At 33.2% G+C, this 72,089-nt stretch overlaps 1 protein-coding gene across 1 annotated transcript; it reads left to right on the top strand.

Annotated features, from left to right (window-relative positions):
- The first annotated feature begins 22,844 nt into the window (after nt 1-22,844).
- Nucleotides 22,845-55,710, top strand: LOC129227418 (uncharacterized). The gene is made up of 5 exons (XM_054861972.1): nt 22,845-23,131; nt 28,044-28,326; nt 32,775-32,871; nt 50,959-51,183; nt 55,427-55,710. Exons 2-4 carry the CDS (start codon nt 28,048-28,050, stop codon nt 51,174-51,176), a joined length of 594 nt encoding a protein of 197 aa, XP_054717947.1. The 5' UTR covers nt 22,845-23,131; nt 28,044-28,047; the 3' UTR covers nt 51,177-51,183; nt 55,427-55,710.
- The last annotated feature ends 16,379 nt before the right edge of the window (nt 55,711-72,089 follow it).

The raw sequence follows: 72,089 nt of genomic DNA, 5'->3' as shown, positions 1-72,089 counted from the left end.
TGCTGATAGCTCGTTGGCGCTTTCGTGATAAAGACACATGGCTGCGTTCTTAGGAACAGAAAGGGTGCCCTGTATCGTCTCTTTATTATCCAGCTTCTGTTATTAAGGAGAGAACGTATTCCCGCCCGCGCGCTCTTGTACCATATGGCCCGCTACTGGTATAGGGTTTCAGGTCCTGCTTCTTGTAGCAGCGTCAACTACGAATTTTCGCGATGATGAGTACTGCAAAGAAAATTTGCTTTTACGGGGGAAAAAGTTGGCTAGCACAAATGGTATTTTCCAAGAAACTAATCAGTCTAAAAAAAAAAAAAATAAGAACAGGTGGTGCGTTGGCGAAGTCTTAGCGGCTGCTTCTCAGAATGAGTTTTCTACACCTTAACTAATACGGAGATATCAGTACATCTTTCAATGCCTTACATCAGCTAGGCACACATTTCAAATAAAGATAGACATGAAAATGTCATTAATTACCAATATCAAGGACACAAAAGAAACACTGAAGCTCTTTTTAGAGAGCATTTTACAATTCCTTTCATCATAACTTAGCACGTAATATTACACAATGCCTAAAATTTCAAGATTTGCAACTTTATATTGAAAAAAAAAAAAAACAGCAATATATGACACTCAGATTAATTTAATAAAAACAGTAAGTGAAAAACCACCCAACATTTTACTTAAAGATAGATAAAAACTATTCTGGGATGACTGTTTGACCACTGCTGTTCCTATCTATCGGTTTTCAGCTGGTTTGAGTCCTCAACAAAGGGAAGAATAATTCACTGTACCTATGTGTACAAAAATTTAGTCTTTCAACTTTTATATACGAAATAAAATATATTTAAATTAAATTCAGGCAAAAATTGGTTTTGTAATTGTGACATTGATTATGGCTCTTTTTTGAAATATTATCTTCGTTACCTCTTTTTCAAACAAAAAAAAAAAAAAAAAAAAACCTACAGAACCATTTCATGTTTTTTTTTTTTTTAATTTTATTTTTCGTAGAACTAACATGAATACGTTCTAAGTGTAAACGTGAAAATAGATAAATGTATAAACAGCATCTGCTGCACTTACTTTCATTAACAATTACGTACATTTTAGCATGACCCCTTAGGATTAAAAAAACTGCATCTAATGATTAAGCCTACTGAAAGAAGGGTTCTTTTCGCTATTATTTTAGCCACTGCAACTTACAAACTTACACAACTTACTACTCATTTTGAAGCACTTAAGTTTGAAAAATGAGAACTGGAATTCCAAGGATTAATATATCACTGACAAAAACTTTTTCAATGTTTATTATTTTGGGTTTAGTAGACCAAACTAAAATACTTGATGACTAAATTCTAAAGTTCTCTTTGAAATAACAAGTCGGAAAAAACGAAACTGCTGTGTCTCGGTGTGATAAACCGGGCTGTCTGGTATATTGTATGCATTTCTGCCTTAGCACTGGTTTTGGGGTGGTAGCTTACTGCTATATGCTCAGCTGTCTATCGTTTTAACCCATTTTTCTCTGTTGATCAAATCTGAAATTGAAGCATATTTTGAGGCACCTAACCATAAAATTCGCAATGACGACAGCGTGGTTGATTGTATTATCATTGCATTGCAAGCGAGCGCATTGAAATTATTATCACTGAATATTGGAGGTTTCATTTTGTCTAATTCTTTTGGCAAAAAAAGCTGATCCGGTGTTATGGATCAAAGCTGAACTACTTGATAAGTGGATTTTAAACCAATTTACCACTGAAGAGAGGTTGCTTTAATATGTGTTAATTAACGCAAGAGTTAAGTTTAACACAAGAAAATTTTAATTGAAGCAAAAAAGTTTTAAGAGACAGAAAACATAAATAAATAAATAGAAGAATGGCTGGGGGCATAGTGTGTATTTTTGACGGTTGAAAAGAAATCAGTGTGGCAATTAGAATTATTTTCCGTAACTAACTTTTTTCTACTTTTAATTCGTTTATTCATCATTGTATTAAGTATTTATTCTTCAAATGTTACAATTAATAGGTAACTTAGCATTTACAAAATCTATAAAATTATTACTGTACACATATTTTACATATATCTATAAGGAATCAGTGGTGAATTCGTAAATTGTCCATGATCTTAAGTCATCACCCATTTAATGTGAAGAAGAAATTTGTGTTTTTGGAAAAGAAATGCCAGAAGAGTGCTCCTGTACGTTTCAGTATCAATTCACACACACACACATAGCAACATTTCTTAATTTTTGCTCTCAAAACCGAAGGAAACAACCTTTCTCAAAGTTCTGACTACGAGCCTGTCAAGAGTTTTCCCTACTTGAAACAGCATTTCTTGAGGGGGAAAAAAAAAGAAAGAAAAAAAGACCAACCACAACTTTCTTTTCCAATGTTCCTACAAATCCTAAACGGCAAACATTAGCCTTCCCCAATTTCCGTGTAACCCAAGACCTCTGCAGGTCTGGTTCAAATCACCCTCACCTCATTTGCGACGCCCGATTCCTCTCCCCTTCGTTCCCGCAGATTCACGGATCGGCTGATGCTGCTGACCGTCACACAACACATGTCCCCTTCACTCATTATTCACTGAATTTTACTGGGAATGAATGTCGCCTGGTGTGTTTGAGATTTCCAAGGCGACAATCCAGTAGGAATGAATCTGATAGAGAAATGTGAGTCAACTTACTTTCTCAAAATGAACAAATTGGTAATTTGTTTACATAACTACAGTACATTAAGAAAGCATAATGTAACTTGCATACCGCTGATAAATAATACTTGAACTGAAGGTTTGGTTTTCATTTTAGAATTTCTATCTAAAACATTTTTTAAGCAGGGGAATGTGGGGCAAAATGAAATAGTTAAGATAACTTACATTTTTCGAAATGAAGAAGTTGGAAATTTGTTCTGAAAATTACACTACATAAATAAAGAACAATATATTTTATAACTTCCATTGAAGCATTATTTTTTATATTTGGCAGTAAATGTGTACTTCCAAAGAAAGGTGGAAATTTTTCACTTCTTTTTTTCATGGGGCAAAGTGAAAAATACAATATTTTTCTAACAAAATATATTCTATTCGATTATTAAAGATATATTTGATCAAATAAATGAGTAAATAAAGGAATGAATTAATAAATAAAAAGAAAATGAAATAATAAGCAAAAAATAAATAAATAAATAAATAAGTGAATAAAAGAGAAAAATAAATAATTTAATAAAATAGTGATCAAATAAAAAAATAAGGGTATTAGGAAATGAAAGAATGTAAATAACATGCTTAATAAATGAATGCGTAAGTGATTTGATAAAGATTGAATAAGTAAATGAAATGAACTAATTCACTTTGCCCCTCATGCACTTGACTAACTGTACAAAGCATTTAAAATACAAATAAGCCTAATATTAAACAAATAAATACTGCACTGAATATTAGTAAGTCTCAATCAATACTTAAAATGTTAATAATAAGACCTTTATCATTTAATATTAACAAGAAAGTCTTTGACTTGCAACAAAATATTACAATAGGGGAATCAATTTTTGAAAATTGCTTGTATTATTATATTCTTTGATTTTCAGAGATTTTTTTTTTCTTGACTGGAATGGACTACATATGTTACTATATAGTTGAAATATTACTATATTGCTGGAGATAAAAGCAGAGCAAATATTTCACCATTTCACTCTGCTCTTCGTTTTTCTAATTGATTATTTAAAACGTTTTTCGTCAAATGAATGAAATAATAAATGAATGAATAATGAAATAATAAGTAAATAAAAACATTAATTCATATATAAGAAAAAAAAATGCGTGAATAAAATAAAGAATGAATATGTAAATAAGTGATTGAATGAGTAAATAATAGAATTAATTAACTAAAAAATACAAGTAAATTAATAAATGAATGCGTAAGAGATTTAATAAATGAATGAATAAGTAAAATAAATGAACCATTTTATTTTGCCCCGTGTGTCCATGACAAAATGTATTAAACATTTAAAATTCAAAATATGTGTAGAATGTGTGTTTCATTCCATACTTGAACGAGACACCTCCAAACAACCCAGAAGGAAACGAAGGGACCTAACTGTAACAGGTTACTTTTCAAGAGGAAATGTTAATGGGCGTGTTAACGTGTTTTAAAACATTATGTCAATATTTTATTTTTTTGAAACTAAAACGCTATTTATCTCAAGAGTTGTTTTGTTTTCTTATTAGAACTAAATACTACTTGAATTATCATTTAAAATCCTTTATTTTTTTCTTCACATTATTGTATGCATTTGGAGCAAAAATGGGACAGTTAAAATGCACAACAAATAATAATACAAAAGTAACATTACATTTCTTTCAAATATTATTGACATTGGACTCGTGGATGCAAATTCCAACATAATATTATATTTAAAGACAAAAATCTTCATTTTTTAAATTAATTAATTAATTAATTATATTTTTTGTGTGTGAGTTTTGAAATTTTTTAAAAAGTGCAGCAACACCATTAGCTGTTACCCTTGTTAACCTTCAATAAAGAACTAAGGGGCCCGCCACGAGATCAAAAATTGAATATATTATTCTCTATAGCAGCATTTTCCAAACTATGGACTGTGACAAATTATTTCGATTACATTGTCATCGCCACCACTGTCATAGGATCATTTAGTCATAAATCTGACAAAACCTGGTACACGTAAAAGTTTGTCAAGCGCGGGGGGGGGGGGATCTATACAGACAAGTTCTATATTAAAAACTCGTATTTCGGTGGTAATTGTAACACGTATTACACAAATGCTCAACAAAAAATAGATTAAGACAAAGGAAAAACCTTAAATCCGGACCTTATGTCCATCGTGCTCAGAAAGCTGAACTTAATATCCTAGCTGTCCAAAAATGTGAACTTTCTGTCCGTGAACCTTTTGTCCGTCGGACCTTACGTCCACTGGATCTTATGTCCGGTAGACGTTCTGTTTGCCGCACGTTCTGTTAATCGGATTATCTGTTCTATTGGACCTTTTGCACGTGAACGTTTTGGATCTGGACTTTCTGTCCGGCTCCCCGGTTAAAATATCTTTCACTTTACGCTGCGTTAAAAGTTAATTACACTAAAGTCGGGTCCGTTATTTCGAATTTTTCTAGGGGCAGCTTGAGCAAAGGAGGTATTCAATACAAATGTTATCGGAAAACAAGAAACATGCCCACTTATTTGAAAAGCATTTTTCTTTTTTGAAGACAGGGGGTAATTGCCCCCCTAAATGACGGACCTGATTAAAGTACCACTTACACACTAGCACAGGGTAATTCAAGACTGATTCTTTACAAAATGAACAAAAGAATTGATGATTTCTTTCTGGTTAACCAACAGCCATGAAAAGTCAATTTATAATATCTTCTGGATTGGATCACAACGTAACAACACAGTAGCTTAGTGTTTCAAAGCGAACAACTTATTCGTGTTCTGATAAAAATCTGACAATGAGTTGAATCATTTCTTTGTTTCAAACAATGTTAACCGATTCAAACTAATCCGACAACCTTGCAAATTCACCTCCTGCCTGGACCAAAGCAAATACTTTGTTCTCTGCCCAGAAAAAAGAAAGAAGTATCAACAAAGGCGGGATTGACTTTCCACGGAAAATATATTTCCACAGTTAACAAATACAAACGTACAAGCGGCTGACAAACGACCAAATGTCGGGCCAGACAATTGTGAATTTAATGCTTACAAGTTGGTGTCAAACGTGGCTTGTACAACCTCAGAAGATTTACACAAAGTGTTAAGGAACAAAATCGCCCTTGGATTGGTTTTGCTTTGAAGAAGAAGAAGGTGTGGGCGATGGAAGTTCATTTGGAGAGATTGTTAGGAATTCCACGTAGCCATTTTTCGACTTTTCGTGATTCGCAAGGAATGTTTCTCATTACAAGAAAAATGACATATTTTCTTGATCTCCATCAAATGTATTTTTTTGAAGAAAAAATGCCACCTTGGAGATGCTTTCAAACTTGATTTTGGAATGCTAGTCAAGAAAAGTATATGAATCTTTTTGTTTTACGTGATTATGAAATATCATTATCCATGTAGCAATATGCCAGTATCTATGCTTAAATTGCTTTTTTCCTTGAAGTATTTCTATTTGTTAAAGTTTCATATCCTTTGCACAGAATTGAAGTTAAAATAACATGAAAACATGAAGATTATTTTTCTTTCTTTTACCTGATACAGCTCAGTAAAAGAAAAATAGAGCCCTCTCTGAAAGGGAACGACTTTTCTCTAGCTTAACTAGTTCTTTTAGTTTGTTACTAGTAAAAGGACTTCCCTTTCTGGTCTGCGGTGTAACGAAGTTAGGTAGATAATACAAATGGTTAGAAAAAGTCTTAATTTATCTTCCTTTACAGTTCTTCACAGAAAAGGGTTTTCAATTCTGGACTTTATTGTATCGAAGTTTGGTAAAAGATATTAAAAGATTGCGTAAGCTCTAGTCTTGCATATTTCAAATCCACCAAACCAAGCAAATGATTTATCTCCTCCTCAGTACGTAAAAAAATGTTCTCTTGAAAGGAATTACTTGTGTGAAATTTGTTTATTCATTTTGACAACAAAGGTTAGTCATTTGTAATGAAATATCAAATAAATTTCATTCGAAATCAAAGTGGATTATATTCAATGGTATATAATAAAACGATGAATGAATTTCATTCTAATTAAACATTACGTATTTTCTATTGAAAGGATGAAAGAAGTTCATTCTAATTAAACGTTACGTAGATTCCATTGAACGGAACGGATGAAAGAATTTTATTTAAACAGAAGGAAGATTGCATTAAAGATTTGTAACGAAACAGTGAATAAAATTTAGCCCAATAGAAAGCAGATTACATTCTACAAGGTTTATTAAGAGGATGAAAGAATTTCATTCTGATTGGAATCAGATTACGTTCAATGATATAACGAAAGGATGAACGAATTTAATTCTAATTAAAACAGATTGAATTATATGATTTGTATTGAAAGGGTAAAAGAATATCATTCTACTTGAAATCAGCTTACATTCAATGATTTGTTACGAAAGTATGAATCAAGTTCAGCCTAATAGAAAGCAAATTACATTCCGTGATTTGTATTAAAAGAATGAAACAGTTTCATTCTAATTGGAATCAGAATACATTCAATAATTTGTAACGAAAGGATGAATGAAAATCAGCCTAATCAAAAGCATGTTATATTTCACAAGGTTTATTGAAAAACTGAAAGAATTTAATTCTGATTGAAGTCTGATTACGCTCAATAATACAACGAAAGGATGAACGAATTTTATTCTAATCAAAGCAGATTGCATTACATAATTTGTATTGAAAGGATAAAGGAATTTCATTCTACTTTAAATAAGATTACATTTAATGATTTGTAATGAAAGGTTGAATCAAGTTCAGCCTAATTGAAAGCAAATTACATTCCGTGGTTTTTATTAAAAGGATGAAAGAATTTTATTCTACTTGAAATCAGAAAACATTCAACGTAAATCTAAATCAATTCATTTTAGACGCTAAACTTCAAAAAATGAAATTTTAGAAGACAATAATTTCAGAGTTAGTCATGATGTTCGTTTTTTTTAAGACATAGATAATTTTTGGCGACACGTTTACCCAATAGCTTTTGACATCGTGAAAATTTTAAATTTTGAATTTTGTTCTTTTTTTTTGTTTCAATGCTGTGTTTCAAAATACGTTTTGACATAAAAACTGAAATATTAGTTTTGTTGCATTGATATCTGATGGCTTTTCTGAAACAATATTGCTACCTTATACTCTTTTCATATTAACTGAGGTCGTGTTTTCCTCCACATATTCTCTCCACTAAACTTTATCAAAAAATAAATACAAAAATAAGTAAAAAATAAAAATCGCGACGGATGTGTTTATAACTACCAACTCAATATCCTTGTGTCCTGACAGTTGGCGCCATCATATTTGTGACTGTGTCCAATACTCAAACTAATACGCATACATCATACTCTTTATTTTGATATACTTTATTGAAGCATTTACGTTTTTTGGTTGCAGTAAAAATTTGACAATAGCAATAAATTTCCTGAAACACGACCAGTAGAAGTTGACCCAAAAAATATAAAAGCAAGAAAATATGTCTCGATAAACTGCTTGGCATCATAAAGTCATTCATTTCCAGAAGACAAACAGTAGCCAAATAGATACTATTCCATTTTTCTTCTTGAAGGCCATATTTCAACTGTTTTCTTTATATCACTATTGTCAGATATGGCTACTTACGGAATGTGGGACGATGAATATCAGAGGTAGAAGGCTATGACCTAACAGGACAGTTAAAGTATGCGGAATTATTGTTATTATAGGAGAACCTGTCTATCTTGAATCCCATGAGAATGAAAACAATATTCTAAAACATAGGTATAGCTTACTAAACTGAGAGCATTCTTTTTAGTTTTATATACCGGCAGCTTTCCTTTTAGTTTTATAAGATGGTGGCATTCTGTTTAAACTTATGAACTGTTCGTATTCTTGTTAATGCACTACACGTATAGGGTAGTTGGAAAATATGTTTTTTAACTTAAGTCAATAAAAACGCAAAATAATTTTTTTAGGAACTTTATTGGTTTTATTAAATAAGTTGTTTCATGTCAATGCAAATTACTATTTCTAGCAAGATAGCGTATTTGTTGGTCCATTTTCATAGACTGCAAAATTTTTCATTTAAGTACTAGGGCCTTGTTTGCATTGAAGTTAAATTATTTTTTCTAGTTTTATATACTAATAGCTTTCTTCTTAGTTTTATAAACTGGTAGAATTATTTTTAAACTTATAAACTGTTTGTCTTCCAGTTAGTGCACTACACGTATAGGGAAGCTTAAAAACATGTTTTAAAATGAAAATGCAACATAAATTGTTTTAGGAACTTCATTGGTTTTATTAAATAACCTGTTATATGTCAATGAAAATTACTGATTCTTGCAGGATAGCTTATTTGTCGGTCCATAATAATCAATTGCAAAATTTTTCATTTAACTACTGGGGACTTGTTCACATTCAAGTTAAATTACTTTCATTTTAGCTGATTTTTTAAAAATAATATTGAGAAACAATTCTCATACCACACAGAATGTTTTTAAACTAATCTTAAAGCATCAAACACTTTAAAAACTACAAAAATTTCCTTTACTTACGTTACATGCTATCCGCAATAATTTTAAAAACCTGCTTCTACAAAAATTGATGCATCATTAATTGCCTGACAAAATGAACATAAAATTAGTGCGGTCATCTATACTAAGTTTCGCGAAGCATATATTAGGTTCTAAAATTCACTTTAAACTATCCTTCCCTACGATCAAATGTTTTCTTCGAAAGCGCAACTAAAGTGCAAAGAAAGATATTAAAATAATTAATTTCCTTTTGGAAACGCGCTCAATTTTACAGTCCTTATAATACCATTGAAATTACTGATGTGTTGTTTCACTGCAGCAAATATGTGTGTGTACGGTAACCAAACTCGCAGGGAAAAAAATTCGCTGTCATACCACGTAGATACAGCTTAAAACTTGTTCAAAAGAACTTGGTATTACATTTTTAATTGCAAAGAATATAAACTGGACATCCCTTTTCCATTCATTATATAATTTTTGATCTGGCATCAATACTTTTTTTGCGTAAAATGAAGCAAATCAAGCTTAATTTACGTATTATGTAGTTTGTTACGTGTTTGATTAAACTTTAAAAATGATAGATTAATCATTTGATTGTAGAACGTAACTAAATATGCTAAGACAGTTCTTTCTTTTGAGTTGGAAACGTGCTCAATTACGGCTAGCATTTATACGGGGAAAATACTGACACGTTGTTTCACTGCAGCAGTTATATCTGTTCAAGGTAACCAAACTCGTAGGGACAGCTTATAATTTGTTCAAAAGAACTCGGTATTACACTTTTAACCACAAAGAGAATGGATATTGAACCACTTGATGGATATTAAACCTTTTTTCTATTCATTATATACTTTTTGACATTACATCAAATATTTGTTTGCATAAAATGATGCAAATCAAGATTAAAAAATAAACACGATTAAACGATTGATTGTTGAAAGTCGCTAAATATACGAAAACAATTTTATGTTTCGAACTGAAAACGCACTCAACTGCAGCCCGTGAAAATACTGAAATGTTGCTTCACTGCAGCAACTATATCTGTGCAAGGTAACTGAACTCACAAGGAAAAGTACAGTTTATAACTTGTTCAAAAGAACTCGGTGTTACACTTTTAACCACAAAGAGAAAACTTGACGGATATGACACCCTTTTTCTATTCACAATATATTTTTTGACTTAACATCAAATGTTCTTCTACATAAAATGACGTAAATCAAGCTTATTCTACGTATGCTGTTGTTTGTTACATTTTTGATTACGTTAAAAAATAAACACGATTAAACGTTTGATTGTTGAAAGTAGCTAAATGTGCGAAAACAATTTTAAATTTCGGACTGAAAACGCGCTCAACTGCAGCCCGCATAACGAGGGTGAAAATACTGAAATGTTGCTTCACTGCAGCAACTATATCTGTGCAAGGTAACAGAACTCGTAGGGAAACGTTTAGGCTTTGATACCAACAAATTGAAGAACTTAGGAATTTAAATTACAAAGCAGTGAAAGAAGAAAAATCAACTAAATTTAAACAAAACGACGTTTGTGTTATATTATTAACATTATAGGCATATTTCTCTTGTTTTCAGAATATTGATTTATTTTCCTCGGCTATTAGTGGAAACATTAATTTTAATTATTTTAGGGGCAAAGAAACATTTAGAATATTTTATTCATTACACATTAAAGTAGTTTATTAATTTTTAAGATCCTTTCTAGAAGGCAATTTCATTTTGCGTGCCTTATTAAGCAAGGACTGACTGTACCAATGCCCAGATACACTCGGATGGGGGGTTTCAAATTTAGTTTTCTTTCTTCTTCCCCTCCTTTTTTCCCCCCTTCACTTTATATTTTCAAATCCTGCTTTCAATTTTCGATTTTCTTTTAAACTATATTTCGGGAGCATTTTACATGTTACTAGCATACTACCAGGGGCGGCAAATAGGGGGAGCAAGAGGGGGCGGTTGCACCCCCAAATATTTTGCGCAAAATATTAAGAAATCGGGAAATTCAATTCACATAACGCGCGAATCAGTGATCATATGTAATAACTAAAAAAAAAAAATCTGCTGACGATCTTTAGTAAAAGTTGATGAAATTCGAGACCTGTCCAGACACGAGCAACTGTTTTTCGCTATTTAGGGTAATAACTTAGAAATTCATGAATCATTTTCAGAACTTCCAGAATAAAAAACAGATGGAGAATAAGTTTGTTTCAACTGAAGAAGAAATTTCCTCATATGGGTTAAATGCCTCATACTTTTAAGTTCAGAGTTAAGATGATGCTTCTGCTTCTAATGTGAAAGGGCAGTGCACAGGTGTGACTGGCCCGATTTTTACGAGAAGTTCCTTGGTATTTTGAGTTCATTGTTGCGATTATATTTAAAATGTACGTTCAGTTAGTGAGGTGAACATTGATTCCTTCGGTTAAAAGGCATATTTGAGCAATTCAATACATTGTATACTTTCATGGAAACTTCTTACAAAAGACACGCTATTTTTGAAAAAAAAAATCGTGCATCAACAAGTACTTTTGTTGGGTTTACTTTTGTATTTCTTTAACTGAGAGGTACAAAATGGTATTCAAAAGTTAAAGCTAGAACTCTTGATTGAGCTCCTATTATATATAAGAGTTTCTTGTTAATTTGGAATTATTAGACCCATTTAAAAAAAATATTTAAAAAAGCGACAAAAATTCACATGATGATGCAAAGTCCTATGTTTGGCTCAATATTTTGTATCAAATAATAGATTCATTCAGTTTCTAATGAAATTAACACAAGATTTAGTGATAAATCTAAGTTCAATATTATATGTGCAGGTTATTGAACAAGATAAATAAAATATTTCAGTTACATGTAAAAGTTGTTGAACGAAGCAAAAAGAATTGTTTTGTGAAGAGCCATTCAATGATGAAAAATGAAGACTAGAGCACAAATTTTAAACTTACGTGGTTTTTTTTAAGAGAAAATTTTTAAAGATGCAATTTCTAACATAACTTTGTAGCTTCAATTATTTTTCACCAATTCCAATCAACTCAGCTAACTGTGAAAAGATCATTTTCGTGTCTCAGAAGGTTAGATTTTTTTTTTTTTTTTGGTGCATGATGGGACAAGCAAGACTTTTATCTTCAGCTATACTGCCAAGAGCATGCCACTGGACATTGACGGAATATAGTACCAAGATTTCCTTTTTTTTCTGGATTCCAAAAATCGAACATTAAAAATTTACTTTAGAAACGGCTAGTATCAAGATCTTTTCCGTTACAGTTTACTATAAAATAAATTAAAAGCGTGGAAATTTAAAATTTGAATTTCTTTAATGACCTTACTTAAAAAAATGTACTGGTATTTTATTCTATATTGAGAAAATTCATGTTTAAAAAACTCGACCCCCCAAATGAAATGTTGAAATGCCGCCCCTGCATACTACATAGGCAAAGTCTATAACGTCACTCATGCATTTGTGTTTACGTAATTACCACAATATAGTTGGAAGCAGTGTGTTATAAACAAGCCCTCTAGGTCTCTTGCACGAATTATAGCCTTTGAATCCAGCTGACTAGAAGTACATTTGCTATATGATATATTTTTTAAATGTACATTTTTCGCTTTTTTTCTCTAGATTTTTTTCTTTTTGTGCATGTGTAAATTAAAACGTTATTCAGTATCACTAAATTATGAATTAACACATGGAGCAATATTAGGAGCACATTACGGTTTTGCACAAGTGTAGTAAATATAAGCTGCATTTATTGTAAGAAAACAATCATCATTACATTATTATCGCTGCCAACTATCCCATATTTTTTCGGACAGTTTTATTTTTATTTAAAACGCAAATATTTTTAATATTAATTAACTTTTTAAAGAAAAAAACTGAAGAGTTTTCCGTCCAAATGGAATTATCCAGCATAGAACGCCTTCCACCACCACTCCCTAGTGTACAAATTGGGTGTAAATGTCTTTTGCTAACTCAATGAATCAGAATGGAATTTCACGCCACTGGTAAAATTCCCTTTTTTATTTGAGAATTAAGGATTGTTTCATTTTCTCCTCTTGCTCTTTTTTCCTGCATTTTTTTAAATTTTATTTTTATTTATAAAAGTATTTTCCTATTTATATGATCAGTTTTTTTAAAAATTTTTAACCGCCCATTTTTTTTCTAAAAGTCTAAATGGCGCCCTCCCTGACAGCTGCGCCCCTGTCGAGAGAGATCCACTCTTTCCACCCCCTTGGTACGCTACAGTTAACAATTAGAAATAAGGTATATTGATTCAAAGATGGATATTAGAGTAAATTTCAATTTATAGGTTTGTATGTACATGCAAAATCCTAAAAAATCCTGAAAGCCGAGTAGAATATCATGATAGTGTGTAATAGTATGGCTTGTCGAAAGAGGAGGGAGTTGAGGGGTCTGTACTAACTTCAGGCCCAGGGCCAGATCATGGCTTAGTCAAGCTCTGCTTTTTGGAAAACATATTCCACAATATTCTTATTAAGACTATTGGGACAATAGTCTTAAAATATTCTTATTTATTTCCAATGAACCGTTCAAAAGCGTTGATTAAAGTTTACATCCATGAGAATTAAACTTATTGATAAGAAGCAAGTAAACTGAAGACGCAAGAAAAGAGTGAAATCAACTTTAAAAAAAAATTGTTTTTCGGGAAAGTGTCGTAGGGAAGGGGGTGGTGCCCTAGGCCGGACCCCTCGCTTGAACCTTAAAATTAAACTTCTCTTTCGAAAATTTAATTACTTTTATGTTTAAAAGATGTGTTTCGTTATTTAATCAATTTTATGCAGCAATGACTGTCCAGTTTCTGTGCAAGACCAAAAAAATTCTGGTTGCTTCTATTTACAATTTCAAGCTTTAGATTTTGCTTTTCTTAGCCAGGTGGACCCCTCGCCCCCTTGAGGAGTTTCTTTCTACGCCACTGTACCGGATTGCACTGCATTCCGCTTAATATTTCACTTTTAATCTCAAAAATCTTCCAGCTCTTATCTTCTGCAATGAAAAAAAGGGCGTTCTTTGTAAACTCTAAGCTCATGTATGCAGTATTTTGCAATTTTTGTGCTTCATTCGCTGTTTTAATCAATTCATGAGGATCGAGAACAGGTGTTCTTTTCTTTATTCAAAGTGGAGAGAGAAATAAGGAATCCTTTGATTGTAATATCAGTAAAACATCTTCAAAAAGCATCAAATCCAGCATTTAGGACGGTTTGGTATTATTAATAAATCATTTGTGTGCTTTTGGAAAAACATAAATAAAGAAAAGAGAAACTTACACTAAATGCAAACACTTCCTCAAACAAAAGATAACTTTATTACCCCAGCAAACCTTATCTCGAAATAAAAATAACGGTCTAAAAATTCCACCAGGTCAAGATTGCTCTCTAACTTACAATGAGCTGGATAACGCAAGAACTCACATGGCTCAACCCGACAACCGTCGTTTCCTGCATTTGCAACTCGGCGAAACAAACTTCGTGGGGAAAAGCAAATATCTAGGATCGGTATTTCTTTGATTTCGAGAACCAGACAAATAGAAATCGAGATAAACCTCCTGAAGCAAAGGTCGGTCGACGAGGAAAAGCAATGGCAAGATAAAAAACCATCGCAAATCATTTCACCTTCGCGATGAATTTTTATCGGATCAACGGTCCTTTAAATGTAGGGTCACTACCGGATTTGTGTCCTCTGAAGATGGTGAGAGTACTTCACAAACGCGGATTGCTGATTGTTGAACTTGTAAGACGGAGTTTAAACGCTTCTTGAAGGGAAAAGAACGATGTACTTGGTTGCTCTCCTTCCTGCGCTGAGTCTGTGATCTTTAAATACAACTGCAGCAGATTCACTTTGTTAAGAAACTAGTTTTCTCAATTCATTCTCCAGGGTGTGACTTTTGTACTATATATTTAGCCTTTATTCCAGGACAGCAGCGCAGCGAGGGGGGGGGGGTGAGAGGTTGAAAACACCCCCCAGAGCATTGTTTTAACATAAAATGCAAATTCTAATACAGTAGTTTATGCATATAAAAGGTCTGTTTTGATCTTTAAAAAAACCCTTCAGAAGGTACTTTTGATCAAAAAATTCCTTTCAGATGGTATTTTTCATCAAAAAACTCACTCCAGAAAGTATTTTTGACCAGAAAAAAAACAAAAAAAAAAAAAAAAACAGAAAGTATTTTTCATCAAAAAACCTCTCCAGAAGGTATTTCTGGCTTCGCTAGTTTGGGTTTTGATCGAAGTGCGAGAGCTTTGAAATTCTGATTTGCAAACTTCTATGGGACGGAAGTGACACATTTTAAGGGATTTCTCAAGAAATAACAGACCATTTGCTTTGAAACTTTTGTCACATAAAAAGTATGCTCCAGCGGTCATTTTGCAATAAAAATTATATCACCTTAGCGTTTCGGGGGTCAGTAATAAATTGATAGAAGCAAAAATGTTTTTGGTCATCATTCATTGTAAATATCTGAGAATAAGATGTAAATGTAAGAAATTATTTAGCTTACTTCATAGCCGTACAATCATTTTTTCATATTTTTGAGAAGGTATCACTAGTATTCTAGAAAATATAAGCATTTCTTTAAAAACTACAAATTTTATTTGAAGGTTTTTGGCTCGTAACACACAAAGTTTTCATCAAAGCTTACGAAACTTTCAGAAAACTTGACAGCATTCAAGAGAAGCAGAACACTAAAATTTGACATTAAAATGTTTACAATTTGATAAAATATGGGCATCTAAAACAATTAATTTTTCACTGCGCATGCGCGAAAGATAGCAATTTAAAACTTACATAATCTAAAACTCAACTAACTTCTTCAACTCATAAAAAAATTCCAGTTCAATATCTTAAAAATTCAAAGTTATCAGCGATCTAATGAGTCGATTTTCAATAATTCTTGGGTAGGCGACTAACCGTGAGGGGTCGTTCGCAAGTTTGTAACATTTGCTGGCAATCGTTTAGTGTAATTCATGATAAAAACAGCTTATTTGCGAACGATCCCTTGCGATTCGTAGCGTATCCAGTTGTTCAAGTTCGGCTCATTATTTTGCTGATAACTTTCTAAATTTTTGAGATATTGAACTGGATTTTTTTTTATGAAGTGGAGAATCTAGTTGGGTATTAGATGATGAAAGTTATAAATTGCTATCTTTCGCGCATGCGCAGTGATAAATTAATTGCTCTCAATGTCCGTATTTTATCCAATTTTCAACATTTTAATTTCAAATTTTAGTATTATGCTTCTCTTGTATGCTGTCAAATTTTCTGAAAGTTTCGTACGCTTTGATGAAAAACTTTACGTGTTATGAGCCAAAAGCCTTCAAATAAAATTTGTAGTTTTTAAAGAAATGCCTATATTGTCGTGAATATCAATGATACCTTCTCAAAAGTATGAAAAATTATTGTACATAGTAAGCTAACCAATTTCTGAAATTTACAGCTTATTTTGAGCAATTTACGATGAATGATGACCAAAAAACATTTCTGTTTCCCCCAATTTGTTACTGACCCCCGAAACGCAAGGATGATATAATTTTTATTGGAAACTGACAACTGGAGCATAACTGTTATGTGACAAAAGTTACAAAACAATTGGATTTTTATTTCTTGAAAAATCCTTAAAAATGTGAATTTTTGAAACTGAAATTTTGAAAGAAAAGTGAAAGTTTTGGTCACATAGTGTATCAGTGGATTCAAAAACTAGATTCTTTCAAGTATAGCCCCCCATATTTTTATGAAGCATAAGTTTCGTTTTTCTGCAGAGTGATTTATTCAGTTAATGTTTCTCAGCTACCAACAGGAAATTTTTCCGTGTTTCTTTTTTAAAGATCTGGCGTCACTTTTGGGGGCAAAAATCAGCTTGCAGTTTTATTGGTACACTCATTACTTAAATTTTTTCCCATCATACAGGGACATTTTTGCTATTAATTTAAATATTTAAGATTATTTTTAATTAATAAGGCAATGGCTAGTCAATTAAAAGTAATTTTTTTAGTTTTTGGCTCATATGATCATAATAAGTTTTTTTTTTTTTTTTTTTGGCCATAAATAAAGTATTTTTTTTGCTCAAATCTGAAACTGTAACATTGAAATTTGACTATTAATGCTATTTTTGGCCATTTATTTTGGTTATTTATTGGGTCTATATTTGGTTACTGTTCCCACTTTTTAACAAATGATGATCATAACTAGTTTCCCGTCGGTCATTTACATTGGTGCAGCCAATTAATAATAAAAAATGCATTTTTAAAGGACTTTATCGAAAGAAAAATAAACGTTATTAATATTGCCGAGAACTTTTTGGTATTTCCTGAAACTAATTCAACTAGCTCAACTATCGCTAATTTTTTATGTGACCATAAGTAAACGTGTGGTGATCCTTTAAGAGTTAACTGCAACATTTTTATCCGAATTTAAAACAGCCTTTCTCGAATGACTTTACATCCAAAAGCTCACTCTTTTTTGCATGGAAAAAGGGGTTCATTGAAATCCCTAAACAAGTGTCTGCAATCAGTTGTTAATTTACGCTTTAGCAACGTTGTTTATTACTATCGTTTCGTTGCACGGAGATACTTATAAATTTTGAAACCTTAACAATGCACAAACCAGTCATTAACCTTACATGTACATGAACATTTTTTTATAAATATATGCATGCGCATAATATGAATTCATTCACATCCGTGCTTATATGTGTACATATAGTAAACTCCCCGATTATCCAAGGGATAAGGTGGCACGGTAAGCGCGGCTAAGCGAATTTCCCTGATAACCCACAAAATTCGTAAAAAACCATACTAGTGAATGCAATAGCTCAAAAAAACCAATAACACTCTCGTACATTTAAACTATTTCTATAGACGATAAGAGTATGAAAAAAAATTATATGAGCCAAAAATAGGTCGCTCATTTTTGCAAGCAGATTTAGCACATACGTTAACAAATCGGGCAAAGAAACTAAATGAAACAGATGAAGCAAGGTTATACAAAAAAACATGTAGGGGAGGGATTTTTTCTTTTTTTTTCGTTCAAAACTGATCTTGTCACTCTTTTATGCGCTTAAGTAACGTAGATCAAACAATCAGATATCAACTTGTCGGGTTTCGGTCAACTTGGGAAGGTTTGACGACATTGGAAGGGAGGGGAAAGAAGGAATAGGAATTTCGAAAAATTATATTTTGCACTTGTTAAATTAAAATGGGTGCATTTATCTGCATTCAGTTAATCTTATTAACTGAATATCGTAAAAAAGAAAAAAAAAATGAAAAGTGTGAAGGACCGTGGATAATCGAGAGATTACTTCATATACATAATTTTTACTTGTGTATAAAAAGAGTGAAAGAAAAACCTATTCCCCTCCCCCTTCCTAACTAATACATTCCACCTGCACCCCCTGCTTCAACATCTTCATCACTGCTAAACATCTCTCCACATCTGCAACGCTATTATTACTTGTATGCAAGTCGCATAAATTTTTCTTATAATATGCCATTTTTAAACCCAGTTCCTTCTGAAATGCTACTATCCAACCATTTTCCCGATTAATTTAGTTGAGACGTTACATATAATAAATGAAGCAAAAAATTCCACCACCATGCTTTTGACAGTAATTTAGGTAATTCAGAGGATTCCTCTGATCAAGAGGGGGGGGGGGGAGAGCAAAAAATTCTTTCATAACTCGCTTTTTCCATTTTTACTTTCCTCTTCGCCGAATCAGCAGACAAGGAAGACAAATTAAAGGCACCAAAGAATGACGGCATAAAAAATGACTTGATAGAATGATACACTGTAAACATCTGGTCAACATCTACGATTAAGACCAGTAATGTGGTATAATAAATGAAGTAATCTCATGTGAAGAAGAAATGTCACGAGGAATAAATGTTTCAACATCCTCTAATTAACACTAATTTTTCCTCGCTGACACCCTGACACCTGCGTAGTGACGGAAACCTTGGGGCGTCATTATCCAGATGCTTAGTAGCTTATAAGATAGCAGTTGAGGTATCTTAGTGAAATCAGTTTTATTGAATAGCCACTTGTTAGGCAAATCCATTTAAGTTTTCCTCTTGACGAAGAAAAATGAACATGCTTAAACACCGCCAACTCAGTCATTCCAACCGAGGACTGCAGTTTCGTGCTTATTAGCACTCGTATATTTCATGTATTTCGGCCTTAGCCCTGGCTATAGGGCGGTAACTCACTGAAAATGCTTAATTGGTTTCGTAATAGTAACTGATTTTCAAACTATCACATACCGATTGTATGTGTTTTGCTTTTTGACACAGATGATTTTTAGTATTCATAGAATGGGAAAATGAGAACATAAAAAAATGTTATACTTTTTTTAGCAATTTTAAGTTTTTATTGAACAGTCGCATGAAGGAAAATTCATTTAAGTTTTCCTGGTAATGGAGAAAATGAACATGCAAATAAGTTTCGCAATAGTAGCTGATCTCTGAACTATCACATGTCAATTGTGTATGTTTTTCTTTTGCTTTTTAACGGATTTGATTTTTAATATCCATGGAATGGGAAAATAACGATATGAAACAATGTTCTATTCTTTAAGCAATTTTAATAGTTTTATTGAACAGCCCTTTGAGGAAAATTTTTTGAAGTACTACATTTAAGTCTTTTTGATGATGAAGAAAATGAGCATGCTTAATTTGCAACATATGTTGATTATCTGAGTGTATTTTGCTTTTTGGTTGAGATAATTTTAAGTATCCATAAACAGTAAAACATCATTTATACGTCTTTTATATTTATAGGTCGTTCGTTTTCTTAAAAATCTCACAAATCATTCTTATTCATTTTAATATAAAACTACCGTACTAGTATAATACTCTTAAATCAAGTATGACGGTTCTGACTTGATGGAAGGCTTACCAAAATTGTCATGTAAAAAAATTTAATACTTCTATAAGAAAAAATAGTAAATAAATGGAAAAAAAAATGATGACTGTTCCTTCGAAGAGTGGAAAATATATAACTACAGTTTATAATACTTTTAAGTAATGAAAACAGCTTTAAAAAAAAAAAAGATTCAGCAATATAAATAGTGCTATGCAAGGACTAATTAACCACCTGATGTTAAAAATAATGCAACAAGTGCAACATTGCATAACAAACCTTAGCTTTCTTACAATTCAAAAGATTAGCTTATTTCCATTAAAATTATCCTTAAACAATCATATTCCTTTAAAATGTATAAATATTGTAGTTTATGTATTTATTGAAATGTTCAAAGCAAATAAAAGAAATGGATGGATTCTGTGTATAAAAACATAAGGTATCGACATCTAAAAAGGAATTCAATTTCATTAAGTTTTAACTTTTCCTCTTCCTTGGATAAAAGTCTTTGCCATGCTTACTCAAAAACCTAAAGCAATCGTTATTGTCCAAACGAAATATAAAGTAGTCGAATTTGAATTTGTTAATATTGAATTCGCATCAAAGTCAAAAACATAAACGCGTCAAAATATTTACAAAGTTTGAAAGCCATCGCCTCAAGGAAACCAATGATAGTATCCTATGTCGATAAGAAAAACTTAGATGCGAATTTTGACATCGACCCTCTCCTTCTGAACTCATTTCCAAGAATGTGAGCGTGAGCAAGAAGCAAGAATAAGCAAGCTTTTCGCTGAAAACAGATATGTATTCTTCCGCGCTTTCGATAAAATTAATGCAAATAGTGCGAGATTTCTGCGGCAGTTGTGATCTAAAAACATTCTTTGAAGTCTGAAATTTGAACACATACTCTTCGGATCTACGTAACAAGCATGTTTGTTTATAAACTAAAATCCCAACTCCAATCATAATTCCTCCAAACAAAGATGAGATTTCAGGCCCGGGTTGCCATTTATTTTCTTCTATCGCTGTAGTAGAGGAAGAAAAAAAAATCAGAAATGTTTTCACTGCAGATACAAATTGCAGTCCTACAATTAGGTTAATTTTGTTTAAAATGAAATGTCTGAAAATGGTATTACATAAAATTTTAGTAAGTTAAAATAGTTTTTATAAAGAAAAATGTTGCTTTAAAACTCTACTGTATGTGACGAAACTGTTTTTTTTTTTTGATAAATTCTTAATTTAACAAAATTGCAAACGGTTGAAGGAATCAGGGTTCCTGCCCTCATGTGTGAGACAGGGGAAGGGGGCCATGTAGGAGACAGTGCCACTGAAAATTTTAGGGGGCTTTGATAGCTTTTACTCCTTTTCTTTACAGTCCGTTCTTGGGGGGGGGATTTCGCATAACATTTAAGAGGTTTGGGTTGCGGGGGTTTCAAAATATTGAATCAATAGAAAAATCTGCAAAAAGTTGTCGGGAGGAAATTTTTATTTTTATCCCCCGTCGTAATGATTGTGAGCATGCAACCTACATGTACATAAATGGCTATTGGTTCCTTATACAAATCCGTGGTTTACGTCGGATCTAATAAAAGAGATCCTTTGACACTCTGAAATTCACGTAGTTTTTCTTTTTGAGCAATCGCGATTGCTTATTGTTCTCACTTGACTGTTTTGATGTGTTTTATTTTCCCACCAGCACCCTCTACCAGCACCACCGTCGACCGGCTCCTCACGATGCTGCTCCTATAGCGAAAACCGTCTCCAGGTTGCGTCAATATCCTACAATTACACGCATACATACACGCACGTACACACACACACAAACACATACACATACATGCATCAACACACACAAACACATACACACACGCGCATACATACAGACACCTACACATACACACACGCGCATACATACAGACACCTACACATATACACACCTACACACAACTACCCACACACTCATGCCTGCACACAAACGCACATGCACATACCCCGCCCCCCCCCCCACACACACACTCGTGATTGCGAAAAAATAATTTGAATTCGAGATGTCAAAATTCAAATTACCTTTTTTTTTTTTTTTTTTTTGCCTCTTATGGAGAGTGAAAACGCCCCTTTAAGGAGAGATTTTGTCAGAAAAGCATGAAACGGAATGCTTGCTCCTGTTAATAACAATGACTGGATTTTTTTTTTTTTTTTTTTGAATTTTAAAGAAATCCATAGAGGCCTAACTTTAAGTTTTGAGTCATAAAATTGCTCTTTTCTGCTCGTTGAAGGGAAATTCTACACTTTTTTTTTTCGTTAATTTGAGCTTGATTGTTGAACATGCGTCAGAAGACACAACTTTTATTTTCGAGGTAGGCCGTTCAAAGCAGCTGGGAGGAATAAAAATAACAAAAATTTAATTTTAAAAATTCTGAAACTCATTTATTATTTATTTATTATTTATGAATTATTAAGAGCCAGGGAAAAATTTACAAGCCATCTAGTTCTTCTTAGTCTTGCTACCTTGTTGTGCAAAATTAGTCAAACTTTAGAGATGGGAAAAAAAGTTCAATTCTTTAAATCAACAATTTGGATCAATTTCAACAACTTTTAGTTTTTAGACTTTTTTAATAAATAGCAAAGAAAAAAAAATTAAGGAGAGAAATAAAACTGTCTTTGTACTTTTATTTTTCACCTGAGTGGAAAAAAAAATCAAATCCTTTTCTCCTGCTCTCAATCGGCTTGGCGATAAACTGCTCATGCGATCATCGCCAACAGAGGCACGAAAATAGCAACCAGCCTCTCCGATCCGAAGTGGTTTTGTCAAAGATCCCGCACATTTATTGATCAGTTCTCCGAACGCTAGCGATCGTGTAACACAGTTGGAGAAAGCTCTCGATATAGTTTACATTTTATTACAAAACTTGTTTATTATTCGTCATGGTTTCTGCACCGAAGACTAAAAATCGCATTTGCTGTTTGTGAGTGCTCTTGGATTTCATTTAGAAACGAATATATTTTGTCATTCAACTTTAAAAGACTGCTTTTTATAAAATTGAACTTTGCTTTTGCTACATATTGCAATATCTTGCTCCTAAGATATCCAGGTATGTTTAATTACTTTATTTTTTCTTTATTTAAATGAAACTGTTTTTTATTAATAAGCATAATAATAATATTTACGTAATAGTGTGTTATTGAGCTTCTTCAGATTTATTTGTATTTCGACGTGTACAAATGTTATTTATTTTATGTATATCATTTCATTCCCAAACAATTTTGCTAAAATATTCTTATTGTTGGAAACTAAACTTTCATAGAAATAGTTTACAAAAATGTAGCTTTCATAAATATTTCATGTTTAAAATAATACATATGGTATTTTTTCTAGAGTACCTGGATTATCTTCTTTTTTAAAAACACTGAAAATGATTATTTTGTTCAAAATTATAGGCATACAGAAGGTCCTTTTAGAATAACATCTTGAATATTTTACTTATGAAATACAAAATCAAAAACAAATTAAAAAAAATAAAAAAAAACGCGTTCGTGTAGCTGGCAGCAAAAACCACCTGTTTCGCATGCAAACTTCAAAACGAAACAGGCAGGTTGTCGTTTCGTCACGTTGGGTCATGAAAACACCTGTTAAACAATTATCACGTTATACTATAATCTGGATTGCATTTGCTGCACAATTTATTTTCCAGTAATTTTTGCAGCTGTTATGTATTTTGCAACGTTAAAAAGTGCTTTATCATTATGGGAATAAAATTCTTGTAATTTCTGAATTAGATAACCTATCCTATTTTAACAGGTGACTGCAAAAAGTGTGCAAATGTATGATTAAATAACACTATTTAAAGTACATTTCTGTTGTGAATAGATCTTTTATTTAAAAAAAAATATTTTTTTTTTTTAATATTTCAAAATTTACACTGTTTATTTCCTTGTCTAGAAATTTTATTTAACATAAAAGTGTTACAATGCATGCATCTTGATCTGCTAATGTAAGAAAAATGTTTTGAGACTTAAAGCAATTTTATCGTTTCTTGAGTAGATGCAATATTTCTTTCTTTCTTTTTTCTTTTTTTTTTGATGAAATTGGTAAACGCTTTTGATACGTTAGTTACAATTGTGGGATCTGTTAGCTTTTGTTTTAAACATTGTGACCACATAGAAACAACTAATAACACCTAAAATTTGATAAACAATTCATGTTTTGGAGATTTTTATTTACTTTTTGTTTACCTTTATTCTTGGCTTTTATCTAAAGTAAAATGGAATTGTTGAAAATAATTTTGCTGCTCTTTGTACTCAAGTACATATGTTTTAGCAATTAAATACGGTTTTAATTTTAATGTGTTCAATATTAATGCATTTAAGTGCGCAGAATTTTTTTCTTTTTCCTTTCCTTCCCCTCTTTTAGCAGATGGAGGGAAAGTCTCAAAAATTTTAGCATCTATAATTCATTTATAAAAATAAATAAATAAATAACGCAACCAAATCACTTTGGTGTACAGGCATTTTTTTTTTGCATCAACAAAATTGATTTAAAAATTTTGCATATTTTTGCGCTTCGGAAACCATTTAAAACACTCTCCAGAAGAAGCAGCCCCTCTAACTGATTGCTCATGAACATCTCTTGCATCATGCATGCTCAAATAATCTTCAAAAATGTATTATTGCGATATATTTACTGAAAATATATCTAAAAGAATTTCAACATTGCCAAAACTTCATTATAATAAGAAAAAAGAAATGTAAACAAATAGTTACGAAATTTGAAAATGAGTTATTTTTTATTGTATTTATCTAGATTTTATGCATTAGTGTTAAGAACTTTTTCCTATAGAACAATCAAATGTATTAGTAGCCGCAGCACTCAGTGCTATGTAAAATTGCAAAATATTATCTTTGTTTCTATTTATAAATTAGGAAAATAAACACAGACAATTTCGTAATAAAAACTCTGAACCAATATTTCAAACACACGTGTAGCCTTCGCCTTCTCTGCAATATAGTAAACGTCAAAGTTCAGAAATCACCAAAATGGATTAAAATGTAAAACTGAAACACAATGTAAATGTGTAATTAACTTTTGAGATTTTAAAATGTGATATGCACAAATCATGTTCTTTATTATCTTTTAAGCAAAAACCTTCCATTTTTAACAATCGTTTATTTGAAATATTTTCTTTAGTAATGTTTGAAACACTTACCTTTTTGCATATTTATGTATGATTGTTCTTAGAAGTATTAATGACGTAGGTTGGTTGAAACCTTTGTTTAACGTACTTCGATAAATATTTATAACTATAAACTTCTATCAAAACAAACTCTTTTTTTTTGGCAGTGACTCAATGTATAAAAATTTTTTGTAACATCTGATATCGAAACTAATTGCCACAGAATTTTGCGTGAGTGGAGGGGGAGGAGAGATCCTGACAATCATCACATGGTATTTTCTGCTTGAGATCCACTAAGAAACGTTTTAAGTTTTACTTTTGAAGTGCACGCTTCTATATGAAACATTTAACAACAATTAAATGTCAAACTATCGCAAAACATTTATTCTTATATGAATAACTTTTTAAAGGTTTTTTTACGTAATTTTATGAATACTCTGCAGGACTTCGCTGTTGGTGAATACTTTATGGATTCAAAGTTATATGCTAGATGTTTCAAACTGAGCAATTTTATTTCACAAACTACATAAACGTGCCAAAAAATTTCATTTCAAGAAATTTTTTAGAAACATTTACAACTGAATGAAAACTATTGAGGAAGATTTATTATTACCTGAACAGTTAAAGTTATTTAGAATTAAGCTATACTTGGCAGAAATTTTAGAATTTATAAGGTATTTAAACTTATCTGCTAGAATTTTTCAAGCTGAAAGTTTTTATTCACTTATGACATAGACAAGCAGAAATGTTTCATTTTAATGTCTTATTTGTGAAGCTCCAAAATTTTTCATTGTGGTTGGCAAGTGGGAAATACCGTTGCAAATGTGACAGCTGTTCCTCAAAGTAGCGACATGAAACCGTTAAGAACTAAACTGTCTTTCTTCATACCTTGCAATAATTCTTGGAAAAGAATGGTTTTGAGAGATGCGCCAAAAATGCGGAAATGTCAAAGAAACCGCAAACTAAACATTTGTATAATTGAGGAAGGCAAATGTACCATCTGTTCCACCTTGAACGCAATAATTTTGTAGTGTTTGTCACTTTAACCGAACCAAATTAACAGCAAAAGTGAAAAAGCGAGAAGATTTGCTAGTGAGAAAAAACTGGCAAATTATATTATAATAATAGACTAACAAAAAGTGCAGACTTCTGCTTATTTCTAAGAGGAATGAAAACAACAGACCCGTCAATTAATTGATTCCTGCTCCTGGCTTTCAAAAACTATGTTTTATGTAATACAGGGGTGCCCGTCTAGGAGGGGGGGCATGGCGCAAACTGAGCCATTAAAATTTTTAGGGGGGTTGTTTTGAGGGGCATTTTTCTTATTTAAGGGGGGCTCTCGGTTTAGGGGGAGGATCTTTGTGATATTTAGGGATGGTGCGTTCTTGCTCTGAGAGAGGGTGGGTTCTCCTGCGTAATAGTTGGGCGGTTTTTATTGCTTCCTGATAAAATTTTCATTGAGTAATCACCTACCCACCTCTAACACCTGGAACAATTTGAAATGACCGGTCTAGGAACGATAATACCAATTACTGTTCATGTTAGCAATTACAGTAAACTATGAAGAAAATAGTTGAAGAAAAACGTCTATCAAAGTAAAAATACAAAGAGAGTTAAATGTAACAAATGCTGGTAAAAATGTCGTACGCACATAAAAATTTCGAAAGCATAACTAAAGCTAATTACTTAAGATGACAACTATAAAGTTTCGATAAAAGGAGAACATAAAATAGATTTATCAAGTCCAGACCCACTATTTCACGAAATCACCAGTCTATTGGAAAAAATAAAAGTAATTATTAGAAACAGGTAGTATAAGAAACATAAAACAAGTATCTTGCTCAAACTTCTTAGCATTGAAGCAAACTATCGAAAGTAATAAGGAATAATTAATACATTTGAAAAGCAATTTGTACCCTATTTAAAGTAAATGAAGTTTTCACATATCCTAGGGTTCTTAACCGCAAGGGTGATTCAATGAAGAGTAAGCATTAACAGCAAAAGGACAGAAAAAGGAGAAGAAACTTTGAAATACGTTCTGCACTTTCTCAATTTCACGTATACTGAACTATTTTTAGAATGGCCAAAAAAGAAAAAACAAAAATGTTAGAAAGAAAAAAAGCCTCACATTTTTGAACCTCAAAGCCAGGCTAAAGTAAGTCACGTTATCACTACTTTTCAGGAGGGCGTAAAAACGTTTGGTGCAAACAAAGGTTGGGACTCACGCTCTTATAACATTGCCTAATTAATGGTAAAAAAAATGTTTTCGTTGAATTCCGTTGTTATGACATAGTGCGGTATAGGATTCTACACACAATGCAGTAATGACTGAAAATCACTATTTTTGGACTTACATTAGTCTAACTTTAGGTACAAATTCAAGAATTGGAAGACAGAGAAGTTAAATCAATTCTTTCTTAAGAAGAAAAACAAATTTTAAATTGATCTTTAAAAAAAGGTAACGCTCTAAATATTTGTTTAACTTAAAGATGTCGGCTTTTATGGAGTCTTTTTGGGCAGACCCGTCATTTTGAATTTAATATTTCCAGGGAGGGGGCAGAGGTATTGTACTCAATGAGGGTACATACTCAATGCAAATTTCATTGTAAAACAACAAAAACCACGCCCATTTATATGTAAAAAAAATATTTTTCAAAAGTCGGGGGATGCAAACGACCCCCTCCCCCCCCCCCCCCCGACAGCCCGAATGACAGGCCTGTTGTTGAGGTGGCTGCTGTTGGCCACTTAACCTCGTAGAATGAAAAACCGCTGTTGTCAGATAATAATCTATTCACCCATTGCATGAATTACATATTGTTTTTTGTTTATCTAGGACCATGCACAGGCCAGAAACAGAATTTTCCATCGATTTGAAGAGCCCTCTCCACGCGGCCGACTCTTCGGACACGAGCGGAATCCTTGTCGAGCGCAATCATCCGTCCCCATCCCGGGAGTGGATCTCCCACATCTCCGCATCCTCTCGTCGGAGACACGAAGCCATGCTCCTCAAACAACGCAAAGAGAAACTGCGCAGAAGGCGACAGGTGCGCCGCTTGGAATACCAAAGGCTGAGGAATATGGTGCCGAGCATTGCCGCCAAGCCCCTCGTGTCCAAAGTAAGTTCAGACGCATTTTTTTTCTGTATTTTTGCAAAAAAAAGTTAGTTCTAGAGGGTATTCGGAGAAAAATTGGGATAAATTTGTGGAGGGGAATAGGAACAGCTTCACTTCGGGAATATTGGGAATCTTTAAGCTAAGGACCAATCAAGCCATTCAAATTTGCCACACAGAATTTCGTTTCAGTAGAAATGATGTAATCCGAAACTGTCACTTAACTAACTGTCAAAAGAAATGCTGTTGAGATTTAAATTAACAATCAAAGGAATTGATTAATGTATGTGATTTTATCAAAAATTCAATGTGAGGTTTTTCTGCAAAAATCTGAAGAAAAAAAACGGAAATTATAAACCTTTGTTAAAGTCCGTGATTTATTCATTAACATTTTAACAAAGCAGAAACGTGTCGCATTTTCCTCATAACAAAAAATTTAATCTACTGTTAATGCAGGTATTAAGGCAGGTTTGGTGAGTGAATTTGTATTTTAAGTCAATTCCTATTTAAAATGAGCCTACGAATATACAAAACAAAGAAATCATTTAAAATTGATAAATATAACATAAATGGTATAGAAATAACGACAATAGCCAATTCGGTTGGAAAAATAACAAATGATGGCCCTCTGCACTTGCACAAAGTACCTCTAAAGTATATAAAAAAGCAAAACATATTACAACCTGTTGTAATAGTTACTGGCGATGAAGGTTATCGATTTAGCCTATTACATCAAACCCCGCTGTAAAAGGGAAAATAAATACCCGAATTACAAAACCCTACAGAAAATTATCACATGCAAACATCAACCTGATACCCGAAGAGCATTTTTCACATAACATAGGAATCAAATTGATCTCTATTTATCTTGAGGCTTCATTGTTTCTCTCGTATGACGATTTTTTAAACATAGAAAGCGGCCTTGTTATCTTTGACGGAACAAAGAACCAATCTCTTAAAACATTCTTATCTGCCAAAAAGAAAAAAGAAGCTAAAGGAAAAAAAAAGCATAGCATTTCTAAGAGAATAGAAAAGGCAGACACATCAAAACGCAGTCGCAATATATAAGATGACTTGAAAGCATGAAAAAAAGAGCAAAATCCATTCGCAGTTTCACGCAATATGACAATCGCAGACCTCAAATGTGCCCCAATCTGGGGATATAATCAATTTCGAAGGCCCAGACAATATCTTGAGACGCCAGGTTTTTGCGTAGGCAAACCTGCAGGTGGTTAGCCTCAGGCCACCCCTCGAGACTCCAGGGGACGAATAATCATTCGGAAACCTACCCCCCTCGAAAGAATGAGTTGTCAGAACATTGTTATTATTCAGGTGACGTGTTATCTGATAATGAGGATCTGCTATGGTGGAATTCTTTAATGAGGCTTAAGTTAGTAACTCCAATTGGGTCAGATCTTGTTGGGGGTTTCATTTTTTTTATTTGATTCTCTTGAGTTATGAAGTATTGTTCTGTGGTTGGGGTGTTTACTGAACGGTGACCGTAGGTTTCCGGTTATGCAAGTTGGAAATTTCGTGTGATTACAATGGTGATAAAAAATTTGTTACGAATTTGTAATTTCTTAGGCATCAGCTCATTGTTATTAATAGCTTATGAATTGATTAATTTCAAGCCCAAAAGTGTAATGATATTTATCTACTTCTATTAATTTTTTTATTTGCCAACAGAAATATTTTAATATATTAAACTAAAAGCCACAAATGATTAAGATTTAACTAATATGTTAACGATTCACCATGTGTTTTTAAAAACTCAACACACTACGCAACATTTTCGGTTAAAAATTCGAAAAATAAATTTTAGTGCTAAATCATCGTTTAAAAGTCAAAATATTTATTTAATCTTAAAATTCAGTTTATCTTTGAATATATCTGGCGTCCCTCAAATAATACTACAATTTTAAGGCTGAACAGAAGTGCTCCTTTTCTCTGTGATTCATTTTTAATCAAAATTTGAACACCAAACCATATAATGCTTTAAATAAATAGAGAAATTGTATAGATATCATCAGTTGGTTTCATTTCATGAATTTTATCAATATTATTAGCTAAAATAACCATTATTTGCTTTATTCTTCACCCGTTAACAGTATGAGCACCTCAAATCAAATGAATTAACCATAGATATGGTAGCATTTTTTTCTAAATTAGAAGTAAAGTTTTTGATTCCATGGCAACTAAAAATTTTTTTTCATTGTTTAATCAACAGTAATATGCAAAGATTTTATTCTAAATGTTTCTGCTGCACTTTGAATTAATATTGCTCTTGAAACATCGAAGAATACTAGCGCACTGTGACAGCAACCCACTATGGTAGAATTTTGTGGCTACTTTTGTCCTTTATCTAACATGCCGTGCTTATTCCTCTTTGAAGTTTTAGCTGTGTTGAACACGAACCCAATTTATTTCAACACAAAATAATTAAAAAAATTACGATAAACTGAAAGCGAATATTATTGGTTATGAACATCATTTGCTGATGCCACAAATGCTTGTTGTTAGGTAAAATCATGGAAAGTGTGACATCAACTACAATTAGTATGTCCATCAACGTTGAAATGAAAATAATAATCGTTCACAGCTGGTCTAATTTGCTTTTCTTTTTTCAATCTGATTAAATAACTCTTAATAATTCATCGGGAGCGTTATCATACGATAAAGTAACTCCATAGTAATGGAAATGCTTGCTCTTAGTTAACACGTTAACACTATCAAAATGTGACGTTAACAGCAATGACTACGTTCATCAATGGTAAACTGAAGATAATTATAGTAGACTGGTGGTGTAATTTAGTGCATAAATTTCGAAAACAGTCTGATAAGTTAACTCTCCTCAGAAGCTTTATTCAGGATGAAGTAAGCAGGGCCTTATTAAAGCTTGGTTCTGCTGGTCCTTGATGGGAATCAGTTTAAGGTGCAACAAAATGGGGTACATCTATGTCGGTTTTCCTATTTTTGGAAACAACTACTTAAAAAATGTACAGATTATCTTGTGATTGGGGCACCAATTCAGCTTGATCGGGCTCTGAAAGTAACTCGACAGATCTTTATACGACCCCAATGTACCTCGAAGAATTCAATTAACCCCACATAGCATTCCGACCCATCGATTAACCGGCAATTAAGTTTCGAGTTATTGTTGATTTCGGCATCAGTTTTATAGCAGAAACACTTAGTTACCCTTTATATTCCCTTTTGATACCTATTGAAGAAGATATTAGGTACCTTTTATAGGCTAGCTGCTTAAGCGAAAAGTAATCAAAGAGTAATAAACGCACAGACAGAATACGTTCTTATTGATTACCTCGTGATGATTGCGTTATGCGCATGTCTTAATCTTCTTCATCTAAATGGCATGTCATCACGAAGAGTAAGCCATTACATGGAATAATTGCTCGCTAATGTTCTCCGATGGAAGATTTTTTGATTCGTTATTTTTTTCCAACCTGTTGCATTAATGATACATAAAAGAAAAATCAACTGAATGGAAAACAATGATTATGATATTATTTTCCTGATTGCAGCTGATGAAATCTCATTCGATTCAGACTTTTTATGGCAGCTTTAGTGGTACCGCGAATGATAGTTCTTACATCGAGCAAGAAGTGGTACCTTCATGTTACCATTGTTCGTGATAGATTAGAAAAGATAATTACTAGTGCTCAATAATTATTTCAAAATTGCTGCCGAATCACCGTGTCCTAGATATTAGACCAGATCTTAAGATCTTAAGAATGTCTGAAGAAATTGTTTGTCAGGTTGTTTTGATACGTTGTTTCTCTTTGAAGGAACAATCAGAAATATTTTATCTATTTGTTACTATCTAAAATTCTTGATTAAGTCATTTAGGCGTATGAGTCGTGTTTAAGCCATTATAGTCTGATTATTTTTTCTACCTACGCTTAAAACGATTTAATCATAACATGACGATTGGAACGAAAACGTTCTATGAAACAAAAATCAAATCCAGCAACTGTTTAGTTTCTATTTACACCTTTCTAGGTTTGTCTTAAAACTATTTTTAAGTTTCATAACCTTTTATAATTTGAAGGCTTTATTGCAGTGTTTTATTGAAGCTCAACTTGCTCAGTAAAAGTTATTTTGCATTTTGATTTAACCATAACTGGTCGTAGTGCAACTTGTGCAAATGATATTAAAAGTGTCAGGTTTTTCTCTTCGCTTAAAACTCTAAAAATCTTTAATACCGGCAATTCACTTGAAATATTATGGGGAAAAAAAAGAAAAACTCTGAACTCTGCCTAGGTTATATTGATCGTACAAATGAATTTACCCAATGAAAATTGTCCAATAAAACTAGTTTGTTGAAATTTGATTAGTCTTTGAGATTAAACACTTCAGGGTCACAGAAATCTTTGCACAAGTCAGAAGAATGCGCAAAAACTCGGTACAATTTTAACTTTCTTCATTTCTTACAGGTAACCGTTATTGAAGAAGCCATCAGATACATCGACTACTTACACGGAGCTTTGTTGACTAGGTTGAGAACAAAAGGACTGCCTAACTGTTTACGAGGTATGTTTCAACTTATTTCCTTAAAAAAGCCACGAGGATTTTTCTCCCATCATAAATTACGCAAAAATACTTGTTTTTCAAAGCTGCGTAATTTCTTACGTTATTTATGATGAAAATTGAAGTACATAGCAGCAAAGGGATGTATGTGAGAAAATTAAAAATTAGGAGAATAGAAGAAAATTAGGAGAAACTTTTCTGTTTTCAAACAAGATCTGGTACAAATAGTTCTGGTAGAAGCTGCTATTCAGCATGAATTGGAAAAACTTTAGAATGCCTACTTATGTCCATTTGGTTCTCTCACTATTTAAATTAATCTTTTCAATTCGTTTTCTAAATTTACGTAATAATCGGACGTGAAATAACGCTTATCTTAGTGCGATATATATAATCTTTTTTCTAGTAAATAAACTTAGTATGTGTTTTACATCTTCATATCTTCATTCCTTTAAATTTCTTATTACCAAAGCAAGCAAATCTTTTTTTTTTCGGCGGTGTGAATTAATAATATGATAAATTAACTCTGAATTATCTTCCAAAAGCGTTTTTTTTTTTAATGAAGAAGTAACTCAACTATTCTTTTTTACACGATCCAAATTTGGTGGCCCTTTAACGTAAATTTCGTTCTTGGAAATGTTTCACAACACACAGAAAAAGAAATACTTAAGATGAAATTAAATAGATGTCTATATCTTCATAGAGTTATGTCAAATTTCAAAAGTTATTTCGCAATATTAATATTATCTAAAAGGAAATTACATTTACAATGCAACTTAAAATGCCACCCCCTATGGAGTTCCAATAGAAGCAGATGCAACCCCGCGACCCATATAGACCGACTGTTAGTAAAGTATAGTAACAAAACTCGGCAATCCAGGAAATAAAAAACTATGCAAATGGCACTTTTTTTTTCAAAAAAAAAAAAAGAAAAAAGAACGATCAACAAAAAGTCTTCCCCGAATTCCATCTACATTTCTTCTCCTGACTTTCTCTTCAGGCATCCATCCCCTTTCCACCCCTCTTCTCGGTTTGCACCTCTTCTGCAGAAAAAACTGAGATGTGGGTGAAAGAATTCCAAGAGCAGGTGTTAACGATGCTTAAAAGGACTGATCTTTTAAACTCTTCAATATGTTCATTGCTGAAGAATAGAAAGAAGTTCTTGTATATACTGCCGCTTGGAGTTTACCTACCGCACAAAAAGGGGGTCGTCACAAGGGTTTGATGAAGGCGTCAGTCTTCTATTCCCCCTTTTTAGAAGTTTTCTTACCGGCCCCCTGGCATTGCCTACTGTAATGTTCCCCCAATTTTGCGCCAGGTGTACATACCATAGTTTCGATCGATCCATAACGTGGGCTACTTATCTCGTCAGGTGGGAACTGTAATTGGCTGCGTTTCGCTTTTCCTTGGCGACGACTTGAGAAAGATTATTTTAAGCAATTAATATTATTTCAATTTTTTTCATTTTCATTTATTTAATTGAAAGACATATGCTAGCACAAAGCGCAGTTAAAAGTAACATTTTCTTTTTCATTTTTTTTTTTTAATTTTTAAAAGAAACATTCAAATAAAATACACATTCGTCCCACCAGAGTGTATTTTTCTGATGAGAGTATTTTAAAGAATAAGAAATGACATTTATGTACCCAATAAAAAAGCATTCCCGTGTTCTTATATGCATCAAAACTGAAATCGAAACAGGAAAATACATGAACCTATTTCTCCCTTACCCTGCTCTCTAGCTTCTAACAAAACGAAATCCGTAAAAAATATTCTATTTGCTAAATTAATAAACTCCCGTCACCACAACATTATGCAATCCAGAAATTCTTCCTTAAATCAAAATATTTTCGGTTTTTAACGTGATTGAATAAATGAAATTCTTCTATGGTTAAATTAAAATCTTCCGTTTTTGTCGCGTTGGTGATGCAATATTTTCTTTTAAAATTATTTTATTAAATCAAAAGTATTTCCTCAGTCCTAAACTTTCTAGCTCCAAGAAAACATCCTGTTAGTCCTCTTTTTTTTTCTGTAATTTCTTTGTTTCTTTTAATTTCTTTTTTGCAGTAGCAAAACGTGTAGCAAATTTTGAACTAAGTTAAAAAATAATAGTAAAAAAAAGTTATTAAACTAAAATATTTTCTGGGTCTAAAAATGTTGACCATTAAATGTTTTCGGGGAATAAAAATGTTGAGCACAAAATGTTTTCTGGACCAAAAAATGTTGAGCACTAAATATTTTCTGGGCTCAAAAAATGTTGAGCACTAAATATTTTCTGGGCTCAAAAAACGTTGAGCACGAAAATTCTTGTAAATTGTCGTGAAAATTTCTTGTTAATGTACTCAAATATACAGCCAAACTCCAGAAATTTTTTGTGTGTGAAAAATGTAAGTCCTTTTTTTCCCTTTTCATTTCTTTCTTTATTTTTCATTTGATTAGCAAAGCATTTAGCGTATTTTCAACTAGCTAGTCGCCAAATGTCTCGAAGCCAAGCAAAGCATTAAACTCGCCTACTTAGGTTTTTTTCTCCTTATCTCCGGCAACCCCTGCAGGTATTTCAGGTGCTTCGATGCATAGCCGAGAAGGCCGTGAGAAAAATTCCCCAGTCCGGCTAGCAGATGGGACGGAGGAAAGGCTGGCAGGTAGCTTAGCCAACACCTGGACGCGTTTTGTGTAAATGAGCGATTTGCGAAGCTACTTGTGCCAAATGGCGACGTTGCGCAAGCTGCCGGCGATATGAACAAAAACGCGTTGAGAGCTCTTTACAGGTGCCACCTGTGAGGTATGGTTAGATTCTGCGGCTGGGATTGAATTAGCTAAGTGCTACACTTGGGAAAGTGATGGAACTGATTGATGTCTGAAGGAGAAAAAAAAAGGAAGATCATTGATCAATCAATATTCAATATTTTATACTTAATCCAACATGCAAGATTCCATCATTTATTTATTTATTTATTTATTTTTTTAAATTTTGAGAAGAGATATTACATTTAATAGTTTATACAGTCGCGGTAGTTAGTAGCTTAGTGACAGTTTAAGATGAAACGTAATAGCGTCAGTTCCCTTTCAAATTTTATTTTGAAGATTTAACTTTTAAAAAGCAAATTATGGCTACTGCGAAATTTCGACTTCGCTATAAACGGACACGACTGTATATCAAAAAAAAAAAAAATCATAATTAACCAATTTATTTCCTTATCACCAATGACTCCTAGAAATTACAACCTGGGTAAACAAAATAATGCTTCCTAGTAACTACAGCCTGACTAACTCCTACCACTATAACAAGAAAGAAGCTAAAATAAAAACGAAAATCAGAGATAGTTTGCAGTTAAAATCATATCATAATAATCTTCAAAACATTAAAGTAGTAATATAGAATGATCATAATTCAGATCATAACATCAATTAACTACAATACAATCAATAATTTTCAACTTTATACCATAACATTGTTAGTTCTCTTCGTCGGTACTCTCTGGGTATTTTCTTAAACTAGTTGTTATGATTGATTTGAAAATTAAGCAGTCGATTCGATTATCTTCAGCCATAAGACTTAATCTCAAATTAGAATAAATATTATTTTCAATAACCCTGTATTTTTGACGAAGAATTGTCTTATAAGTTTAAGTTTTGATTCCTTAAAAGTACATTAAGACGAAACAAAAAACTTAGCTTGATCATAACACGAGAAAGGATTCTGTTTTATCCGTAACTCTTCTTTTTAAATGCCAGTTGTTGCAATATTTGTGAGATCAGTGGTGGTAAGGGGATCCTCATCGAAGCTAATGATACGGTTGATATCTTGTAGGGAGCAATATTATAACAAGGTTTTGTCGTGAGTAGCTTTCAGATGATTAACTCCGCTTCTACTCTTAAACTAATGTTATGAGTCATGACTAGTGAAAATGTTTAAATTATGATTTTTGCATAAATTTTCAGTTAACTACACAATTTCAAATCAGCTCAAATTTTTTTTACGGAAGTTATTGACGCTTTACAACTTGTTATAAAAATGACTCAAGTGAACGGTAAGGAATAAAAATGTAGATAAAGATTGAACTAGTTCCCGATTATGCAATATTGCGTAAATATATGATGTTACAAAAAATTCGTTCATTTTCATAAAATTTTCGATAATAAAATAAAACGAAATTTTTACATTCGCACTGAAAATTATATCGAAGGATTGATCGGAAAACCTATCTGAAATTATTTATTATCATTGTTCAATAATATAATTCGTGTGCCAAGTTTTGAATGATTTCTAATACGATAATGGTTGTTATTATTAAGTCTAGCTGTCACATTTGTTAGTTTATGAAGCGAATTTTGAGTGGCACCACTAAATATTCATTAAAGTTCACACCCAGTGAGGGCGCGACAATCGCGCATGCCCAGTCCATCAATCTGACACATCAATCAGTGGGAAGGAGAGGGATATTTTTAATTGATTAAGCATAGAATTTCTTCATTGGTCTTTGTAGACGCCTCGCCCAACCTCGAGGACCCAACCAAAGTGGATGAAGCTAATATCCACAAGCGGATATCTAACTCCACCCTTTCTCGATGATGATAAAGACAGAAGAAGAAGATGCGTTTGAAACCTACCTGGTTGAGCCTTTTAAATTGCCCATATATCGATTAATCGTTGTTGATTGATCTGTCCATCGGGTGATGTCTCAATGGTAAGTGGCGCGAGGCACAAGATTCTGACCACCCATTCAGAAGATGGAAAACCACATGTTGGCGATCTAATTTCCTGCTTGTTGGCCCGAGTACCCGTGATAAAGTTTTGGCGATTATGAACAAGATACGTTAAGGAAATCCGTAAAAAATCAATATGAATCTTTGTGAGGTCCTTTCATTCCATGGCCTGCCATTGTAATTGGTGTTGAGGCGGTGGCTTAGAAACCGTACCACACCTGTAAAGAAAATTTTTAATTTCATGCTGTACCAGCATAAGTGGTTGAGGTTGATTACGAATAATTGCAAATTTGCATGTCCCGTTGTAAATCAAGTTTACGCTAAGTGTTTTATTGCCTGGATTCATGTAATAGCACTTGAGAGTCGCATACTGGAGCCGTTTCATGACTTCTGAAACCTGTGATCTCAAATTTGTTATTAAAGTAATAACATTTTCCCTTCATAAATATTTTATATTTTTGAAAAGCTGAGTGAACAATTATATTATTAGGTGAGCTTATGATTAGTTTCTCATAAAAAATAATTGGGAAAGTAAAACATTACGTTTCTTTTTAAATGAAATCATGTTTTTCGACTTATTATAATCTATCTTTCTGTGTTACAGGCAAAAATCATTTGATGTAACTTGTTTTTGAAATATGTAATTTAAAAAAAGATTTGCTTTAATTAAATGGTTAAGTTTTTCATCTGTAAGCATTGCATTTCCGAGCATGTTTGTACTTTTTTCTCATTAAAAAAAGATAAAGTAATAAAACCTAAAAAAGGTCTTATGTTAAACCTAATTCCATTCTAGGCACATTTAAAATTTCCATTCAGGTATCACAGTAACTGGCGTACGGAATGAAATTCTGTTGTATCCGTATGGTCAAAACCATAGTGCTTTTTATTATGTTTATTAAATTTTATTTACATCAAAAGATCAAATCCTGAATGGGAAAATCTTCTATTAAAAATCAGGCTCAATAATAATGGTTTCCTGAGAGTACTTGAATTTCGTTCGCTTTTGGGAAATCTTACAAATTGAGTGCATGCCCAAATCTACCGTGCACAGGTGCATGAAAGCCTAAGTAACTGTTTACATTTGGAAAAAGTTGCACACATGATCACGTGGTACTTGTAAGCCAATCGACTTTACGCTTTATTTATTGCTGGTCTCCAGATCAATTTTCTTTCAGTAAACCCACCTAAAAAGGTCCACAACTGCGGTAAATTGTCAATAGAGGGCATTGAGGTGGGAGGGGAGGGAGTAAGAAGGTTGCTGCCAGCCAGGTAAGTGGTTTAACACGAGAAACGAGATTAACCATTTAATAGCGCAATGTGGGGGGAGATCTCCTGGTGTTGTATCAACTTCGAAATCCATCAACTACCATTCTCAAGTTCCCCGGGCTTTCTGATGGGGGGGGGGGGGCTGATTGTATGGAGGAAAGTTTCTTTCAGAGGTCACTTTCAAACGATACAGCCAGGTGTGACGATTTCCAACATAAAAGCTTCCAGTGGAAAAAGGTTGTTTCTTTTTAAACTATAAAGTGTTTCTTTGCCTGTTTGTTAGGATTATATTTAGCGGGCAGCTGCGAATCATTGGTCTTGGTGGACGTGTGGAGACACGTTTTTGTCAAATCGCGGGGAGAGGGGCATTGTGTGTTTATGTACTGTTACTTGAAATTGTGGTGTACCATAGCGTCCCATCTACGATAAGTCACAAATTGTGTATAACTATATTTTTCATTGCTTATCTTTACGCTTTTCGATTAATGGCAAAGGGCGTTATCGAGCGTGGTTGGAAATATCTTGACAAGGGCTATCAGGATTCTATTGTTGACATGTTATTTGCTTTTGAGAAATTATGCAATGCTTTTCTTTTTTGCTGAATGGAATATCGTCGAGGTATTGTCATTTGAAAACATTTTGGGTCATTTTTGAAACGGAATCCACTCAAGCAGTTATCGCTGTGACATAAATTGGTTAGATGATTTATTCTGTTTCTTTTATTTCCGAGTTTACTTGCTTAAAACGCTTAACCCTCTACACTCTACATTTTTTTCCCTTATTTGAAAGTCATTTTAGACTTCCAATATTCTAATTTCCACAATCTCTTCAACGTAAACTCAATTTGTAGAAATGATGATATGGATTCGAACCTTCTCTTGTCTTGCATGAGCATGGTACATGATTCACTTCTAGTTATACTACTTTGAGAAAATATGACTTAACATAAACTTAACATTCCGTTATACCGATTTGGAGTTATGAAGTACATTTTGTCAGCTTTTTTCAATGTTAAAAGAAAAGTTACTTAAATGAGTTGACATGAAAACGTTCAGTAGCAGTATGACATAAATTCGAAACATAGTAATGGTCAACTATGGATAAACCAATTTTAATGGTTCAGGTTGAGCCATGATCAGGTCTAGATGAGGCTTTCAGGGGCGCCCCGATGGGAGGTCACTGTTGACCTTCCAAAAATTTCCTTGATCGCCAAGTTTTGTCTGACGATTCGGAAAAATCATCATCATTCGGGAAAATTATCGTTTGGCAAAATTTGTAGTTCCATTCGGCAACTTGAGAATTTCCACCCTCCTAAAAATATAAGTACTATTCTAAATCTTCAGCTTTTAGAAAATTCATTTCCTTATTAGGTGTGATCTTGTAAGTTGTTTTTCTATGGAAAACTTCTCCAATGTACGCGTCAAAATGTTCTTTACTTAGGTGGTCCTTTAAACTCATCGCTAGGAAATCTTTCAAAAGAAATTACAAATCACCCCAGAGCATTTTCTTTCTCTTCTCACATTACCCATGGAAAAAATAGTGGAAAAAAAATGAACCGTGACGATTCGGAATCGTGAATCCTTCTATCAGGGGTGGTCCACGCACCCGGCTCTCTCACGTTGACAGGTAGCGTTTTTTTGAAAAGGGGGTCGGCGTGTAAATCAATCAGTTGCAAGTATCGATTTTTTTCTGCCCCATAAGCGCACGCACACCTGTTAGTATGTACCCCAATTGTACCCCAACCTAATGCTTTGTAATCCTGTTATAATAGTCTTTGTTACTCTGGTGATGTTAGCTATGTAATTGTAATTTATAATTTCTTTTTCGAATACATAGTCAACTTATATGACACTTTCCACTGTATTTTAGAGTATTATTTGAATATTTTTAAAGGTATTGTTTCTCTTTTTCTTAATGTTCAGGGCTGTTATTGAGCAATCACGATTGCTTATTGTTCTCACTTGACTGTTTTTGGCGTCCTATCATTTTATTTTCCCACCGCCACACTCCGCACCATTACCGTCGACCGCCTCCTCACGATGCTGCTCCTATAGCGAAAGCCGTCTCCAGGTTGCATCCATGTCCTACACACACGCGCGCATACGTACACAACTACACACACACAAACACACACACACATACACACACGCATACATACAGACATTTACACATACACACAAAAACATAAACACACATACACACAACTACCCACACATTCATGCCTGCACATAGACACAAACACATATGCCTGCACACAGACACATATGCCTGCACACAGACACAAACACATACGCCTACACACACATACACATACCCCCCCCCATACACATTCATACACACAACTACCCACACACTTATGCCTGCACACAAACACAAACACACACTCGTGATTGCGAAAAAACATAATTTGAATTCAAGATGTCAAAATTCAAACTAATTTTTTTTTAAATATTGTTTCAGTTGACTTAAGATCATTGAATTCTTTGTTAGATTTCCATTTCCCACTGGAAATGATTTTTGTTTAAAATCAACTTTAAATGTCCCAGGATCAACATTAACAAGCTAGAACTTCAGCAGATTAGCACATATTTTGTTCAAATCGTTTTGATAAAAGTAAAGGAAAAAACCAACTCATGCATGGTTTCTTGGTGCTTTTTTCAAGAAAAATGCTGCTTCTCGTAAATAACGTGTTAATTTGAGAGTATGACTGAACTGTAACATTAACAGCAAAGATTTGAAAAGATCTACCAAGTCATGTACATAAGTTAAATATACTGTTCATTGGCTAATTGACGGGCTATAATTTCTTTTATCTCATAAAATAACTTGTTTTAAAAAGGTCTCATTTCATTTTGAAGCATTTTAGACATAAATATAACATAATACATCTTTTACTCCTCTTTCTTTCTTCCTTTCTTTTTCTTTTTTTTTTTCAAAGGAAACGGAATTGTCAGTGCAGTATTATGACTTTAATATTCGCTTATAATTTTCACTCGAAATCGGAACATGAACGCCGTGAAATATGCAAAAATTTTGTTGATGAAGCTTTTGATAGGTATAGGAACGTTTATGACACTTTGGTGGAAATTGAATCTTGCGTGCCCTGTGCTATTGTAATGGAAACCATCTTTATCAGATTTTAAAATTGAAGGTTTCGTAGACTTATCGCTTTCACAGGTGAACGGTTGTTTTAAACATACAAAATTCAAGTCAAGTGTAAGCTTTTCCAAGAGCAGTAGTGTTTTTTTCTTTTTTTCCTTTTGGGATATTGTTTAAAGCTAGAAATAGGTTCGTTGTGCCTTTTAAAATATTTTTTTCTTTTGAACAGTAATGTTCTTTCGTTTTAATAAAGTGACACGGGGTACGATTTAAAATAACCACTGGCAACTTTCACAAGCAAAAAAGATGTAAACATCAAAAAGTTATTTAGGCATTTGAAAGAACACAGCCTGAATTACGATGGTAATTTCGTCCGTATGTTCTCAGATTCTTACATCTAGTAATGTATACTCATTTTCCCGAGGACATACCAATTAGTCAACCTCACCTGAGACCACCAGTGGAGTTGGGCAAATAGGAAACCCTATCTGCCGTTGAGAACTTTAATTTCTACGCGTAGGTTGGTTGTTAAAAGAAAAAAAAAAAAACTACCACACCCTTGTCTTTGTTTCTCTATTTCCATTTCTGTGATCTTTGAAACACTGTAGACAAGATTCCTTTTATTATTTTTTTTTTTTCAGTTATTGTTATTTTATGTTGAAATGTGTGGTCTGTGCGCTCTGCAGGATACTGTGTGTCATGCATTGTTAAGTGCGGTTGTTTAGAAAATTTGTAATTACAGTTTTTTTCCATTAGGGACATTGCAGTCTGATAATAGTTGAAACAGATTGTTAGTATGGGCTGAAGTTTGATGTAAAATGCTAATCATTACAGTTGTCCACTTGGGTGGCTTTTCGGGAAATGATTTTTAGAGAATTAAATAACTTTGCTTAAGTTTCTGTAAGATAAATGAAAGCTTAGCTTTTGGTTATAACCGTCTAAAATTTCAGACTGTTGAAGACATTCATGGTTCTAAAAGATACTTTACTCAAAACTTTTAACCAACTAATTCTCAAAATTGATATTTCGTTAGCTAAGAATAATATCTAAAGTTAAAAGGGAAGAGTTCATTCTTTCTGTAATGATCCATCTGGATATAAGTGTATAATCAAATTTGAATATTGGATTTTATAGGAGATACTTTGACAGCCAAAGGTGTTCTATGGTTAAGTTGAGATATTTTATCCATCTTAGTTGATATATTTATTCCTAAACCTCCTTCGTGTGGAATGGAAACTTTAAATTTCATTTGAAAAGGTTGGTCATTGAAAAGATTCTTTAACTGATTAAAACCTGTAGTTGTAGCATATATTTTTACCGGCCAAATGTTACTTGATACTTTTTATGAATTTTTCACTGAATAACAGTTTGACCAATGATCGAAAACAATTTTTAGTGCTTTTGCAACATTTTTTTTTTCATTTATGTGAAACACCTTTAACGCTTTCTTAAATTGCTTGATACTACTATTGGCACAATTTTTAATGGCCACTTATGTAGTAAGACAAAACATTATCTATCTTTTAGATCTATAAGATATTCAAAAAAACTAACTTAACCTCGAATTCATAAATAGTATTTTTGCATACTTGGGTGACATTAATTACATACCATCTGAATAATAATTTGAAGGTCGTCTGCAAAACTGAGACGTTTCCAGTTTTATTTCTTGAATTTCACAGACGTCGGTTCATTGACTTCAAAACAAACTAAAGAATCCTAATACTTCCTCGAATACTATTTTTTAATCCAATCGAACATCATTAGCCGCCATCTTCTTGCGACGTCTCACGCGAGCGGTTACAGTTCCAGTTAATATTTAGCGGAGTTTCTCTCCCTCTCTCCGCTTCTTGGCGATTGCCCCCCTTATTAGTAATTATCGTCGGATAAACCAGCATTGTCCCAATGCAGCTGCTTCTGATGACCACAGTGGAAGAAATTTCTCACGCTTCCGATGTTAATTTATCGCTCGTTAAACCTGATTTTTATGAAGGGTTTTTGTGTTTGTACCTATTGCTTTTTTTTTTCTTTATAATCAGGTGGATGACTTTGTAGACTGTCGCAATACTAATTGATGAGGAAATATATGGAACAGTTTGGCGACTTTATCATACTTGTTGGCGGAAAAAAATAAATTATTGCTACGCTAAGAGTATTGTGTGATACGATTCATTGCAATAAATATGAAAGATATGATTCGGAAAGAAAGAAAAATATATAATTGTGCAATTTATCACAGTATTGTGCAACTAAACAACTCAAAATCAAAATTACACATCAAAACGTATGCACTAATTGGATCCGTAATAGGAAGTTGTATTGATTTTTGATTGAAGTTATTGTTTTCATAATTCCATTGAAGTATATTTTTGCATATGTCAGAACTCAGATTTCGTACAATCTGTTGCTCCAAATGAAAGTTAGATGTAATCTTGAATATTTTTTGCCGTTAACGATTTTAAATCTTAGGGATGTAAAATAATTGCACATAGGTATTAACAAACTAAAAACAAAGAGCCCCGTAATAAGCGTAGATCACATCAATAAATTATTTGCCGTTACAAGAAAACAAGAGAAAAACTATGAAGCATTAAAAAGTTATGAAGATTGTTGCATTGTGTAATAAAATAATAAGTTAGTGCTTCCAATTCCTTGTACCAAATTCAAAAACTTTTTCTTTTGATCTTTTTCATTGGTTTGGTCCATTGTTCTAACGCTCAGCTTTTGGCATATGTATCATATATTTGGATGACATGGTAATGTCAAAGATTACAATCAATGCAAGGATTCAGGAGACAAATCATAGGGGTCAAGACTCCCCAACGTGACTTAAGATCGCGTAACTTTGTATTTTGGAAACTTATAATATCCAGAAATTTAGAGACTGCCAGTCCAGATTCCCTACTTGTTCCCGAATATTACAGAGCTTTTCTATTTAAGTGGCATTTTAAGAATGATCCTCTTCAAAATTGAAAGCTGGATCAAACTTTAACCAACGTAAATCTACTGCATTTCGTTCCAATTCATTGGTACGAAAATGAATTGATTGGCGATTTTATGTCAAAACCGAGCCAAATCGACATTTTTCTTACTTCGTTGCATCGCGTGCGTACTCTTTTAATCCTTCGCCAAACTAGCATTTATTTTCATTACTGTTACATTGAGGGTCCTTAATTATTCCTTTTCGCCAATTTATGTTTTCCTCGAGGCTAAACAGCTTGGAAACGAATCGTGACCATCATTTGTTTATATGCATGGTTCGCCGCTTTCGCGCCAGTGATGGAGGGGTGACTTCTGACGTCACCAACCCCCCGTTGTTTTTGTCTCCTGCTCCGTGGGAAAACAGATGACAAATCTAAGCCTTCCATTCCGCGAATACATAACGAGGAGCCAGCTGTTTTATACTTACTTGTTTTTAATTACTGATTTGCTTGTTTCAACGTCTGTTTCCCAAGCAGTTTTGAATGTTTAAGGAGAGTAAGAGAATATTAAACAAGTTTAAATGAACAAATTTTCAAAAATTGTTGAAAGCATTTCACCGACATTAATAAACCGAAAAGGTTATTCAAATTAATCAAGAAAAGTGAAAAAAAAAAAAAAAATGCTAAGCACTAGAAAATTTGTTTTCTGAAGAGACGTTTCGCAATGATTTTACTTTATTTAAACATTTATTTTGTTGCATTTAATTTGCATGCATTGATGTTTTTGAAGCACAGCCAAAGTCTGAGCATTCGGTGAAGCTTTATGAAAGAAAAATAGAAGCCAATAAAAGTTTGAAAGAAAAAAAAAAGTACTGAATGGATTGTATAAATTCATCACTTGAAGAACTAACCCGACAATTTGTTAGCTTCTATAATTATTTAAATCGACCGCGTGAAAGTAACAAAATACGTCTGTTTATTTGATTGAAGTTATGTATCATTAAATTTAATTTTTATTTTATGAAATTTTGCAGACATTACTTTGCCTTTATTTTAGAGTTTGTATTTATTGAAAAATAAGTGCGTGGTAACTCTTGTGTATTGTAGATGAAATGAATCTTCTGCAGCTGCCAGCGATTAAAACGCTCACTTGAAAAAAATCACTAAGTTTTATTTGCTTGAAGTTATTGAATTTCATTTTTATTTTATGAAATTTCGTATATTTTACTTTGCACTTGTATTGGAGTTTGCATCCATCGAAAAATAAACGCGTGGTTACTCTTGTATGTGGTAGATGAAATGAATCGTCTGCAGCTGCCAGCGACCAAAACGCTCGCTTGGGAAAACTTCTAATCCGATTACAATAACTGCAGAAAGGATTAGCGACAGAGATCAATCAAATAAAACAGCTAATACCCTATAACAATATGCTTCTGTTTTTTATCCAGTTCTTTTGTTACTGGTACGGGAGGTTTAATATTAAAGTCAGCGTAAGGTTGTGGTTATGGGAGAGAGAGGGGTTCACAGTCGCCTGCTATCGAGCAGAATAATTTTTTCCATCATTCCCACCACCCCCTATTGCGCCACGTGCAGGGGTTGAGTGGGAAAATACGTTCCATGTTCCGCTTCGGTTTTGTGCACTGCTTCGTGTTGCGGAAGGCTGTGATAGTCTGCGATTATGTTCGGGCATATGGAAATATTTTTGGGGGACCGTTGTGAAATTTTCATTTTTAAATGTAGCCCCAAGTTTTGCTTAAACGCCTGAATTATTGTTGCTGCAGTTTGTGTTGCTTTACTTTGCGTAAGTTTGGACGAAATATTGTTTGTGCTCAAAAACATGTTTTAAGAAATAATAACGCATTTATGTATGAAATTAAAAATTAATTTGTCTCTACAGAGCGTGCTTTTTGAAGTCTTTCTCCTTTTTTTTCTTTAATGCTGGAACTCAACAGTTTACCGAAAATATTGGTACTTGACTATTTACTAACAATTGAGTACTCAATATATTGGTCAAGTACAATGCTTAGAACAAAAAACAAACGTTGTAGTAGAACTTGAAGGATTTTTTTTTTGAATTAATATTGGTTAAAATTAGGTGGGTTAAGTTATTGTTCATATTTTAGCCCACCAAAATATTGGCATTTAAGACGTAAACAAAAGTATTGGTGTTCAAAGTATTTAAGAAAATGTTATTATTTTATAATAGAATGTTTAGTTTCTTTGTTACTGCGTGTCTAACATGTAAAATATAAAACACATGAAGACAATAGGTAACACTTTAGTAAAGCTCATTTTCAAAGCATTAAAGTGGACCACACATTCATTAAAGTTCTTTGTGTTTCTTATTTGTCTGACTTTAAGAGTTTTTTAAAGTTTTGAGCAAATATCTAAGTTTTGCATTTTAATTAATCGTACGCAAATTAAAGTCTATTCTGTAAAGGTACAGATTGGCCAACTATAAATTATCCTTCACCATAAAATGCAATGGATAAAGACTGCACCCAAATTTGATTTTTATACCCATTTTGAGTCATGGATTCCGCTCTGCAATTATTAAATACTTTCCCCGTGATTCAACTTCCGATCTGAACTCCCCGTCCACTTTTCCCATCACCAGCACGTGTCCCGCTCGCGTATTGTCATCTTGCATATTGTCCCAGACGCATGCGAAAACTGCAGTTAAAATCAGGAGGGGGTTGTCGCTCCCCCCAGACCACCCCGATGTGCGAAACAGGCACATTCCAATTTCCCAGTAACTTGGCAAAAAAGATGTAATGCACAATAAATTCCCAGATTTCGCCGTTTTAAAAGGGCACTTTATATGGAGCCATAATGTATTGTGTGAGACATTATTAACTTTTTACGTGACGAAAAAAAAAAAAAGAGAGAGAGAGAGAGAGAGAGAAAAGTAATGCTTAGTTCATTCTCAAATGTTTCCCGAGTTAATAGAAGCTACCAAGTTGGTAAGCCGGCACACCCTCGCTACTTTATCTTCCCTGGGACGTGATTTGTGCTGCAATGTGCCCCTGGAAGTAGCTTTCTGACTGTTTCTAGACTACATTAACTACAGAGTGTAAGATTGGATTGAGATTTTATAGCACGATGCAGGAGATTACTTCATTAGATTTTTTTTTTCAATTAGTTTTTCAGAATACACGCGGTAGAGCTTGAAGTGTAACAAGGTTTTAATGCAACAACATTTATGCACAATAAATAATTGAGGAATGATGTAAGTGAACTTCATTAAAATGTCTGACAAATCCGGAAGGGCAATAAGGGAAAAAAATGCATTCAATATGTATGTAAAGATTTAATTTTTGAGAAGCTTTTCAAAAATTTTGCAATTTGCTTAATTTTAGCAAGATTTTACTACAAAAGATTCTGTTCGTACTAAAAGTTGTATTCTTAAAGGAAAACAAGGGTAAGAAAGCAATCGCCGAGGGGATAATTTTAACAAAGATAGAGTAGGGATTGGAGAATTTTTTTTATTTGTGAAAGGAAAGAAAATGCCAGAATCAATATCATTCAGATTGTAGATTGTAAATCTGAACGATAGAGAAAAATAAGGAGGGGGGCTAAAAACCTTTTTTTTTAAAGAGGATGAATAATTTTGCCATTTATGTAGGCGATGCATATTGAGAAAGCTTAAAGTCTCAATGGAAAAGTGCATTGTTCAAAAAAGTAAATAAATAATAATAATAATAATATATGCATGTGTAATTAGAAATATATTGATCGTTATGGTTAGAAGTTAGAGTATGTATTAAGTAATTGTTGATTTACAGGGAGTGTAAGTCTTCAAATTCATGCAATCAGAAAGATTGTATGATTAATGATTTTTTTTTTCTTTTGATAAATAACACGTACATATAGCTCTTAGAGGCGTATGAAGAGAATTAGGAGTATCAGGAGTCTCCGTAACAAGAGAATGAGTCACTTTCAACTCTCCCCTGCTTGTTCAGGAAGTTCCTCATTCGTTACATTATATTAATCACAATTCCAAATGACGCTACAGGAAATCGGCAATTGGATTAAATTAAGGTCGTCGTTTATACTGAAAACCAGATGTGTACAACAGGACTCGAGTTTTGAGAAATAATTGCGCTAAAATAATACTGTCTACTTAAATATACAACCCGTTTGCAGAATACGATCTTTGAAATACTAAACAAAAATAAACAAATGAATAAATAAAATTAAAAATAATAAAATAAAATGTAAGCTTTGACCTTTCCCCTAACTTCTACTTTTCTAAAATTTCAATGAAGTTTCACAATTGCACATTTTTTTACACTGAGCAACACTGACATGGAAATATTTCAATGATTCAAAGTTTAAATTAAAACAAATCAAATGCATCAGTTAATTGTTTTCTAAAGCATCAAATAAAACAAATTACAAATTTATTTTAATATGTAATAAATATGCACCATTATAACATCCATAGATATTTATTTCGGTGCAAAAGAACTTCAACTTCCATCAAGTAGCTCCACCTATTATTGTTTAAATGATCTCCATTGTTTTCAGTTATTTTAAATGCATTTTTTTTTCAATCAAAAGGAAACTAACATAGACTGTTATTAAAGTTACAATAAAACCCATCACATATACACTCAATCTTAACCTAAGCTCCACGCCCTGTGCTGATTCATTGGCTTAAAAGCCTTCTCTCAACCAATCAAAAACGTCCTCGTTATAGAAACGCGGTCGCGCATGTCTGACGTCTTTTTCTACGCTTCAAACACATGCGCAATAAACACAAATACCTTTTTAAAAGCTAAAAAAATAAGAATAAATAAATACTCTAATGAGGTCATTTTTTCAAACCCGGAATGGAAACTAGTTCGGTTTTGCAATTCGCGCTCATTTTATTATCGTCAGGCTTCAGGTGGTAAATCCCTTAACGTCTGCCACCTGTTAGGGAATAAGTTTTTAAAAAAAAGATGTCAAAGGTGTTGCCTTTCAGATTATAAAGTTTTAGTTTTTCCTCATAGTCATCAAAATGTTTATGCGTTAAGGAAATATACATGCATAATCTAAGGTTGTTATTGTTAGTAAGGCATTCATATTATAAACATATTATGAACTAAAGTCACTAAGCTCAAGTGCAAAAACAACTAATGTTTTCATTGAAGCTGTCAAGATCTTTATGAGTTAGGAAAATATAAATAAACATTTAAAATTAAGTTCTTAGAGATTTCATTGTTAGTAATGCATTCATATTACGTACTGAATTTCCAAAAACATATAGAACACCAACAGTTAATACGGTGAATAACTATTGTTATTCTTCGTTTTAATTAAGTGCACATTTTTCAAAAATCTGCAGTCAGGAGTGGTGCTTAAAACAATAAGATTTAAAATCTTGTACCTCATTTACGTACAAAAAAGACTAATATTGATTAAAATCTACTTCTAATAAGCTTTTCTTAATGCTGAAGGGAATTGAGAAATGTAATGCTATGTCTGCCAGTAAAACCTTTTCTTTAGTACTAAAAAATATCTACGTTAAAAATAATTATAAAGCATTATTTGAATTACAGAATGGCACTAGATTACCATTTTAGTTGCAGAATTTTCTAAAGAATTGTTTAATGTGCAAAATTACATCAATAACGAAAGGCGCTTGAGATGCTAATTTTTATCATGAAATATTTCTCCAGCTATGAAACCTAATAAATTGGATTTGATTTTAGATGATGCTATCACGAGTTATTATTTTATGAGTTATGGTTTATTGTTATTTAGTTAAGTTTGCGGAACCTAAGCATTGCTTGAGTTACTTATAGAATATTGTTTGATAAATAACAGCAAAAACTTCTAGGAACATAGAACATTGTCTGAGTAACAGAGTGAAAATAGCTCTTTAGTGATTACTAAATCTTATTATGGGTTACAGTCTTAAGTAAAAACAGATCTTAAGCTGCAATATACAGGCAAACGCATCATTTAACTTTTGCGTAACATGTTTTACAAAAAGTTTATAATGTTAATTTTCAATTTCCTATTTATTATACCCCATTGCTGTCTTCTAAATTTCCAAATGTTGTTGTTAAGTTTCTCGTTGTCACTTATAATAAATTAATGTTTGTTTCAGGTGTTGACGTCGACGTTAACCAGTTGAACTTGGACGACATCAAAGATCTTGTCTGCCAATTGGTCCAAAGAAACAATCAGCTGAAGAAACAGAACCAAAGGGGTGACCTCCTGTCGCATACGGATATCGACTGCTTCTCTCCCGTATCGTTTTTTGAACGATCTCGGCATGCTCCATCCTACCTCACCGCCAGGAGGCCGCTGCCCAAGCATACGTGAAATAATGGTACGTTGAGCTTAGTTCTTGTATAAAAAAAAAAAAAAAAAAGGTTTAATCCGAGATTGCGAGACATATGAGGCAGTGAGAAGCAAAGGGATGTTAGTGTACATTTTCAAGTTTTGAGTAAAACGATTTTAAAGATAACATCCCAGGTAGACTTTCATTGAAAAGTTTTCTAAATCGTGCTGTGTAACAGTACCTACCAGGGCTACTAGTACTATCTTTTGCCCCAAGACAGAAGAGAGGTTCACATACCATTTGTACTAGTTATCATGAAATTTTTAATGTTTGCCACTTACATCCCTTTGCTTCTCACTGCCTCATATAGTCTTGTTCTGGGCTCAGTTGATAAGTCCCAAGTCTATATCTGCCACTATGAAACGTATAGTTTTCTCTCTATTCTGGACACCAGTTGATAAGCATATAATCTATATCTGCGACTATGAAACGTATAGTTTTCTCTCTATTCTGAGCACATTTGATAAGTCCCCTAGTCTATATCTACGATTCGCACATTGTTTGTGTAAATTCTATTTTACATTGAACTGTTAGGTGGCAGAATTAAAGAGGGGGTGGGGTGTAAGAAGGTTCAAAATCACCAACCCATTCATTCAGCGACTAGGATAATGAAGGAAAAGATGGTTTTCATGGAAGGGAACCTGGCCAATGAAGTTAGTTTTAGATCTTGCAAAAGATGACTGAAAAACCAATTTGCTTCTAGAAACAGTTTCCGTTTTGAAAATCGAAATTTCTTTTTACACCTACTCGGTATATGAAACTGAAAAGTAGGAACAACTGCTATTGCTTCTGAAGTACGAAATTGTGATTTCCTACCGTTCGCAAGGAAGCAGGAGGCGAAATACGATACCACTCTCAAAACACCTGTTAATTCCTTGTTGATGACACAAGGTGAATTATGAACTCCGATCTTTGAGGGATGGAACATTCGGGTGTGGTTCCCGACTCAACCATCGCCTTGAGGGTGGGCAGGGAACAATACCAATCCTTGCACAAAATAAAGAACCAATTTTTTCAAAAAATACAGGGTGGAGCCAATACATTGCTGAAGCCCCGAAAATATCTATCAATTGAACAAATGCAATAAGACTTCCCACTCGAAAGCTGTCAATCATCAGCACCTATACCATTCTCCTCCCACCCACAATCGTTTTCAGCATCCGTTAATTTCTCAAGGGAAGGGCCGCTCCCGCCTCTTGCCGCTTCTTTTTTGTGCATCAATTTGTATTGTGCAGATGGCAACGCTTTTTTGCCGCTGGAGGCCCGATTGCTAATCAATTGGATAAGAGTTGGTTGTAAGAAGATGGACTTGGGCCCATTGCTTGGGACGTGCCCTTGAATGCTTAAGTGGTTGTAAATACACGGTGCGCTGATCGAATTTCGGTTTCTGATGGTTCCGTGGAGGTGGCAAGTTGATGGGACCATTGTTTGGCAATCATGGCTTTTAATATTGATGATGGTTTTCCACACCCTCGTTGGATGACAGACTTCGCCTTGATTCTGGACATACATCATAAAGTTGCACAGCCGTTCTTCGTCGAATCGAAGAAGCTGAACAGCAGTGACCTGCTCTTTTGACTTTGATGATTCAGTGCAACTTTAATATTACCTGTGCAACAAGTTTTCTACCTGATTCGAAAGTAGCAATAGATAACTTATTCTTTTGAATTAGCATACTTTTATCAACATATACGGTAATTATGGTCCTTTCATCAGGAAGGAAGAATTTAAGCTGTTTCACTAAGATTCATTCGTTCCTTCGAAAGAGATACAACTTTCTGACGATCAGATTATTTACACACGTGAATAACAATGATGGGTTACAGTGTACAATTTTGGTATTTTTATGGGCCTTCATAAATTTTTTTCTCCGTTAAAAATGAAGAAATTGTTCAACATGACTTTTCCTCCTTCATGCTTTCATGTATTTCGTACTTCTTTCAGTAGGGCATCGCTGTTAAAGGTAACCAGTAAATAGCATACACTTGACCACATAAAAACAATCTCTGCTGCAAAGTGATCCATTAATAATAATCCTTTGTGCAAATTTATAATCTACAGATAATGAAAACAAAACTAGTAAGTAATACATGTTTTAACAGCAATCTTATGTTGTTTCAAATCGGGAACGCGATATCATCTCTGTAGGAAAAGAAAGGACACCGACTACATGAAATATAGAAAATACTGAAAACATCACTTGAAATGTTTTGGGCTTTTTGTTTTACCAGCGTTTCTTGTAACCCTGAAATCAGCAAAGTAAGAGCAGAAGCTTTTTACTTTGAAAAATGTGGTCTGATCTCACTCACGTTTTACTGGCAGTTAGTAAAGCACGGTTTGTTATTTTTAAGTGTGACTACAAAATGAGGCTTAAATTCTTGCTGCTCATTGCTACTTACTTTGAAGCTTCATGTGATCCTTTTTGAATTAACTGAAACATTTTATTAATTTTAGAGAGTCGTAAAAAAAAACTTTTTTGTGGTTATTGTTCTTGAAATTCATTTCATTACAATAGACTCTGCTGAAACGTCTTGGAAATACAGAAAAAAATATATAGTCCAATATTCAACTCATTTCAAATCATATTCATTACGGGTGATACAAATACGAAAAAGATCTTTTTCGATTCTGCTGCGGCAGGAGAAATATTTGCTGCTTTAAATTAAGTTCTGCACACATCATCTAAAAACATAAGCCATTTATCTACGCCCACAACTCCATTTCTCTGCAAAGCGAATCTAATTTCTCAATCTTCTTAGAAGAATAAGTCTATCTCTCCCCGTGTCACCATTTTTAATAGACCCTTCACACAAACCCAACAGTAATTACCCAGCAGACCACCTCTGTAAGCCGTAAGAAAATAAAAGAATAACTTCCCAATTCCTCATAAAAAGATTTGCTCATACTTACACTGTCCTTATCAAAGCTTTTGGGCGTAACCGACTACTGGGCAATTATCTCAGATATTTAGCCACTATTAAAACCTAAATACAGATGTAAGACCGTAAATTACGTCTATATTGACCCCGCCTATCCTGGTTGTAGTTCAGATCTCGGGAAATCCATCTTCCACTCCGGAATAAAAAGGATTACGTTAGACAAAACTTCGACACCTTCTACAGTCCATAAGGCTAAGTTGTCTTGGAACATTTCACTTTGTGACGTAGATAAACAATTTGGTTTCCACTAAAATTCTAAAATCTTTCACCTGCCATTTTTCGGTAGAGTTCAATCATTAAAGTAAAATTTCAGCTAAAGTTTCAAATGATCAAAAATTTTTTTAAACCCTACGTAAATTGTGTATGATCAAATACGCTTTTAATTGAGAATAAAAATGCCTCTTCGTTCAAGCAAAAGTAAATTAGTACTTCGTCTTGTGAACAATTAGACGGGGAAGTCTTGTCCTAACTCTATTGATTGTATTTTAAAGAAAAAGTAAAAACACAGAAACGTAAAATATTGACACAGATATATGGTCTTATCATATGGGACCCATTAATTACTTTTGGTTGTTATAGGTCTTCCACATATAATATCCCGCGTCGAGGGGGGGGGGCGGAGTTCGTGAAATTGTGAGCAGGGCTGCAGAGTCGGAGTCGAACTGGTTCTGAGGTTACGGAATCGGAGTCGGGAGTCTAACTCTGAAATTTCAAGAACCGGAGTTGGAATTGGAGTTGGTCATTTTCCCTCAAAGTCCGCAACTCTACCATATCCTGCGGAATCGGAGTTGGAGTCGGACTGATTTTAAGGGAAAAGAGTTGGAGTCGAAGGCTCTAAAACTCCCGGAGTCGGTCATTTTCCCTCCAACTCTGCTGTCCTGATTTTGAGTTTGTGACCAGGAGGAAAAAAGGGTAACAGAAAGTGTGACGTCACACTGTTTTTTGTAACAATATATTTGTAAAAAATAGCGACAAGATGTGACAATGGGAGAGAGGGGAATAAGAGTAAGAGTGACACTTTGTGACAATGGGTGGAACTGGTCGAATAGGATGAAAAAAGTATGAAATAATAATGGGCAGCCCCTTACTTTGCTTATAATATTATATTAATTTTACTTATTTATTTATTGAGTGAAGTTTTCTGTTCAATTTATGCTCTTTACCAGAGATGTTTTATTGCACTAAAATATGCCACATTGCTGGAATATCTGTGAGCATTTTTTATTGAAATTACAATGTTATTTGTTTATTTGATGATTAGTACTAACTCATTATTTTATTTTTTCTTCTAGATGTGCTGCTTCAAAATGAAAGAAAAAAAGTGCATCATATTCTACGTGCATTAAACAATGAAGACAATAAAAGTGATGTACGTTAAAGGACTTGTGTGTGAATTCCACTTTCAAGCCTTCTCGAATCTATTCAGTGTATCACTGTATATATTTACGTTATTTTTCTATCATTGCAGGCATATTTTTGTATAGTCTGCATGCTTTGTAAATATAGTTTTGTAAATAGTTATACATACATTTATATAAAAAGGGTGAATGATATGGCCCATTTATAGTTAAATAAAATATTGTTTGGATAAATGTCGATTTTGTTCATTTTAAGCATCGTCATTCATTTTTGCTTTTAATACAACTCAATACTCAATTTGAAACTTCTTTATTTCATTATTAATAGTACTAAAAGCACACGCAAAGCGCCGTCAGTACAGAAAATACTGTATTGAAATTACATTTCTTAACATCACATTTCAGCAATTCAAACGATTTTTGACTAAATGATTGGTTACAATTTACAACAAATCGCATTTTTTGACCGGGTAAAACTCAAAATATTTGATATAGCAGTATTTAAATAGCACTATGGTTCAATAAAATCAAAATTTTCAATCCATAGTTTATGCTTTTACAATACAATATAAAACTATAAGATGAATAAAGAAATCCCATCAAGAATCTCAACTAAATATTTTAAGCACTAGCAGTGTAATGAAAAACAAAAAATTAAAGAAAATGTCAACGAACATTTTATTATGTATTTCAAGCTTTTGTAATGTTAAATCAAAATATAAAAAGTACAAAAACAAAACAAAAAAAAAATAACTCAAACATTTCAAATTTAAACTTTAAACCTTTTTAGTACAATTTAAAACTATAAAACAAACCGATAAAATGCCGTGAAACTTCGCGTTTTAATACCACCTTCTTAAATTCGATATATTCACAACAACTTAAATTACTAGCAATTATTTTACATAAATTATGTTTTCTTAGAAGATTTAACATGCAAATGAGCGCGAGCTCTGAGACCACTGGTCTATTGTGCTATTATTATGATCCTTACTTTAACTTCGGCATGGCACAAAAAGATAGACAATTACAGTAAAGAACATTTCAAACTAAGATCTTGAACTTTCAGTTACTGAAAAGACTAGCAAAATGGTACTACATCACAAATACATGTACTTAAAAGACAACAATTATTCACAATGGTAGAGAATTTTTGTTTCCTAAGGTCATGACATAACACTGGGGAATGAAACATTATGCAACTGAGAGAGTAAACGTACAATTAATAGCTATAAATGCAACTGGAATAAAATGGTTAAAAATATAGTAGGGGAATGTGGAGCAAAGTGAAATAGTTAAGATCACTTTTTTTTTTCAAAATGAAAAAAATGGACATTTCTTCAGAAAACTATGGTACATACAAGAACAATAGGAAGAACAATACATTTTACAATAGCACTCACGTTGAAATGTTATTTTTCATTTTTTGCAGGAAATTTTGTGCCCCCCAAAAAAAGGTGAAAATTTTTCATCTTTTTTTTATGGGGCAAAGAGAAAAATAATATTTTTCCAATGAAATTTTTTCCATACGATCATTAAAAATATTTTTTATCAAATAAATAGGTCCATTAAAGAATGAATGAATAAATGAAAAGAAAATGAAAGAATAAACGAAAATAAATAAATGATTAAATAAAATAGTGAATTAGTAAGAAAATAAGTGAATGAATGAATAAATAAGGGAATTATTACATGAAGGAATATAAATGAACTAATTAATAAACGAATACGTAAGTGATTTAATAAGAGACTGAATAAGTAAATGATATGCACTATTTTACTTCGCCCGCATGGACATGCTTAATTGCATAAAGCATTTAAAATACAAATAAGCTTAATATTAAGCAAATAAATAATGCATTGAATATTAGTAGGTCTCAATTAATATTTCAAATGTTACTAACAAGAACTTACTCATTTAATAATACACCAAAAATGTTTTTTGACTGACAACAAAATATTACAGTATGTGTATCAGTTTTTGAAAATTGCTTGTATTATCATAATCCTAGATTTTCAGAGATATTTTTTCCTGACAGGAATAGACTAAATGTGTTACTGAATACTTAAAATATTACTTGATAGATGGTGTTAAAAGCAGAGTAAATATTTCACCATTTCACTTTGCCCCACATTCCCATACTAAAATTTACTTTATGGGGTAGAATAGGCTTATGTCTGCAAAGATAATTGTTGACAAGAGTAAGAACACGGCAATAAAAGTTCCCTTAATTACTATATTAGCCTAGAAAAAAAATCCTTTAAGTGTCATTGTTTTCAATCTACATTATAGCTTCCCAGTGGCTGGCTAATTAATACACATTCCTCTCTTGGGGGGTGAATCTTCAAAAATAATGCAAACCAATAAATAAACGTAACACTGTTCCAAACAAGGAATCTACCGCGGAAAAACTATCAACTGTCATCAACATTGCAGTTCTTATCATAATTTTTAATAACACTGTAAAACGATTCAGAAACGTTCCAGGAAAATAATGGGCAGCTAATGTGCCCAATTTCTGCCAGTAACATATTTTACAAAAACCAGGAACGTTTTCAGATAAAAATCAGTAAACTTCCTGAAATTATCCATGAATCTTTCTGAAGAATATAGAGATCTCACCGGTTACAGCAGTCCTAGAGCCTTCAAGGGAGATGCGGTAGGTTTAATACAATTGATTAGAACCTTTCAGAGTCACAAAGAAAGCTCCAAAAGCATCAGTGCAACCATGGCCAGAGCGCCTAGGCAGAATTGCAAATAAGACCCAATCATATTCCCTTCCCTGCAATTCTCGTCCAGCAAAGCTGCAGCTATCCTGAGATTTATTCGTTCTCATTAAGAGTTTAGTCACTCTGGACGAGCCGTAATCAGTTTAAACACGATACACTTCATAAATACACTTTTTTAATCTTTAAACTGGTAGCTAAAAATAAAATTTCATACGGGGAGGAGCCTGCATTCATGCAACTTGAAACAATTTAGGAAACGTTTTTGCAAAAATACTTGATTTTACGGGGAAATAGGTGAACATCCGTGAGGAATCCTGCAATGTTCCACGAAATAATCAGTAACTTTTCGGATTTTTTTTTTACAGTGAAGGTGCGGGAGCCCTTTAGTCCTCAGAACCTTTTTTAACACGTGAATAGAACGGAATTCCGTCTAATATGTAAAAAAATCACGTAAAATGGAAAGTACGTACAGGAGCTCAGTAATCCATCAGAATTTGATTTGATGAGCTTTTAATTTTTTGGTTTAACAAACCGTTTAAAACACGCAAGGAGAATTTGTGGGAAATTTGGGTTAACAGTTTTTGAAAACGGAATTTTACTCTGCTGTATTCAATTCAACAAAAAGTACAGTGAGAACATTATGTAGTACATGGACAGGGATGCCAATAACTACGGGTATGTAGAGGAAAGTACTATGACATTCCTTGGAATTTTTAATTGGAAATATTTTTTACCGGAAAACTCTTTTAGCCTCTTCCAATCCATGCAATTGTATACATTGGTTATTTATATGTGTACAAAAATTTATGAAATAAACAAATGTATTCGATATTATTTCGTGAAATCTGCATTAAAAATGCTTTGAAGTACTGCGCAGGGCAATTTGAAAGAATTTTTCAAAATAATCGGAGTTATATTTCTTTTTTCCCTTTTTTAGCACTGGTATTAAACAATTTTCGTGCAAATTCGTCAAGAAATAAGGTCTGAGAAATTCCCGCAGAAAGGCGGAAGATAAAGCATAGTTGAAGTACTGGCTACTGGCAAAAATTGTAACTGTTACTCTTAAACTGTTTTAAGAGCATTACTCACTTACATTGGTTTTTAATTAATGAAGCAAAGTTTGTGAAAGTCAAGTTATTTACCAAAGTTTCTATAAGAGTTTTTTTTTTTTTTTTTTTTTTTTTTGCGGAGCATGAAATAAAGTTAAGAAGTTCATAAAAATATTCTAAAAATTATCAAAAAGAATAAACGTCAACCCAATAAAAATTAAATAATTTTAAAAGTAAAAAGATTGCAAATGAAGTTATGAACAGAGACAGACAAAAATTAAAATTTCAGGAGCCAGCGTAAAATTTTAGCCGCCATACAAATTATATCTCAAAGTTAACGGTTCTTGTTCTGGAAGAACTGGTCTCTGAGATTTTTCTTTAGAAGCCTTGCCTACCCGAAGGCCCGGTTTTGTCAGACCCCTGGTTAAGAGATGAGTAAATGTTCGCTTCTGTCTGTCTTTCTTTCTTTATATCTTAACAATTTTTGAAAGAATTACCCGATTAAAATTTTAAAAAACTTTTTTCAAATTAAAAAAAAATTCTTCCTTACCAAAACAGATCATTCCATGTTTCGTTTCTTGATTTGAACTTTTTTTTTGTCTTAAGATTGAACTGCTTGAAAAAAAAAAAAAGGTATTTACACGGGGTATTCAGATGATTCTCTTCGAACGAACTTTTGAAGTAGAGCATGTTTAAAAATGGTGTTTTTTTTTTTTTTGAAATTATTTATCTGCAATAAGGAACAATATTTTGCAAACAGTTCAAAAACCTTCGTTATTAGTATCAATAGAATACATTCAAACCATTTTAAATGGATAAAAGCAATGTTAATAAACCAAAAAAATTAAATTCGTATGTGTTTCGGGGTTACGTGGAAACCTTTTTTTCCAACGCAGAGGAACTGAATTTATAGAGTAAAGAAAATTCGACAAATTCTCTTTCATCCAAAACTCATGTCATCTTGTCACCTGCGTAAGGAAAAGTTTTTTTTTTTTTTTTGTGAGCTCGAAACACGTGTATGCAATAACTTGCAATTTGAGTTCTTTGTTGATATAGTGGTTTAAGTAGCGCGCTACAAGTACCGGTGCTACTGTAGTAGCTACATTTCTTAGTACTTTGTATTGTAGCGCACTACTCCCGAAAAAAATAGAGTCGAAAGTGGTTCGATACAAAAAAAAAAAAAAAAAGGAGTTTGTAGCGATTTCGAGAAACTACTTTTAAATAAAGTTTTTTAAAAAAAAGAAAGAAACGAGGTTCAAACGAATCTGACTGGCGCAAGTCCTTAAGCGAGTAAGTTGCACCAATCAGATTCGTAAGACTCTGGAAGATACGAGCTGACCTCAGACATATTATTTTGACGCCGTACGACGTTCTTTCTGTCTGACGCACTAGATTGTTTGCCATCGAATTGTTCCCATTTCCCCAATATTCGCCTTGAATAGAGCATGTCTATAGAAAGAAAAGAATAATTGCCAATTTAGTGCGGTGTTTGTGCTTTCTGGCAGCACAAACTTTTTATTTTTCCTTTCATTTTCGAACTTTAGATAAACAGCTCACTTATGTGAAATTATGTTTCATCAACGGCATATTTTGAATGAAAGAGATGCGGAGTGGCGATTTGTAAATTAAAAAAGCGATGTTTCGACCAGTAAGGTGTGGGAAATTTCTGCTTTCAGTGATGCTAAAAGGAAAGTACATTCACGAAACTAATATTTAGTACCCAATAAAGATGGCAGTAAATACTTAAGCCCCGCGATTCAGTTCCGGAAATTTTCGTGTTGCGAAAGAGGAACTCGCGTTAGCTCCAAAATTTGCTCTTCGAAAAAAACTTGCAAGTTCGCCATTTAGCATCACGTTGCAGCGCGAGACCACTACAGTTTAAAATTACACATAGAAGTAAAGTAAATATTCTTAGTTGTTTCATATTTCGGATATTTATTAATGTTTGATTTTTAATACTAGTGCCGTTTAGGGATAGTTTTCCTATTTCTTCATTTTTTTCTTTTTTACTGATTGAGTTTTGACATATTAACTTGATACAAGTCGATTATTAAATATTGTAAGTTTTTAAGGTAATTCGGTTAAATTCAATAATGTCTTTATTTCATTCTATAAGTGGCGTAAGAAAGAGGATGGTGTCCATGTTCAGACTTATAACTTGAAGTTTAAAATTAATTAGGGTCAGGTGGGGTAAAATGGGTATAAAATAGCCTACTTTTGGATTTTCACTCAAGTATTTTTATCAAAATATTTCGTTTCTAATTTTTTTTTGTTGTATGTATACATTACATATGTTGAGAGTAGAATTAAATGATTTTCACACATAATTTGATACAAATTTATTTTTGAGAGGAGTGTTTATGACTATATGTTTTGTATACCCATTTTACCCCACGCAGGTGAAAATGGGTAGCCTATGGGGTAAAATAGGTATTAAAGTCTAAGAAGTGATAAAAAAACATACTATTTGTTCTGAACAAATAGTATGCTTTTACTATCACACTAGTATGCCTTTACTATCACACTGCACTGAACAAATTGTTCAGTGCAGTGTGATAGTAAAGGCATAAGAGTCAGTTATCAAAATTTAACTATTTAATTAAAAAAAATAGTTCAAACAGTAAATTTGACAAAATATTAATAAGGTTTTTTTGAACGCATGACATCCATACTTGTCTTTCTTTTAAAAAAGTAATGGCCTACTGTTAATTTGTGGCTCATTAAAATTTTTTTATTATTTGATGTTCTTCAATGAAATCCATGTCGTCTACATCAGGAAAAAAAAAATCCCCCATCTCAGGTTTTTTAAAAGTATTTCACCTTATAAAATTTTCCTCAACAGCCACATATTTGCCAATAAATTCTTTCTTTTTTGTTTCCCTCAAAGTATAATACTTATACCTCTGCACTTGTGGTTAAACTTTGCTTCATAAGCATATTTTCAGCAGTTTCTATTCCAGATACTTCCTCTGAATGGAGACTTTCTTTTCATCTATTTTTTATTTTCTTGTTTTTAAATTCCTTAATTTTCACTTTCAACTCTTAGTCTTTCTAAAACATCTTTGTCATTTATTTCCTGTATTTGCCAGCACCTGTTTAAGTTGTTTTAAATAAATCATGCAGGTAGTTGTCAAATCTGACGCACTTGTTGAAATTGCTGACAATATTGCACTTTTCAAGTCTTTATAAGGTGATGAAATCGTGCTTTGTGACGCATACTTTTCGGATTGAAACGAGGATGTGTCCCGAGAAATTAAAAGTACATTAGAGTACATTAGAAAAATTGATAGAATCTGATTGGAATCAAATAAAAATGTGACGAGCAGCAGGCTGGGCCCAGCATATTCTGAGGAAATTGTTATTTTATGCGCAAGTGCACACAAACGCTAGAATAAGTATACCTGTGGCTTATTTTTATTTACTATGATGGAGTGAAGTTTATTTTATAAAATCATGGCATTGTGCATATTTTTGTTTCAATCATTTTGAATTAACCACAAATGAATTAATATTCATTTAAAGGAAAATATGCTGCACCTTTTAAAACAACTTGCTGGAATGATAAGCCTAACCATATATATACCCATTTTACCCCATTTTCAAAATATGAGATTAAAAGAAGAAAAAAATTTTTCTTTTCTTCCCTGTAAGTTGAAGCAGCAATAAAAATGTCCAACTAAAGATATTACGACACAGTAATAAAAATTCCTCAAAAATCAGAAGCTGGAGATAGAAGTCTAAGCAGACAACATGCGACTTGAATTTATCGACTTCAATTTAAAGTGTTACCACTCACTAAAAAATAATCTATTGAAAAAATATATTTTGTGATATAGTATTCAGAACAGCCAAGTATAATAACCAACTCAAAAAAAATGCAAATTTAATTTAAAAAAACTGACTTTTTAAACCATATATTTTGACTACCCATTTTACCCCACCTGACCCTAATCAGCTCCTGCAAAATATAAGCTTCTATAAAATCAACAGTTTTTCTCTTTTGTTTAAAATACGTTTTTCATCATCTAAATCAATTTAATGTATATGTATGCCAATGTAAAATTTAAACCAAACTACGCCTGCATCTATTTACATTTTCAAGTAGCCGATTTGTTTTTCTTGAAGTAAATATTCACTGTCAGGAAAGAATTAAAAATTTGAAGTTAGAATTATTTAAACTTTTAAATCCAACTTTCAACTTCTTGCAACAAATATTCGTAAAAAATGTTTGGAATGACAAATTGATTAAATAAAGTTGAGGAAGAATAAATAATATTTAGTAATATTCCACGTTTAAATGAGCCGATTTATTAATCTAAACCACTTTTTGAAATTTTTCTTTCAATCCTCAAACGATGTACATGTGTATGCTTTTCATTTATTTATTTTTTTTATAAAGTAGCGACTGCTTTTTAAAAGTAGTTTGTAGTTGCTAAATTTTGAAAAAACTAGTTGTAGTTAACTACATTTGTAATAAAGTAGTTGTAGTTCGCTACAGAAAGAATTTAGTTTTTCCAACCACTGTACTGATGTCGTTTTTATCAATGTTTTTTCAGCACAAAAATAGTGTTTTATTTCAATCATTTTATTAAAAAATGTAACTTAAAAAATGCTTGAAAAAATAAATTTATAAATTATTCATTTTCACTCATAAAAAGTTGCAGATAAGCAAAATATATATCCCCCCTTCAGAAATAGAAACAAAAATAGGAAAGAAAAAAAAATAAAAGAAAGAGAAAATAAATACCTTCGTCATTAAGGGTAATCAATTGCTCCCCAGCTTTGAAAAATTCATATTTTGACGTATAAGTGGATAAGTAGGCGTTATTTTTGTTCAACAAAATTTGAGTTGATTACACACCCCTACCCCTGCAAAAATTTGAAATGACGGGCCTGCAAATGAACAAATAAATTTCACCGTAGACTTGATTCTCTCACCAAAGAATAACTTACTTGCAAGATTTGTAAAAAGAAGCAGACCCCTTTTCTCAATATACAAGTTTCAGTGATTCAGAAGAAATTACTTGCATTCAATCACTACCGCAGCCAGCATGGCCCTCCGCATTTACTTCAGGGATCCAGTAACCTGATGAGCACATTGACGAATACCCAATGAGGTTACAACCTCAGGATTCAGACTTTCTTTCATCAATATTACATCACTGACCAAATCATTGGCCACCTTCTCGTTTTATCAAACTTTAAAATTTTACATACTAAGAATATTGTTAAAAAGCTTTTTAATTTATTAATGCCAAGAGTTGCATAAAGAACAAAAAATATTACGGTTCTCATAAGTCTGTATCCTGAGGGAGAAACCTCATTGGTTATTCGTCAATGTGCTCACCAGGACATAATCATTGATCCTACCAAGAAGAAGCCTATGTGCCTCTACCTATATGTGATGAGAATGAAATAAATTTGTATAAAATCTGTACCAGCATCCTTCCTTACTCTGTCCCCACGTACAGCAAAAAAATTAAATTTATAAAATTTGTCCCAAAAATCAGACCTTTCTCCTTCACGAACAACTTTCAAAGATTTCATGCATATTCTTACAGTCAATGATATTTTATTTTTTCAGTCGAGAGTAAATGCATAAAAAAATTGCTACCTTTAAAAGTCTGCATCCTGAAACAGTAAACACATTGGTTATTCGTCAATGTGCTCATTAGTGTTCAATATCGATTCCTACCAATAATTTATTACCTGAGAATGACACAACTAAATGTAAAATCCTTACTAAGATCCTTCCTTACATTGTCCCCACGTACAGCTAGAAAAACAAAATTACAAAATTTGTATAAAGAATCAGACCCTTTCCCTCCTCTTGCAACTTTCAAAGATTCCACGCACATTCTTAACAGCCAATGATATTTAATTTATTGCAACCGAGAACTCAAAAAAAATTGCTACCCTCATAAGTCTGAATCCTGAGGCAGTAACCTCATTGGTTATTCGTCAATGTGCTCATCAGGTTATAATCATTGATTCCTACCAAGAAATAATATGCTAAAAATAAAGTACGTGTTAAAGATGGATGGCAAAGAAAAACAAAATTACAATTTGTACAAATCAAATATGCATGGGGACATTTTTCGCGAACTTTGCCTAACAAGGAGCTGAACATTTACTAAATGACACAAACTCACGTCATCAACTAATACCCAGCACTATAAGCATTACCATTCCTATTATCCTTTAGATCAGTCTTTAAATATTCATAAGTCTCACTGCGTTGGTTCTTATGGAAATCGTAGAAAGACATAATAGCTCTCCCAAGAACTCATTACCATTTGATGGCCCTAAATCATATGGCAGACAGTTATTTATCAATCAGGGAAAATGATTAAAAATTAATAAAAACGATGGAATCATTCTGTTTTCGAGGCAATTAGAATTGGAGATAAATTTTTACTGCCAAAATGAAATTAGAGTCGCTGACGATTCTTTTTCAGATGATCTGGGACAATGTGGATGTGGTCTCAGGTGTACATCTAATTTTGAATTATGAATTCGAAATGTTAGAATATTTTAGCAACCATTGAATATTCAGTAGCAGGCGTGAATGGAAAAAAATGTAATAAAATGGTCAACGTTGATTGTATGTTTTGTTTGGTAATGATGGTTCTTTTATGATTTTCAAGTTCCTAAATGTATGATTTATTTGTCTCTTAACCATTCAATTGGTATAATAACAAATTTCAATAGGCACACTTCCTCAAGTCATTAGTTCTTGCATTTGTAAATCGTACGCCTAGAAATAGCAAAAGAAGATACATAAGTGCAAAATGTATTTTAATAAATGTGCAAATGTGTTAAGAACAAATCATTTCATGAGAAATCAATTTGAGAGTCTTTTAAATGTATAACATTGCAGTTATCAATAACATAAGAAATAACAGCCAAGTGCTAATGATAAGGTTTCCAATCCCGAAATCCCGATCCCGAATCCCGCAGGATATTTACTGGGATTTTTTCCGCGGGATTTCGCTCTCAATCCCACGGGATTCCCAATCCCGCAAATTTTTTCCCGTTCAAGTGTTTTCCAGCTTTTTCAGCTAATAAAACGATTATTTTCACAAGCATCATCTGAAGTTTGAATTTTCTTCCTTATATATGTACAAGAAGAGCAAGTAAAACTTTGTCTCATATGACCAACAATGGCTTTACCTTTTCAAAACACACACACAAAAGAGTACATTTTTCTCGGAATGAATTGGTATTCTCATTCGAGGTTCCAATTTTCATACGTTCATCAATTGAGAAAACGCGTAAAACTTATAAACATTTTCAAAAACCATCACTAAAATTGATCCAGTAAATTACGCTTAAAAAATAGAGAAAGTGTATTACATATTCTAAAACCCGCTGAGTAGCCTGAATGCAATGTTGGAGTCCTTCTGTAAGCTTCAGTAATGCACTCAAAACCTAAAAATTACAAAAAGTGCACTCCAAAGAAGAAAGCAATGAAAAAATGACATTATTTATGTATTCGACAAGACTTTAAAAGGGTAACAGAAACTTGTATGAAACACGGGATGACTCTCATGATAATGCAGTAAGTTAAGCTGCTCATGTTTTTGAATTCCTCCTTAAAGTGAGAGGTAAAATCAGCGAAGTTATCCTAACACTTTTACTGAGACTGCGACTAGGTGAAATGGTGAAATCAAGCAGTATTCACCCCTTGCTGTAATGAATCAAATTCAGATACAGTGAACAACGTTATTGAAGCAACAAAGGTGTTATCAATGAAAGTTAAATTGGATACAGCAAAAAACATATCAGGCATACATCGTTTTTGACCGAAATTTGCAGTTCTTGAGCAAAAACCCAGCATAAAAAAGAGAAATCTATTTCAGAAGGTGTGAAGTTGATGTGGATCTTTTTCTAAATGTCCACAATTATTTAGCTTCAGTAAAACCAATTGCAGTGGAGCCACAACACGTGTTTTCATCAAGCGCATTTACTTTTAGAGTAATAATCCTTTACCATCCCATACGAGCGGCACTTTTGCTTACCAAACAATAGTTGCTAATTAGGATCTGGCTTTATAGTACTTCACAATTGCTATACGGAATTCAAGAAGACTACTAATTCAAGTAATAAAAGCAGTCCATCCTAAAAAACACAACTTTTTATCTTTATCATAAAAATTTAATTTCTTGAAGAATAAAGTCAATCCCGCGGGATCCCGGATCCCACAGGATTGGCACTTTACAATCCCGAAATCCCGTGGGATTGAATTCAACGCGGGATTGGAAACCCTAGCTAATGACTTCCTTTAGAAATTTTGCTCCAGTTTATCCCCAAGACGTTTCCCGAAGAAATGATTTTTTGAGGAAAGTTTGAAAGAATGCATCAAATATTATTAATGACCTTTGCATCACATGCATGGTTTACTTGGTGTTTAACTTCGTTATTCGGACGTAAACAACGAAAATCAAGTCAAAATTTTGTGTCCAGGGAAATATCTAACAGGTTTTGATATGTAGTGAATGCAAATTTCCAACTCGAAACCAAAAGATGTCTCGACGAAAAGTTGTTTAAGCGATTTAAGGCATAAATTGGTTGAGTCTCCTTCAAAATTTTCAATAATGTGCGCGGATTGAGGTAGTCTATATCAGACTTTGTTGCTGCATTTCAATGTTGTAGTTGAGAGGAGGGGCACGGCGGCACGGGTCAATGCTGATCCTTAAAAAATTTGGTTTGTTACAAAAATAATTTAAATTAAATTTCAAACCAGCTTTAAAAAAAATGAAAACAAATAAATGTCTGCCAACTCAAAGCTGGCTAAATAACCTTAACTGACCTTTTTGGTCAAACAAAAACCCGTCAACGATAACACCTGCCCTAATAAAAGGAGAGTTGTCCAACATTTGTTTGCAACTACAGCACTGCCTAATGCTCCCTAAACTATTTTTGGATCAAGTTAAAAATTGGTTGAATACTGAAATGTAGCATGCCATCTTCATAACTAACAGTTTTGCCTCCATAGTTTAAGTCAGAATTCATAGCAATCCCCTCTGCTCTTGGGAAGCCGCGAAATTTTGCAACAACTTCACAAAAACAAGAAGGCAGTGGCTAGCTGCGTTGAGTAAAAAAGCAGAATCCAAGCAGTGGGTTCAAACCTGCGTTCCAGTTATTTTCAAATTAGTTTCATAAGTCCTATACTGAATAGGTCTCGATGGGAGAGCGGAAACTAGGAATTATATCCTTCCTACCATACATCACGTGTTGTACTAATATGCACTGTAACCGCTGACTTTTTGAGGTACAATTTATTAAAAAATTTTACTGCACTGTAAACACTCCGTTTTGTAGTAATAGTTAATTAAAAAGTTTCCTGAAAATTTACTAGTGTAAACAGTATTGTGTTCCTTTCTATCTTCGATTCTAACGGATCAAAAATCACTTCGACTTGAAACTGTGACCCTGGTTCAACCTTGCAGTTTCGGTTAAAATGAAAAAAAAAATCATTAATGAAATTCTTAAACTTTGCAAAAGTTTAATTAGATTCCATTTTATTAAACACGCATCGGTCGAGCCACACCTTTTATCAATTTAATAACAAATAATCACCCCAGTCACGTGGTCCGAGACCGAGGAAGACTGCTAATCCTTGTTGTAGGCGTAACTCCCGGAGCGAAACACCTCACATAGTGAAGAAGAAGAAACAAACCAGGCGCTGTACAATAGTTATTAATTATCCCATTATGGCTATCGTTTATCTGATCGAAGAGAATTAATGGGTCTTGTAACATTATCTGTCGCACCCTTTTCCGAAAGCAAATTATCCAATTTAAGCGTCTAATATATAACAAAAGAACAAGGAAAACAAAAGAAAAAATTCATGGATCGAATAAGTTTTTTTCAGAGATGATTATTATCTGATAGCTAGCCCAGTTGTTCACAGAAGATAATGCATTGAAGTTACTTTTTTTGTGAATTTTTTAGCAACTCTTTTGTTTTAAAGGTGACGCGGTTTTTCTAAAATATAGATGGTGGGCAGGACTAGAATGCATAAACAGGTTGAGGTTCCGGGAATTTTTTCTGCCGGGTACTAGGAAACGTCTTGGAAAAAATTTATAAATGCTTTAAACATGCTTATAAAAGACAAATTAATTTTGGAGGATGGTTTACGGCGATGATTTATTGTAATATTTATCGCTAAAAGGGCAGCATTAAACTGCAACAAAATTGATGTTTGTTGTTGATAAGCGCGGGATATTTTGTATCCTAACCAATATTAATAGAAACTGCACAATTAAATGATTTTAATGGCAAGTATATGGTCATAAAGATGAAATACGAACATATGTGTCAAATCAACTGCAAATAGTTATAGCACATATCTCCCCACCAATTAGAGTAAATTGCAGTTTATCAGAGTACATTGCAGGAGAAATTATCAGTAATCAGTTATCTCAGTTCTTCGGGGAAGAGGAGCGAAAGGTAGTAATCCTCACCTACCATTATCTGTCCCATTAAAAATGGGGCAAAAACGAATACAATTCTTTATAAAATCTTCGAAGTAAATTTTACCAAAATTCATCCCTTCTCTCTGAATCGGGTACAAACGAATCTTTATCGTCAAGTATGAAAAGCTAAATACGATTCACTTAGAGTAGCTCATTAAGTACACAGATTTTTATCTATACGAGGGCAAACCAAAAAGTTTTTGTGCCTTTTATTTCAGCCAAAATACGGCTGTGATTACAAGGTGAACATATACATTTCCAGGAGTGACCGTTCTTTGAACCGTACCAGCTGTATCTGCCTTTTGCTCCGATGAGCGGAGCTGCTATCAGTCATTTAAGATGGCGGTTGCTCTTAAGACGTCCACAGCTTATGAGCAGCGAAGTCTTATTCATTTTGTATGGAACACGGGACAAAAGTCCATAGCAATTCACCTGCAGTCCAGACCTTCCCCTTAGTAATATTTACGATTTCGATCCACTGAAGAAGTTTCTGGCAGAACAGAAGCCAAGAACGCGGTTCGACGGTGATCCCACGGGCAGCCGGAAGAATTCTACGGCAGGAGGATTTCTAATTTAGTGCTGCGATAGGACAAATGTCTGAACCGATATGGTGACTATGTGGAGAAATAATGTAAGGTACGTAGTACGCTACGTATATTTATAAATACCTGTATGTACCTGTTTTCGGCGAATAAAAAATAGGTCCAAAAACTTTTTGATTTGCCCTCGTATATATATATTGAATTGTTTGTGAGTCTTTTTTTCTATTTACTTGGAAACAGGCCGCACTGTTTCTAAGATTTTTGCTTTCAGTTATCTCTCCGATTGAAAACACCTTTTGCCATTTCCCCATTTGGCATCCATAAAACTATTGTTACCGCATAACGCATTCTTAGTGTAAGAACACAAAATGGTACGATCTGGGATTCCTCTTCAGTCACGGAAATGAGATTTAGCGTGCGTTTTGGACATGAAGCTGCGATTGAACGATTCAACTGGTAGATAAATCAATGTGCACTGTGAGAAAACGGAAGGGTTGCGTTTTACTTGTCTACCGGTAGAGTTGTTTCGATAGTACCACCTTACGTGGTAAGCACCGAAATTCCGAGAGTCTGTCATGAACAGAAAAAAGTTAGATCAAAGTCGTAGTATTAGTGTGCAAGCATTACAGTTAATTTCAACGAATGAAGGAGCTAAGGCTTTCCTTCCCAGCGTAAATAACATAAGTAACTATTTGTATTTCGCGCTAAGCGCGACAGGCTTGTATTTCGCGATCCATGTAAAAATACCATTCCAGATCCTGACTAACGTGCTAGGTGAAGTGTCAGACAGAAATGTCCAGACCTGACCTGAGACATGTTAGAATGAATATCAGTCAGAAACGTCCAGAATGGGCCTGACTTGAAACATGTCAGAATAAACGTCAGTCACAAACGTTCAAAAAGGATTTGACCTGAGACATGCCAGAATAAACATCAGCCAGAAACATCTGGGATTGACCTCATTTGAGACATGTAGGAATAAGTATCAGTCAGATATGTCCAGGATGGACTTTACCTGACGTATGTCAGAAGAAACGTCCAAGACGGACTTGACCTGAGACATGTCAGAAGAAACGGCAGTTCGAAGCACCCAGCAAGATAGACCTCACCTGAAACTGAGACATGTTGGAACAAACGTGAGTCAAAAACGTCAAGGATAGACCCCATCTGAGACATGTCAGAATAAACATCAGTCATAAACTTCCACGGCCTACAAGTGCGGAAAATGGTTATGTTATGAGTTTCGCCAATCAAAAGGCTACTGCAAAGACAAGGAAGGTAGACAAATGTGCTCGTTATCATTTTCAACTGTTATTAATCATACTATAAGCATGAATTTTGAATTTTTCTTTGCTTTCGACTGATTTATTGCATTTTTTAAAACTGTGTACCTTGTATTAATTTTAAAAGACAATCATAATTTTCCTTAGAGAGGTAAGAAATAAAGTTATGAAAAATCATCTCAGGTTGTTCGGGGAGCGATGTCTTCTTCGTGGTTCCACAGTTCCATTTGAAATTGAAACACGACCCACATAAAATTTTGTACTAAACAGAATCAATTAAAATTAATTAAGAAAAAAGCTAAAACTGACTAGTTCTCTTAATATAATCGTATGCTTCTGCAGACAAATTTAATAAAAATTTCATAGATATAACACTTCATTAATTGAGCATGGTTAAATTGGAGCGTTTTTAAATAAGTAGTTAAAAAAGGCTAAGGTACTATTCAGACTTGACTGTTGATGAATTTAGTAATAAAGTTTGGAATACATTTTAAGCAGGGGGTGTCCCGGAG

This window comes from Uloborus diversus, chromosome 8 (genome assembly GCF_026930045.1).
Source record: "Uloborus diversus isolate 005 chromosome 8, Udiv.v.3.1, whole genome shotgun sequence".
NCBI classification, from domain to species: Eukaryota; Metazoa; Arthropoda; class Arachnida; order Araneae; family Uloboridae; genus Uloborus; species Uloborus diversus.
Note: the sequence above shows the minus strand (reverse complement) of the source record. Positions and strands in the feature narration are given on the sequence as shown.

Bases quoted from the DNA above. Each gene is read 5' to 3' on its own strand.
- LOC129227418 (XM_054861972.1), top strand. From the start codon at position 28,048: ATGCACAGGCCAGAAACAGAATTTTCCATCGATTTGAAGAGCCCTCTC. The intron at 28,327-32,774 runs GTAAGTTCAGAC...CATTTCTTACAG, and splicing joins CCAAGCCCCTCGTGTCCAAA to GTAACCGTTATTGAAGAAGC. The intron at 32,872-50,958 runs GTATGTTTCAAC...TGTTTGTTTCAG, and splicing joins ACTGCCTAACTGTTTACGAG to GTGTTGACGTCGACGTTAAC.